Source organism: Saccostrea echinata, unplaced genomic scaffold (genome assembly GCF_033153115.1).
Source record: "Saccostrea echinata isolate AGI-Se365-2 ecotype Australia unplaced genomic scaffold, CSIRO_AGI_Sech_v1 ptg000054l, whole genome shotgun sequence".
NCBI lineage: Eukaryota > Metazoa > Mollusca > Bivalvia > Ostreida > Ostreidae > Saccostrea > Saccostrea echinata.
Window position 1 is genome coordinate 52,764,737 of NW_026889803.1, and position 72,089 is coordinate 52,836,825.

The 72,089-nt window shown below is 33.2% G+C and overlaps 1 protein-coding gene and 1 pseudogene across 1 annotated transcript; both read left to right on the forward strand.

The window, feature by feature from the left end:
* The first annotated feature begins 24,491 nt into the window (after positions 1-24,491).
* Positions 24,492-35,430, forward strand: LOC133205010 (uncharacterized; annotated as a pseudogene).
* A 10,345-nt stretch (positions 35,431-45,775) lies between these two features.
* Positions 45,776-56,868, forward strand: LOC133205011 (uncharacterized). Its single transcript, XM_061340752.1, has 4 exons — positions 45,776-46,277; positions 47,173-47,252; positions 54,243-54,387; positions 56,735-56,868. Exons 1-4 carry the CDS (start codon positions 45,776-45,778, stop codon positions 56,866-56,868), a joined length of 861 nt encoding a protein of 286 aa, XP_061196736.1.
* Positions 56,869-72,089: the final 15,221 nt, after the last annotated feature.

Here is a 72,089-nt window from a genome sequence, read left to right on the forward strand (position 1 = left end):
ACGACTATTATTCAATCGAACTTAATTGTGAAATATCTCGTACCAGCTAGAGTAAATTTGTTGAAATTGAATACATCTGTTTAAGAGATTCTTGGGTACCCAAAGATCGGACATACAAGTATTTTTTTCATACGTACTATCAGCGTCCAGTGCTTTCAAGGGTTCAATAATTATTGTACATTGGTCCTACAACATTTCGTTTTGGAGTCTCCAAGTGAGGAGCTATATCTAGGTTGCAGCTTAAAATCCCAATGCGGGACACTGAGACCAGTTCTTCGAATGAGATCATAAAAACTTAGGTCCAGTGTCCCAGTAGATACTGGCACGAAAAAGATACCCCACTGCTCAATGGCATAAAGTGCCGCATACAAGTCTAAATATGGAGCCCTTCACCAGACAAATGTTTAAATAAATGTTGATGTCCCAATAATTATCAAAGGAATTCAAATCAGAGAAACAACCAATCTTCATGGGCCTTATTAAAGGCAAATACACGGACGTCTCGGGAAGCTTGTATCATAATTTCAAATCTTTTAGGAACAAGAGGCCCAAGGGCCACATCGCTCACCTGAGCACTGTGGCTAGGAAAAAAGGAAAAATCAGTTTAGTATTGAAAAGCTTAAATGCATAAGTGGTCCCAACTTACCCCTTAAAAGGGAGGGGGGTCATGATTTGAACAAACTTGAATCTACACTATCTGAGGATGCTTCCACATAAATATGACAAACCGTGGCTTTGCTGTTCTTGAGATTTTTAAAGATTTTTCCTATGTATTCCTATGTAAAACTTTGATCGTCCATTGTGGCCCCACCCTACCCCCGGGGGTCATATTTTGAACAAACTTGAATCTACACCACCTGAGGATGCTTCCACATAAATATGACCAATCATAGCTTTGCTGTTCTTGAGAAGAAGATTTTTGAAGATTTTCCCTATATATTCCTATGTAAGACTTTGATCGTCCAATGTGGCCCCACCCTATCCCCGGGGGTCATGATTTGAACAAATTTGAATCTACACTACCTGACAATAATTTCACATGAGTTTCATCTTTCCTGGCCCACTGGTTCTTGAGAAGAAGATTTTTCAATAATGCCATTAATTTTTTGCTATTTCGTAATTATCTCCCCTTGGAGGAGGGCGTGGCCCTGCATTTGAACAAACTTGAAACCCCTTTACCCAAGGATACGTTATGCCAAGTTTGATTGAAATTGGCCCAGTAGTTCTGGAGAAGAAGATGAAAATGTGAAAAATTTACGACAACAACGACGCCGAATATAGGAAATAAAATTAAGTACTTTTGAGTTTGTATTATTTTCTTCCTAACTTACAATATTATTACAAAATACTAGGTTGGACGCAAGTAACCTAAACATTTCACTTGTATTTGAAAATTCTATCGAGCGTCGAATGAATTTTACCCGTTAAAAAATGTACAACCAAAAAAAAACCTTCCTATGCAGTTTTCTTTGGGAATCAATTGGCTTAATTAGATAATCAACTCCGACATGTTTTGACAAAAATCACGCAATGAGAAGCCATACATTGCAAACTTGTGACCTATTGGTCAGTGCATGTGAAGATTACGCATGGCAATTAGTGTCTGGAAAAGGAAATATATTTTATGAACGATTTGACAGGTTAAGATTAAAATTAATTTTGTTCTAATTCCAAATTAAATACAAACACAAACCCGTTATTTATTTATTTATTTATTTATTTATTTATTTATTTATTTTTTGTTATTTTATACCGTCAGCAATATTAGATAGATTGTTTTAAAAACGTGTTGTTTAGGAAGATTAATCTTATGCATTTGTTTTATTTCATCTAATAAACTGAATTTACCCATGATACGAATTACTGGTACATGCATGTAAGTACGCGTAAATGCGGTTTTACTTGTTTATGTGAAAGAGCGCCCAAAATAAATACACTTCAAACTCTGGAATTTCCCTATTTTACTGTTTAAATCATATAGGTCTGCTCAGCTGACGAGTTTTTTTAATAACGGTAATAAATTATATTCAAGGGTTTGTTCCCGTTTTGCACACATTTGAATTTCAGGTATTGAAAAAATGTGTGCAAAACGGGAATTTGTCCAGGTAAGATAATTACTTAATTGATATAGTATATATCACGTTGTGAATTTGGAGAAAAAAAATCTATTGCAAGTATACGAAGAAAATTGATAGCAATCGTTACGGTTGGTGACATTGCAATTAAACAGGTAGATACTAAGGTACTAATTAAGACACTAACGGGTAAAAATATTTTCACCTAATATGTTTTCATTGAGTGTTTTCATAAGAAGTAAATTGCTGGAGGATATCATGTTCTCCCTGATCACATCGATAGCGCGTAGAAACATGAACACACGCTTTTGCGTACAAAGCAAACGTGTAAATCAAAGATGGGAAAAATCGATGAAATAAAAACATTTTTCTATTAACTGAAATTATTGTCTTTAGACAGATAAATAATAAATGAATATCCGCCTGAGAACATGAGAAAATTATACCCAAATACAATGTAATGAAAGATTTTGGGTTTAATCCGAGTACACAAAAGCAATGTTGTGTACATGTACATGCAGAATACTGCTTTTTTTTTTTATCCTTCGTCCATGTGTTTCTCCATAACGGAAAAAAATTATCAGTAAATTATATTATACCGAACGAGGTTGAAAATGCCGAATTTTTTTCTTAAAATTAACAGCAATTAACAGATTTTTCTCATATCACTGTAAAAAATGCCCTAAAAACTAAAACCGTCTGGTTTGACTTTGTCAACGCGTTTTAGTTCGGGTTCGAGATTTTTATTAAATGTCTGGGGTATTTCGCTTCACTCGGCACACCTCGACCGATTCGTACCTCTAGCCTGGTTCCGGCCTACCCATACTGTGCGTAGCATTATGGGTAGGCCGGAACCAGGCTATTCGTACCTCATCTAACGTTTGATGAAGGTGACGGAATCAGCCGAGGTTTGCCGAATGTATTTCGCTTATTCTGCAAGTCTTTATAATGAAAAAAACACTGGCAGATTTAGAGGAGGTTCAGGGGGCCTGCCCAATTTTGTATCCAAAATATACACAAGATTTAATAAATCAATTTTTTATGTGGCTTTGGGCCCGTACCCCGTCCCAAAACTGGTCGGGCCCACTTTTCAAGATTCCTGGATCCTCCACTGAAAGAGAATGTGTTGTTCTCTTGGATGTCGATATCTGAATTATATTTTAATTAAACATCCTGTCTAATATATCATGGGCGCCCATAGGACGATTATTTGTTTTATAGAAATAAAGTGGTTCTTGCAGATGTAAAAAAAAAAAAAAAAAAAAAAAAAAAAAAAAAAAAAAAAACACCTTATAAACGGCTAAATAATTATTCAATTCATCTAGAACAAATTTTACTTTAGTTCTTTGCTTACATAATCTAACTTTTATAAATTAACACGAAAGTCGTGCGATCGTATACAAATACTCAGAAGCAATCTCTCATATTTAATGAACGTATAGGTGAATAAATTTCTTCTCATCACTATATGTATACCCCCATCCCCGAAATAAATAGAATGTTTTCCTTCGCAGTCTGTTGGTTTTACCAGGTACATGTAAGTACAAGTGAGGATGGAGCTTTACAGAAGCAGATGATGAATTCCGAGAGAAAGGCACTGCCTATTTTATATACATTCCTAGGGACCTGGTTTTCTGAACCGATGTTACTGTTATTCAAAGACCTAGCTAGAAATCCCCCCCCCTCTCTCTCTCTCTCTTTGAAATGCAGGCCCGTCGATCGTAAAAAAAAATTGACAGAATAATTTCAATTTTTAATAAGTATTTCAACTCCCAAGCCAAAGGCCCAAGTAAGCTTTTCTGTTCATAATTCTTCATCTTTGTTTGCTTTCTTGGTGTATATAAGCGTTATCGTCGTTGTCGTTCTAAAGCTACTTGTAAATTTTTCTCATTTTTATCTTATCAAGAACCACTGGGCCATAACTACGAAAATTAACACAGAATATTTTTGGTAAAGTTTTGTTCAAATGAAGGGTCACATCCTCTTTTAAAGGATACATTTAGTAAAAATTAGATGGGGTCCAGGCGCGGATCAAGGAATTTTTTTCCATGGGGAGGGGGGGGATCCAAATAAAAAAAATATTTCAACCCAGAAATTTCTTGACGAGCAAAAAAAAAAAACTCTGACGTGAAACGTGAAAAACCTATTTCGTGTATGTGTTTGGGGGGAGGGGGGGGGGTGTTGTCTTTTAAAGCTTCATACCAAAGACTTTTCATACCATTTTAACACAGATCCGCGTTTTCGAGGAAGGGTCCGCGTTTTCTAGGGGGGGGGGGTTTCCAAGGTCACTTTCACTTGGTTTAGTATATACATTTAACTGCCACCCAACCCCCTCTAGATCCGCGCATGGGGTCATTTGAAAATAGTATTCTCAAGAACCTCTGGACTAGAATGAGAAAATTTCCAACATAGCATACATTCATTTTTTTTTTTCAAATCTTGATTCCAGGGAGAAGGTTTGGGCCGGAAAGAGTGTTCATAATTTAACATAGGAATTTATATATCCCCCCAAACGAAGTGTGTGGGTTTGGGGTGATGGTGTTTTGAGTCTTTTGGAATCACACTGTCCGTCTGCCTAGCTGTCCGTCTGTACGTGATAGATTGCCCAGGATATAACTTTGTTATGAAGAAACTGGAAGGTCATACTTGGTACAAAGATTACTAATGATCGGAGGGTGTTTCATGATTTTGATCCAACATCATTCCGGCAAGTTCAAGGTCACTGGAAAAAATAGCAAAGTTTTCTCCGACCCATTCATTTGTAACAGAGAGTCACTGGAAGCTCATACTTAATACAGGAATTGCTTATGACAAAAGGATTTGCCACGACCTTCATCCAAGGTCATTCCTGTAAGTTCAAGGTCACTGACAGAAAAGTGTAAGATTACTGTATGTGCTATAATTTTTTAAGCTCATACTTGGAACAGATTGCTTATGATCCACCGGTATGAGATAACAGTACTAGACTGGCAGAAGAAGTGGCAAAATTCATGCCTGGATTATAAATTTATAAGGGGTGGGAGGAAAAAAGGAAACTTTTTCTCAGATTGCTTGAGATGGGTTTGTCCTGACCTGAACAAAGGTTTTTCCGGCAAGTTCAAGATCACTGGCAGATAAATATTAATTTTTTTTTCATGCTATAACTTTGTAATATAAAATCACTGGAAGCTTTTACTTGATACAGAGATTGCTTATGATCCAAGGATGTGTTTTGACCTTGATCCAAGGTCTTTCTGGCAAGTTCAAGGTCACTGACAGAAAAGTGCAATATTCTTTTTCAGGTATATCTTTGTCATTGAGTATCAACGGAAGCTCATAATTTGTTCAAAGGTTGTTTTTGACCTTAACATAGGTCATTTAGGCAAGTTCAAGGTCACTGATATAATAAGTGTAAAATTCAAAAAGGTCCAGTCGCCCACGTGCCGCAGTGGTAAGAGAGATTGCTCTAGAGTCGTGGATTAAGGAGTTGATCCTTACGTCGCAGGTTCGAATTCCACTGTGGGATGCAGAGACCGTATAAACTGAGGTTCCATCTGGCAGTAGTTGCTGACACGAAAAAGATCCCTCACTGTTCAATGGCCATGAGTGCCGAGTATAGGTCAGAATTTGCAGATCTCCATCGGCAAATGGTGGCGTCTCCATATGATTGAAAAATTCTCGAGAGGGACGTTAAACAACATACAAACAAACAAACAAAAAGGTCTATTATAATTATTTTGTAATAGAAAAAATTGCATGCATTTGCATTTCACTGAAAAGATGATAAATATATCATCCAGAGTGTGTAATTGCCTTGACTTAAATTCGAGGTCACTTAGAATATGACGTTTTGGATGAATAGTCTGAGAGAATATGACAGTTAACTTTTTTATGTCGGTGACATACAGATGGTGTTTTTGCTCTTAACCAGCTGCAGAATGTGTCATGGCTTGACGCAAGGTTATTTGGACAAGTTCAAGTGCACTGACAGGGGAATTTTACATTCCTTTACTGTCTTATTACTGTTGAAACATTGCAAGTTGATGCCCCATACAGGATTGTTGATAACCTTAAAATGTTGCAGTCGCCCGCGTGGCGCAATGGTTAGAGAGTCTGCTCTAGAGTCGCGGAGTAAGGAGTTGATCCTTATGTCGCGGGTTCGAATCCCACTGTGGGACGTAGAACCGGTCCTTCGGATGGGACCGTATAAACCGAGGCCCCGTGTCGCAGTAGGTGCTGGCACGAAAAAGATCCCTCACTGCTCAATAGCCGTAAGTGCCGAATATAGGACAAAATTTGCAGCTCTCCACCGGCAAGTGGTGGTGTCTCCATATGAGTGAAAAATTCTCGAGAGGGACGTTAAACAACATACAAACAAACAAACAAATAAAATATTGCATGACCTTGACTCAAGGTCGCTATGTCCTCTCCGGAGCTCTGACGGAAGACCTATTCGTTGCATTGCAACGAGCTCGGCTCTAGTTGATTTATCTTTCCATTTCTATATTTTTTTCTCAATGGATAATGGACAAGTGTAATAATTGTACATAGAACTCATCTGGTATCTGTATTGCAAAACTTTAATGGCAGTGCACTATAAAACTATTTTTAAAATAAACAAATATATTTAACTATTTTATTAACTATTTTCTTCATTTATACCATTTGGCTTTATTATCCTTATACAACATTTTAATACTCCTTTTCATATAGCAAGCATGTACATTTAGATGTATATTAAGAATTTACGATACATTTTATACTGACTTTGTCTTTTCTAAATCACAATTCTTTTTTATTAATTTATTTTTCATGGAACGTTTTTATCTATGTGATCAAATACGAATATTCTTAATTAATGATAATATTTATTATATACAATTAGTGGCTTTCCTAAAATCCTTTATTTACAGAAAATGTTTAATTTGAATTTCAAATGAAAAAAGTGTACCCTATCTACTACAAAAATTATTGTTATAGGTATACAAACAAAACAATGCAATTTTAGGGAGATGGAAAGGTGTGAATAACACCCCCCAGGTGTTGTATACAGGTATATCTGGGACGTACCTCTATAGGTCTCTGTGTATATACACAATAAACATGGGTCTGTCATAGGTGTCAGGTAAATTAACAAAGTTATTGATAAAATAAATAAAACCAAAGTAAAACTTATTTTTAATTTGTAAAACAAAACAATATAATATTAAAATAAAAATGAAATACTGTACTTATACGTTTAATGAATATTTTCAAACAAATAAAAGTCAAGTTAACTCATATGGAATTCACCTAAATAGACATTAGATAATTATACAGTAGGTAGCGTCCGTATAACACTAAAATATGTAAAATATACGTTCCGGAATTTTCACCTCCAATTATTATTTACGTTACGGGTGACGTCACTGGTAAGAAGTCTGACGTCTGCAAGACAGTGTCTGGAGTTAGGCTAGGATAACGGTGAGGAATATATAACATCAACAGTTATTTAATTACTTTATATTTCAGACTGTGTTGCATGTAAACTAACGGGTGTGTTTCTTTTATTTTAGTGTATAACATAAAGCAGGGATTTATCAGCCTTTTTTTGGGAAACGCCATTTTTGTGGAATTGGGAAAAAAATTATCGGCTATTTGATGAAATTGAGAAAAATTTAAAATGTTGCTTAAATCATGTATTCAGGTGTAATTCGATTCATTTAACATTTCAGCATAAACTCTAATTTGGGCAACCAAACAGACAATTAAATATGATCCAACTTCATCATATAAGATCAATTATGAATAATCAATAATCTGATAAAAGTAAAATTGACTTCAATGAGTATAAAGTATTTACCTAATACAACTTAGGGTAGTACATGTGTGTATGAGATTCCAATTTAGGTCATTATAGAATCTGTTTCTGGAGATTATAAACCTCCTGCAAAATACTAAGTACACATTTTCTAAAAGTCCTCTTTTAATATGTATTAAACCATTGAAAAAATATTTTTCTATCTGAAATAATCCCTACAGTCCTTACCATTCACTCGTAGATCAATTGAGTAGGTGGAAATAACAATAAATCTAAACAATTACACAATATCAACATTTTCAGAAAAACAGAGGAAATTCGGATTAAAAGTTGGCGATGTTTTTACAGTGTTTTTAAACGTGTTATGGCTGTAGCTTTGTTAAATGAGTTAAATAGATGAAAATTACAGACAATCTGATAATTTTACTCTGTGTTTTTCCAAGATGATTAAACATAAAAGCATTGCTCACCAATTGGGAAAAAATACTGCCAAATTGGGAAAATCTTAACTCATTTTCAATTGGGAATGGGGCCGAATTTCGGCCCCTGAGAAGGTACTGTTAAATCCCTGTAAAGTAAACTTAGTTTACCAAATAAGTAAGAAAATATTGACGCAGTCAACTGTCTTGCTCAGCACCCCAGCCTAGGTGTGAATCAACATTGGCACAAAACTATATCAAAATTCAGGTGAGGTTTAAAACATACTGTTATAAAAAATATTTATTGTAATTTTTTTTAGCCTACCAATAAGATATATGCAAATAAAATCCTTGATGGAAAAAGTTCCACCCACCCAATCTATTTCTTTACAAAACATGTGGAGGAAATATAAATTATCTCTTAGGGCAATGAGTGTGTAACACTTATTTTTCAGATATGTCTCTTTCATACAGTCCTTTTGAATATAAATAATGTATTTTGAGATTGTGATTTATTTATGTGATTATAATTAAATGTACACTCCAGGATGGTGGCTGAAGCTCTGACATCTCCTATGTAAACACCTAAATGCCAAGTCTGGACGTCAAAAACAGATTCTGAAAGTTTAACCAGCATTATGGTAATACTCTTTAAAAAGAAATAAGATTTTCTGATCCCATTGCTTTTAGACTTGCAATTACATATATATCATGTAATGATGTGCATTACATTTCAATCACAAGAGGAGAAAATGTTAAATGTTATCAGTAAAATAAGTAATTTTTCATCTTGTTTGTTTTGCTTTGCAATATAGTCTGAAATGCAATTTTTTTTAAAACATATATTTTCTTTTTTACCTCAAGGACAAAAAGTATACACTTCGAGCAGACACAAAAACAAATAGGTCCATGCCAAGCTATGAAAGATTTATGCTGATGGTAAGTTCTATTATTATGTAGAATTTAATTGTCAGACATATGGTAATTATGTCTAAAATTTTACTGTTGTATTTATATCGGTGATAAGCAATATTTTGCACCTAAGCTGACTTACATGTAATCACAAAAAAAATGTTTTAACTAATCAGGTAACCCGAGTCAGTCATGACCTATTGATATCTGCTTTTAGCTCACCTAAGCTGAAAGTTCAAGTGAGCTTTTCTGATCACATTTTGTCTGTAGTCTGTCTGTCCATCTGTCTAGCTGTCCGTCTGTCTGTAAACTTTTCACATTTTCGACTTCTTCTCCCGAACCACTGGCCCTATTTCAACCAAACTTGCCAGAAACCATCCTTGGGTAAAGGGGATTCAAGTTTGTTCAAATAAAGGTCCACACCCTCATTAAAGGGAAGATGATTAAGAAATAGTGAAAATTTAGTGGGATGTTTTAAAAATCTTCTTCTCAAGAACCACTGGGCCTAAAAAGTTGAAACTTATAGGAAACCTTGTATGTCAAAGTGTAAATTCAAATTTGTTTAAATCATGAGCCCCGGGGGTAGGTTGGGGCTACAATGGGGGATCAATTTTTTACATAGGAATATATAAGAAAAAATCTTTAAAAATCTTCTCAAGAACAGCAAAGCCTTGTTTAGTCATATTGATAAGGAAGCATCAGCAGGTTGTGTAGATTCAAGTTTGTTGAAATCATGATCCCCTGGGGATAGGGTTGGACCATAATGGGGGATCAAAGTTTTACATAAGAATATAAAGGAAAAAATCTTCTTCTCAAGAACAGAAAAGCCATGATTACTCATGTTTATATGAAAGCATAATCAGGTAGTCTAGATTCAATTTTGTTCAAATCATGAATGCTGGGGGTAGGGAGGGGCCACAATTGGGGATCAAGTTTTTACAAAGGATTATGTAGGGAAAAATCTTTAAAAAATTTCTGCTCAAGAACAACAAAACCATATATTATATTGATATGGAAGCATCCTCATGTAGTTTTAAATTCAAGCCCTCCCCCCCCCCCCCCAAGAAAAAACAGTTTTCAATACTGAACTGATTTGTGCCTTTTTCCTAACCAATGTAATCAGGTGAGTGATTTGGCCCGTGGGCCTCTTGTTGTCCATTGTCGTTTACTGTGCATTGTTTGGTAACATTTGAACATTTTCAGTTTCTCTAAAACTGCTGAGCTAATTTTGACCAATTTTCGCATAAATTAATAAAGCATCTGTGGGTGAATGGAAACAAAAATAGTGAATTTTATAGTCCCTGCTCCCCCTGGGGTCTAAGGGATGGAGCTAAAACCATCAAAATTATTGCAATTTCTTTAAACCTGGACATCAAGCAAACTGTTAGCATGTCAGATTGTAATGAGCATTGAGTCTTCTACTAAAATTATGAAATTCAAAACCCCAGGGTAATTTGAGTGATTCAGATGTTAGGGCAGGTCATTGATCATATAGTGTTATTATGTATCGATTCATTGAAAATCTGTATAAATGTTCAATGTATGGTCCTTATACATTTATCATATGAGCAGTTCATTTAACAAACGCGTTAAACGCATGTTTCTCAAAACATGCGTTACACACTCGTTGCACACATACGTTATTCATACGTGAACCACATGAATAGCATACATGTGCAACGTGTGTGTAACGTGTGGTAGTCAATACGTATGTTTAACGTACGTGTCACGCATGATATTCATACGTGTGAAAACGTACGTTTAACGTACATCGTGCTTTTTTCATGTGATACGTACGTTAAGTCACATACGTATCACATACGTTTAACATACGTGATACGTACGTGGCACATTTTGCTGTGTAGGTGTAATCTATGACAAAGTTAAAAGTTACTTAAATTCTGTAAACTGCAGAGGTTCACATGATACTACGAAGAGAAAGGATGTCCTTAACTATTTAAGAAATTCTAAATCATCTAACTATTATTTACGAGACACCCACTGTACAGAATCAGAGGAATATTCAGTTTATGCCCAAAAGGGTAATGACATACCCATCTGCTCTGTAAAATCTGATGCAAGAGGGGCTTTAACTCTTTTATATAACACTAATGAAAAAAAAATTCTAAAGTTTATATTTGTAATGAAGGACATTTCCTTATAACAAATATAATGGCGGAAAACAAGTACTCAATCACTTTTGTTAATTCATATGGTCACAATATAGATAATCCTAAATTTTATTTAGAAATAAGTGATATTTAATAATGGATGGCTTCTTTAATGATACTGATAACTGGCTTTATAATAACGTGTGGAGATTGGAATGTAGTATGAGATTACTAGTTCGATTTACAAGTATGTTAGAGTAAACAGTCCCAAGAATAAACTCGAAGTTAAAAAACTAAAATCAAAATTAAGGTTGGTGGTTAACGATGGTGGTCAGAGAGGTTACATCAGCGATAGTAACTCTGTCCCTCAAACGATATCAAGCAAAATGTCTAATTATCGCCTAGTAGTAGTAGTACTGCTTTGGTATCCTTACCCGGTCCAGCACACTTCTGGAACACAAGAAGAAAATAGAAATTTATTCCTCTAAAACAAATGAGAAAGATTTTCATGCATTTTCTTGAAACGGTTACCCTTCGGATATTTATTTATTGAACCGTTTCAGCATTTTAACATATTACTTTTAATCATGGCTACATATTTATATATCAGATATAAGTCTTGAACAATTTTTTAAAAGGTAAAAATCAATTTTTATTATGGTGCTTTAGTCATTTTTTCTAGTGTATAATTAAAATCACTATCAATGAATCTAAACTCGGAAAGGGATTCTGATGTTTTTAATAATTCCTTACCGAGAAACAAAGAATTTGTGACAAATGTAAAAAAAAAAAAAAAAAAAAAAAAAAAAAAAAGAACAAGATATGTTTGTGAAACACAGATGCCCCCATATGGTAGCTCAAGGCGAAGGTGAAAGTTTCTCAAATGCAAGTAAAACTCCAAGGTTAAGGTCAAGAGATAAAAAATGTTTTACCTAAAGGAGGGTCTTGTCTTAAGAATATACCTTTGAAATATGAGAGCTATGGCACTATGAAATGTTATGGCGAAGCTTAAAATGTCAAATGTCTAGGTAAAGGTCAAATAGTAAAGATTAATGGTTTCCCAGAGAAGGTCTTGTCACAAGAAATACACATGTGAAATATGAAAGCCCTTGTACTAACCACTCAAAGGTTATGACCAAGGTTAATGTTTTTCAAAAGTTGGTCAGACTCCAAGGTCAAGGATAAAAGGTCAAAACTGTCGGTACAAAAGGGAAGGGATTATCACAAGAAATAAATCTGTGAAATATGAAAGCCCTAGCACCAACTTTTCAAAATAGCCAAGGTTAAAGTTTTTTGAAAAGAAGATCAAACTCCAAGGTCAAGGATCAAATTGTTGATACCCAAGGGAAGGTCTTGTCACAAGAAGAATGCCTGTGAAATGTGAAAGCCCTTGCACTGTTCAAAAGGTATGGCCAAGGTTTACGTTTTTTAAAAGTGGATCAAACTCCAAGATCATGGTCATTAAGGTCAAAAATATTTATACCCAAGGAAAGGTCTTCTCATAAGGAATACATATGTGATGTATGATAGTCCAAGCACCAATTGTTCAAAAATTATGGCCAAGGTTAATGTTTTGCGGATAAACAGACAGACAGACGACCGGACAGGGCAACAACTATATGCCCCCTAATCTTCGCTTACGGAGGTATAAAAAATAATAAGGGAATAGATTATGAAATATCGTATTGAATCAACGTTAGGAATACCAGATAATCCTTTTCTTGAGGTCCTTTTAATGAAAATAAGGGACATTGCAATATAATTGTCTGCAAAGAGGGAATGTACGGTTTTGGCTTTATTGTGCCCTAAAAATTTTCAAAGTATTGAAATTGGCATAAATATGGGTTGAGTATATGAGTGTGATAATTCATGAAAGAATATGGCATGAAGGAGGACCATTCTGGAAATATGACATCATTAATTTCATATTTTTCTAAGTTTTAAGCAGAAGAAGCCTCAAACGCAGCTCTGTTAAGGCTGCATAAAGAGGGCGGGGCCTAATTTATACGGGAAAAGTTTACTGTGACATCACACAAATATAGCAATTCCTCACAATAACAGAAAATGAAATAATTTGCGAATCTAAACTGCATAAGAGTAATGAACTACATCAAAACTTACCACTGCATTCATTTTTGTCGCTAGTTAAATCCCACACAGCAAGATATGAACAAGTCACTGATCGCAATGCACTTGCCGACATGACGTCATCATGGTAAAGTTTGACGCATTTTTTGTGCAGTGAGAGGCGGATCAAGTAATTTTTTCACAGTGAAAAATGCATTTTATTATTAAACAGAATATTATTTGCAAATCTTAAGTAGACCATTAATACAAATCTGAAACGTTTGTTTAGTGCCATTATTTATAAAATATCCAGAGAATGTATTGAATTAATTCTACCGTGTTTTTGTCTACAGGGTGTGCATGTTCACGCCGAGGTGCCTCATTAAATCGCCTTTTCGCAAGGGCATACACTTGATAGATCTTGACCATTTTTTGAATACACATAACGGACTTATTCCTTAACTTGAAAAGTGCTGCTGCTTTCCTGAAATAGATAGCATAATTTAATAAATACATAAAATACTTGGTAAAGGTCACACATATTTCGACATTAGTCAGATAACTTGAAATTTAAACTAATAAAATGCGAATTCTATTTAAAGCAGCAGCACTTTCCATAAACTACATGTTATGTAGAAACAATCTATTACTTTAATTTTTAATTTTAACTAGGGTATGCCCTTGCGATATTGAAATTTGTTTGTGACCTACATACGGTACACATTACATGCATTTATCACGTGACTATCAAATAACGTGACCAAACCAAATTCAGTACAGAGCGGGGTATACAATGTTATTTCAAAGAATGTTAAAGTCATAAGATAATATAGTACCTTTACAAAAATAAATTCAGTTTAAAAAGGTATGTATTTATGCACGTTTATATACTGTTGATTTCTTTGAAGTACGCCTTAACAGTGCTGCGAAATGACTCATTTCAAGTGGTATTTTCCTTGAGGTGGCAGAGGATAGGTTTTTTTGGCAATCAAAACGTTTGACTGTCGATTTCCTTAATATTGAGCTCCTTTTTAAAATATGCATTGGAAATTTTAAAATTCTCTCTACATGTAATAATAGTATGGTCTAGTCCTTTGAGGAATTTGAAGCTTTTAGGAATAAAACATGTACAACTTACACAATGAGCTCTAATGATGGCACAGGGACAATCTCAACATTTTATGTAAATTAAGCCTATTTTCACTATTTCGCCAGATCCGCAACTGCTTCCAGGCCCGTGCTAATGCCCTAAGCTACCACACAAATTGCAGACCAACACTTGTACATGCCATTGAACAGCAAGAGATAATGGCTCAACCACCTCGTTTTCAAGCTACAATTCATCCTATGAACCCACCCCGCTTTTCTGATGAAATACCGGAAGATTGATTTTTGATCTTAGTTTCATATTTCTAGTCCATATCCCGTTAACAGTAATAGTGACACTAAAGTGTCATATATCAATAAAATATACAAGGCCACCAATTCCCTCCAAATGCACACATAAAATATTCTAGCAATAAAATTACCTATAATATACATTCAAAACTTAGGTTCCACTATTTTTTCTAATTTTTGACCGGTACTTAATACAAAACTATCCTCTGCCACCTTTAACTTTCAAAGTTTGTTTTGCAAGTAATAAAACTTGCTCAATCCAAAACGAACTTTTAATTCTCTGAGTAAAAAAAAAACCAAATTTGTCTAGATTCATTGAAAAAAAAAAAAAAAAAATAGGGCCAAATTAGAAACCCCACCATTTATCGGTCAACCACCTTAAACTCATATTGTTTGTGACACACAAAAAAGAAGCAATTTTTACAATTCAAAAGGATCAATTTACTATTAAAAAAGTGTTAAATGGTAATTTTAATCTATTTCAAATACAATTATATGCAAAAAGTCAAATAAAAAGTGCACATCTTGATGAAATGTACTCACATGTATCACATACTCCCCTTTTTTTCATGTTCTATGAAATTCCATTTTATCTCCCTTATCCTTGGTTTTACATATCTCTAGCTTCTTTGCAAAGTTAAAACCCCATTCAACTTTCAGGATATTTATTATGAAATGCAAAAACCCCTCTTGCATTACATGCTGAAGAGGAAGTGTCCTGGAAATGGCAGTTATACACCCTATCCCTCCAGCCATTACTTCAGTATATTGAAAATACACTTAAAAAATCTGATTTTCCTAGCTTCTTTGCAAAGTTAAAACCCCATTCAACTTTCAGGATATTTATTATGAAATGCAAAAATCTCTCTTGCATTACATGCTGAAGAAGAAGTGTCCTGCAAATGGCAGTTATACACCCTATCCCTCCAGCCATTACTTCAGTATATTGAAAATGCACTTAAAAAATCTGATTTTCCTAACTGCACTCTTTCTAAGTGTTTAATGTTCACTTTCAACAACTTAATCCGAAACTATCCTCTGCCACCAAAGGCAATCGATGATGCGTTACGCAGTCGTAATACTACGCAGGTGAGTAGTTTGTTTTCTAGTGTGATTTACAATGAATTTTTTCACGTTTGAAGTTTTCAAAATGCTTCATTAATTTGAGTAAGAAAAACTTCATATCACTCTCCTCAGTTTTATCCAGAGTGTTTGTATTTTGATCAAATAATTTCTGCACTCTTTCATATAGCGTAAATTTTATTCATGTGTTCTACGCACGGCTTCCGTTTTGAGGCCTCAACTGACATAAACTAATAGACCGGGTCAAGTGACCCCGTCTAAGAATGAGAATTACATGGATTCGCAGGTTGTTTGATAGTTCCTATTCATCAGCCCGGAAAGAATTGTTAAAAGATTTAATTCCTTAGATTTAATATTTACATGTAGTTACACTGTATCTATGGCAGGGAATTTAAAAAAAAAACAACAACTTAAATATGATATCCAAAATATGTTTTGTAATGATGTTTTAAAGCATTGTGAGGTTTGGGGTTACATATTGATGATCAAACATCTGTTTTAAGTCCCATATGATATAATCAATTTATATTTATAAACAAGAAAAGTGTTTGTTGTAAGTCATGGCTGAGAAAAGGTAAACAATTTGTTATATATTTTTTATGATACAAATGGGACCTTGCAAATGGGACCTTGTTAATATATCAAGAATTTTGTAAACAATAACATTTCTATTTAATATAAAAATGACATTTTGTTAAAAAAAAATTACCTTGTTTTAGGCATTACAAATTGTATCAGAAAGTTACTGTTGAATCATGATCGTAAGATAGTTCAAAAAAATAAACATTCTTACAACGATGTTGCTTATGTTAATTTTGTTTCATTGACTCATGCCACTTTTATTTGATAATGTGTGAAATGGTATGACTTTACATGCAAAACTAGTGTAAAATCTATTCCCCTATTTCAGTCAGACATGATTGAATTGCTATACATTTTTTACAAAAAAAATTTACCCAAAAATGCAAGTCATATAGCCTCTATTATCTATAAAAACTTTCACATCTTATTTCATATCCAATATTCCTTAATATCTGCATTGTTTTTGCAGTACTTGGTCAGGGTATCCAAAAAACCATCACTGGCTGCATAAGTGACAACGTTACTTTGGTCTTTGATCTCCCTGTAAATAAGTCTCTTACAGTGGATAGTTATATTTGGTATAAACAGATTTTACCAAGGAATCCAAGCTTCTCTATTGATTATATAGGTAAAATGCATAAATTCTTTCAAGATCTTCTTCTCTGCTCCTGGATATTTTTTTTCAAACAAAGAAAGTGCATGGTTATGATAAGGAAATACGCCTCTTCCAAAATTGTGAAGTTCACACCACCTGGGTCATGGGTTCTGGGGGGGGGGGGGAGGCCTCTATAGATTATTTAGTGAAAATGCATAATTTTTTTTCAAAATATTTTCATGGCCCGCCATGTCCGTCTTCCGTCCTTCCGTCTGTCCTTCTGTCGCGCTTTGCATTAAGCTCAGTTCAAAGCTCAGTTTCAAAGAAACTATTCAAGATGTTTTCATCAAACTTCATATGCTGATAGATATTGATGAGAGCTATGCAACTGCAACAACATTTTTTGACCTTAACCTTTCCTTTGACCTTGACTTCACGTTTCCTAAATTAGTGTTTACCTCCGTTTTTAAGATACCATTTAAGATAATGTAATCAAACTTCACGTTCTGATACATATTGACGAGAGCTATTCAACTGCATCAACATTTTTTGACCTTGACCTTTCCTTTGACTTTGACCTTATTTTTCTTAATTTATTGTTTAGCTCAGTTTTAAAGAAACCATTCAAGATAATTTTTTATCAAGCTTCATGTGCTGATACACACTGATCAACATTTTTGAAATTGTCCTTTCATTTGACCTTGACCTCACTTTTATCAATTTGTGTTTAACTCAGTTTTACAGAAACCATTCATAATATTTTGTCAAACTTCATATGCTAATACACACTGATGTAAGCTTTACAACTGCATCAACATTTTTTGACCTTGACCTTTCTTTTTACCTTAACTTCTTTTATTTTAAATTATTTTTTAGCTCAGTTTTAAATAAACCATTCAAATTTTTTTTATCAAACTTAATATGTTGATACACATTTGTAAGAACTATTCAACTTCATCAAAAATGTTTGACCTTGAACTTTTATGTCACCTTGACCTCACTTTTGTTAAATTTGCATTTTGCTTAGTTTTAAAGAAAACATTTAAGATATATTTATGTAAGCTTATGCACTTATACATAATTTGATGAGAATTTGTCATCTATATCCAATTTTTTAGATTTCAATTTTAAAGAAACTATGCAAGATATTCTCATCAAAGTTCATACACTAACACAGATTTTCATGTTGCATTATTAATATACCCTCGGCGGGGCTTTCATGTCCTATGGACATATTTCTAGTTTTCTACTACTGGTTATAAAGCAAAGAAACAAGTGTATAGTTATGATGAGCAAGGGTATTTCTTCCAGAACTGTGATACAAAAAAGTCAAACGAACATTTTGCAATTCGGAAGTCAAAAAACCTTTCCAAATCAGCTAATTCGAAACCTCTCATTCGTTCACACTTTATATTCCAAACAAGTCGCCCACGTGGCGCAGTGGTCGAGCATCTGCTCTAGAGTCGCGAAGTAAGGAGTTAATCCTTACGTCGCGGGTTCGAATACAACTGTGGGACGTGGACACCGTTCTTTCGGATGAGACCATATAAACCGAGGTCCCGTGTCGCAGTAGATGCTGGCACGAAAAAGATCCCTCACTGCTCAATGGCCCCAAGTGTCGAGCATAGGTCAAAAATTTGCAGCTCTCCATCGGCATGTGGTGGCTTTTCCGTATTAGTCAAAAATTCTTGAGAGGGACGTTAAACAGCAAACAAACAAACAAAATATTCCCAACAACCAAAATGAATTTGCATTACCATATCTATCGTGGATTCCGAAACTTTATAAAAGTCCTTACAAACACTTAGCGGGATCCAGTAAATGTTCTACCAAGCCTCTTTCTTTGCTTCTAACTAAAATATCAACAGCAGTGAAGGAGAAACTTCAGGAGAACTGTGCAACGATATATTCGAGAAGTGTGTAAACCAGATGTGGATTTTTAAAAATTCTAGGGAACTTTTGGAAAGTTTGAAATCACAAAATTTTACAAAAATCGATAACATCAAAATTTACGACTTTTCAACTCTATATACAACCATTCCCCACCACAAATTAAAGTCCATGCTTCTTTAAATCATTGACAGCTGACTTTTTCAATAAAAATGGAACTCGTAAATTGACTTACTTTGTCATTGGTCATTTGCAAAATTATTTTGTTAAAAACAATCTGATTGTACACACAGGTACTCTGAAGTTGATGTTAAAAAGATGCTTAAGTTTCCGATTGACAATATATATGTGGTTTTTAGAGACAAGGTCTTCCAACAATCTGTTGAAAATCCCATGGTTACCATTTGCGTCCCGTTATTAGCAGACCTATTTTTGTATTCATATGAAGCAGAATTTATTCAAAATCTTATACTTGACAATAAGAAAAAACACTTGCTGTGGCCTTCAACTCGACATTTAGATATATCGATGAGGTATTGTCAATTAACAATAGTAATTTCAATTCATATGTCGACATGATATATCCCAATGAACTGAAATTAAAGAAACAACAAAGTCTTACACTTCTGTTTCATATTTGGGTATTTTACAAGAAAAAGACGTAAATGGCAATCTAACAACAACGTTTTGTGACAAACGTAATGACCTTAACTTTTCAGTCGTCAATTTCCCTTACTTATGCAGCAATATACCCTTATCACCTGCATATGGGGTGTATATCTCTCAGTTGATTCGATACGCAAGAGCATACTCTACGTATGAACAATTTGTAAACCGAGTTAAGTTATTGACAAACAAGCTGAGGAAACAAGAATATCAACAGTCTCATTTAAAGTAATCATTTCGTAAGTTTTATGGTCGATACAATGACCTTGTCAGCGAATACAATCTATCATTAAGTCAAATGTAGACTGATGTTTCTCGCACTTATTCTTATGTCTATGGTGACATATTTCTGCCCCCTACATGCAAGATAAATTATGTTAACATGTGAGAAAAGTATGTGAATATGCAAGATAATTATGCCTACATGCATAATAATTATGTTGACGTGCAAGTTACCAATCTTTTTAGAGAATCTAATTTTAATATTGGTAAACATACTGTATGCAACATCATACAAGAAAGATGCAACAGAATTATGTGACATGCGATTTTTTTATGTTAATATGCAAGAAAATTATGTTAACATGCAAGATATTTATGTCAATATTCGACTGATTTATGTCAACATGCGACTTGTTTATGTCAACATGCGAGTTCTATTGTAAGATGCAAGGTATTTATATCAACAGGCAAGATAACAAGTTGCATGTCAACATACATATCTCGCATGTTGACATAATTATAACTTGCATGTTAGCATAATTATGTCGCATGTTGACATAAATAAGTTACATATGTCTACATTATTATCTTGCATGTTGACTAAATAAGTCGCATGTCTACGTAATTATGTCGCATGTTAACATAATTTATCTTGCATGTAGGGGGCCGAAATATGCCACCATATACGTCATTGTTTACACTCTAACTTGTCTACGGATTTTCCCTTATTTGCGGTCATGACAAAGAGCACACGGCGAGTGTGGCCGGTTGGGAGGGGATGCTTTCTTCTCCATAGCTCCTGAACCCACCTCTGATGTTTTAGAGGTCCGTGTTTGCTCTGCTCCTATTTTGTACCGTTTGATACTTTTGATTTTCAAACTTCTAATATAATTTTGTCCCCGGTCTACCAAAATATCAAAAATATTTTTATTTCGAAGTATATATAACATCAGAATTTAGGTGTTCACAGTTTGGAAATACATGTACATGCACTTCAGATCTGCACAACACGTCAATTTTCAAACGAAATAAAGAGCAACATACGTATAAAGAGGCTATTCAACGTTTTATGGTTGATGATGGAATTATTACACGAGTGGGACAGGATTTTTTGATATTTTCACGAATGCGAAGCAGGAGTTAAAATGTTTGTTTGTTTGTTTTTTTTTTTAAAAAAATCCTGTCTCACGAGTGAAAAAAAATCCATCATCCAACTATACTTTTTTGAATTTTCTATTTATCACATTTTCTTTGAAATATATATGTATATATATATATATATATTTTTTTTTTTTTTGCTCTTGTCTTTTCCTAACACAGTGTCATAAACTGTCACGTCGTAGTTTGACGAGTGAGTCATGATAGCTTAATATTATCAGATTGAAAACAGCAAGGGAAACTGATACTTTACTCAAAAACCTAACCCTCGTCTTCCTTCCTTTTTATAATATGTTTTGCTGTAATTTCCTGATACATGATTTGTATTTATGTTCAGCTTAACTATAATTTTGATGTAGTGGCTTTGATGTTCTTCGTTATTATGAATCCTCTACACAGTATACTAGGCCTTCTTGTATCTGTGTTTGCTTATCAAGGTTTGTACGCTTGAATCTATTTTCTGTAATTCTGCGTTGATATATAGTGGCCTACTTTAGCACTGTGTTCAGTATATCTCTGCTGAACTTGACCCAAGTGAAGATATGCATATTTTTTTATGTTGATGAAGGCTATACATGTAATATATCAATAATTTTGTTTTGTTTAGTATTATCTTAAAAAATTATATAACCACAGGAACGATGTATGTATTTACAATAAAGTTAATTGTGACTGTTTGTACATTTCTTTGTGCTCAAGGAATTTTAAGAAAATCTATGCAATTAACAATGAGTTGAAAAATATAAGGGCCCTGAAGCAAGATAGAATCCTTAAAATTTTATAGCTTGAATAAAAGTGTCCTTTCTGAAAGACGGACAAGTATATGTAAATAAGGTAATCAGATTTTAAGAAATGTTAGTACATAAATGACCATGCAAAGAATTTTAGTGTACAAGAATATGACACAACTCAGTCTTGCACACTATATGAAAGGACAGGTACTGAATATTTCGCACATACTTTTAATGCTTTTAAACTTTTGATACTTTTCATATCAGAGAAAACGTTTGTTTATTGCTATTCTCTGTATCTTAAGAAATAGAATAAAAATACATCTGCAATCTATTTAAAATTAGAATCCACTCTGCGCGAATCTAGTAAGATCCAATTTTAATTAGAATGAATGCATTTGAAACTAATAGGGAAAATTGAAATCCGCACTGTACTTCAACAATTCTATACGATTGATTGATTTTATGTTGTTTTACGTCCCATTCGAGAATTTTTCAGTTACCGGTGAAGAGCTTCAAATTTTGACCTTTACTCGGCACTCAGGGCCATTGAGCAGTGAGGGATCTTTATCGTGCCAACGCCTGCCATGACAAGGGTCCTCGGTTTTTAGGGTCTCATCCGAAGGACCCACAACTTTCACTTCATAGTGCCGAGCGCATGGCGAAGGAACAGTTGCTACTCATTTTTTTTTATCGACTTAGGTCAGTGGCGGCCGAGATTCGAACTCACGACCTCCCGATCACTGAGCGATCACTCTATCCACTGAGCTACCATGAGCGGTTAATTCTATACGAATGTATTATTTACGAGGACATATTTAATACAATGCTATAGTAATTTTGAAAAATTGGACTCACAAAATTCAAAACTTGGTCTTCGGCATGGAAACGTAACGAAAGTTTGTATACTTAAAGTCATTGATTTGACACATACATTATTTGTGAAATATGGAGATTTGGCCATTGCAAACATTATTCGTTAACAATGCCACTTACCTTCAATATTCAAATTAATATGTCTGCTAAGGAAATGCCATTAATAGTTTTGATTAATAATAAGTATGTTAATTTCTATCAATATGCCTATACATGTGAATGCCATTTTTATTTCTTCTCAAATGCTCAAAATAAAGCTCATAATTATCAATTTTAGCAAATTTAAACATGTTTAAACTCAATTTTCATAATATATTTAACAAATGTTCACTAAAACTTTAATTCTCATTTTAAAATCTTGGTTAATTGTCAAGATTTTTTTTTTACATAATGCCGCTTTTCATTAATTTTTTTTTTTTAAAGATTCTTGACAATTTTTCTGAGCAGAATCTTTGCATATTTATCGAGATTAAATTTGGAAGAAGATGATGACGATTAAAATTTTCATAAGCTTTATCAGTTTTTTCATTTACTATTCTCAGCATCCCATATATATTTTCCTTTACAAATTCAAGTTTTTTAAATATGATAATTTGTATTAAAAAAAATCAAACAAACAGAAAACTCGCATTTTAAGTATAGATCGAGGTCGCAGAATTTACATACGAGTTTAGACCTTTCGAGTAACTCTCCGAAATTCAAACCGAGATATCATCTCGGGCATTTCGCTGTCAGAGGTCAGAAATGGCTAATCGGCTAAGTTCGTAGGTAGCGCTTTGACGAAACATCCGGTTGCGTAAGACTTTTGGTTACATGACATAAAGCGTTTAGTGTATACGCTAACCGCAAGAAAGTGGGGGGGGGGGGACAAGCCCAAAAGTCATATGAATTAAGGAAATCAGGAATGAAGGCTAAAAATGAAACGAAAAATGATGTGATTCTGGAATATCGACAAAAGTATTGAAAAGAATGGTCCACTTTCGGTGATTCCCATTAGTTGATTTAGAACAAGATTATTTAATATATTGCAGGAGGTGATAATTTGTAGAAGTGTGACATCGTTACGATTTTGGTTGATATCTGTAAAGTGCTGAGTTATTCTTTTGTTGTTTACTTGTTGTTTACAGGTAAAATAAGTCTCTTTTGGATGTTATTAGAAAGCTCAAAGATATATTAAGTACGCCTCAAATGTTACATGTTTTCAGCTTTGAATGACATCTGTAAAATTCAGAGTAATGTCTCAGCTTATATTGAGAATGCTTTGCAATTGTTATCTGTAAAATACTGAATTATATCACAGTTGTTTACTTGTAATATCTAGTGTGCCTAAGATTTGTTTGTTTGGCAGTTCATGGCCTGTTGTATAAATTACATGGGAACAATATATCAGAATGTTAGCTTATATTCCATTATTATCATTTTTTCTTTCCCTCTAATTTATTTAGAGGGAAAATTGGTATAATTGGTTCAGAACCTTATTTAGATGACTACGTTAGATTAAAGAGACCCAGTGCCCTGTTCTAAATATTTTTCCTTGACTTGCTTTGTTACCATACAGGAAGTATTTTCTAAATTTTTGATAGTGTGAAATAATGGAGAGTGTTCAACAATCACGTGTTTTTACGTAATCTATGACCAAGTTAAAAAGTTACTTCTGTAAGCTGCAGAGGTTCACATGATTCTATGAAGAGAAAGGATGTCCTTAACTATTAATAAGGAAATTTAAATCATCTATCTATTGTTTACAAGACACCCACTGTACAGAATCAGAGAAAAATTCAGTTTATACCCAAAAGGGTAATTAAGTATTCATCAGCTCAGGAAAATCTGATGCAAGAGTGGCTTTAACTCTTTATATATAACACAAATGAAAAAAAATTCTAAAGTTTATATTGGTAATGAGGGACATTTCATTATAACAAATATAATGGCGGAAAACAAATACTCAATCACCTTTGTTAATTTATATGATCACAACATTGATAATCCTAAATTTTATTCAGAAATAAGTGATGTAATGGATAACTTCTTTGATACTGAGTACTGGCTTTATAACGATGTGTGGAGACTGGAATGTAGTATGAGATTACTTGTTAGATTTACAAGTATGTTAGAGAAAACAATCCAAAAAATAAACTCGAAATTGAAAAACTAAAATCAAAATTAAGGTTGGTGGTTAACGATGGTGGTCAGAGAGGTTAATTCAGCGATAGTAACTCTGTCTCTCAAACGATATCAAGCAAAATGTCTAACTATCACCTAGTAGTCACTTTGTGCTTTGGTATCCGTACCCGGTCCAGCATACTTCCGGAACACAATTTCAAAGAAGAAAATAGAAATTTATTCCTCTAAAACGAATGAGCACGATTTTCATGCATTTCTATGAAATGCTTACCCTTCGGTTCTTTATTAATTTGACCGTTTCAGCATTTAAACATCTTACTTTTAATCATGATTACATATTTATGTATCAGATAAGTCTTGAACAATTTTTGAAAAGGTAAAAATTAATTATCTATTATGGTGCTTTAGCCATTTTGTCTAGTGTATAATTAAATATCACTATTAATGAATCTAAACGCGGAAAAGGATTCTGATGTTTTAATTATTCCTTATGGAGAAGCAAAGAATGTGCGACAAATGTAAAAAGAAAACAAGATATATTTGTGAAACACTTTTGCCCCCGTATGGTAGCTCAAGGCGAAGGTGAAAGTTTCTCAAATGCAAGTAAAACTCCAAGGTTAAGGTCAAGAGATAAAAGTGTTGATACCCAAAGAAGGGTGTTGTCTCGAGGAATATGCCTGTGAAATATGAAAGGTCTAGCACCAACCGTTGAAAAGTTAGGGCGAGGGATAAAATGTCAAATGAAGGTCATGTGTCTCGGTCAAAGTCAAATAGTAAAGATTAATGGTGTTTAAGGGAAGGTCTTGTTACAAGAAAAATACATGTGAAATATGAAAGCCCTAGCACCAAACATACAAAAGTTATGACCAAGGTTAATGTTTTTTCTGAAGTTGTTCAGACTCCATGGTCAAGGATAAGAGGTCAAAACTGTTGGTACAAAAAGGATGCTATTGTCACAAGAATAAATCTGTGAAATATGAAAGCCCTAGTACCAACTGTTCAAAATAAATAGCCAAGGTTAAAGTTTTTTGAAAAGTATCAAACTCCAAGGCCAAGGTCAAATTGTTGGTATCCAAGGGAAGGTTCTGCTACAAGAAGAACACCTCTGAAATATGAAAGCCCTAGAATTTACTGTTCAAAAATTATGGCCAAGGTTTACGTTTTTAAGAGTGGATCAAACTCAAGGATCATGGTCAAAAAGGTCAAAAATATTTATACCCAAGGAAAGGTCTTTTCATAAGGAATACAAATGTGAAGTATGATAGTCCTAGCACCAATCGTTCAAAAATTATGACCAATGTTAATGTTTTTGCGGACAAACAGACCGACAGACAGACAAACGGGCGTACAGGGCAAAAACTATATGCCCCCGAATCTTCGCTTACGGATTTATAAAAATAATAAGGGAAATGGATATTGAATATCGTATTGAATCAACGGTAGGAATACCAGATAATCTTCTTTTTAAAAGAAAATAAAGGACATTGCAATACAATTGTCTGTAAATTTGACCGACCAAGAAAGGAGGGGTTACAAAGCAAAGATTGTAAACTAACTAAAAAAAGTTACGATATGTATACATGTACTAATATTCATTTGACAATTTAGCCGTCACGGTAGCTCAGTCGGTAGAGCGCTCGCTCAGTGAACTAAAGGTCGTGTGTTCGAATCACGGCCGCGACTGACCTAAGTCGATAGAAAATAGCTAGCAACTGTTCCTTCGCCAGGCGCTCGGCACTGTGAAGTGAAAGTTGCGGGTCTTTCGGATGAGCCTTAAAAACTGAGGCCCCGTGTCACGGTAGGCGTTGGCACGATAATGACTCTCACTGCTCAATGGCCCTGAGTGCCGAATTGAAGCCCTTCATCGGTATATGGTGAAGTCTCTATATGAGTGAAAAATTCTCTAACTGGACGTAAAACAATATACAAAAAAATACCATAGTAAACTATAGTTAACTATAGTATACTATTGTTAACTATAGTAAATCAAAGTTCCAATGTTTTTACTATAGTAAATCAAAGTTCCAAAGTTTTCACTGTAGTAAATCAAAGTTCCAAAGTTTTTACTATAGTAAATCAAAGTTCCAAAGTTTTTACTATAATTAATTAAAGTTTCAAAGTTTTCCCTATCTTTAATCAAAGTTTCAAAGTTTTTTCATTAGTTTAACAAGTAATGTATTTTTAATAATTTTTTTTATTATTTAGCCGTTTTAGGGGAGGGGGTGGATATGGGGTTGGTTGGGGCTGGTTTTTGTTGTACATCTTTATTTAAATGTACAAAGTAATTAATTCAAATGCAATATTTACATTTATAAATTAAAAAAAAATACATGTTGACTGAAGTTGATGTAGCAGATATTTTGATTCTAAATGACACATTTTTTTTTTTTATAATATATTATTTTTTCTCCATAAATAAGACTTACGTTACATATGCATAACATTAAAATTAAATGCATTGAAATAAATACTGCTTATTTATCGGCGCAAGCGACAACCTTTACATTAAAATTCATATCTTGTACATTATTATTTTTTTTGGGGGGGGGGGGGGGGGGAGTCGGGTTTTTAAAATGTTCTCTAAAGCTTTTATGAATCTTAAACTTGAAATATCATAAAATGTAAAGAATGGGAATCAAAAACATAATTCCACGGGATTTATCGTACTTAATCAAAGTTTTTACTATGGTAAATCAAAGTTCCAAAGTTTCCACTATAGTAAATCAAAGTTCCAAAGTTTTCACTATAATAAATCAAAGTTCCAAAGTTTTCACTATAGTAAATCAAAGTTCCAAAGTTTTCACTGTAGTAAATCAAAGTTTTAAAGCTTTTACTTTTGTACTATAGTAACTATAGTAAACTATAGTTAACTATAGTTTACTATAGCATTTTGTTTATTAGGGTTAACCCTCGTACAATCAATCATTTGACAAATTAGCTATAAATGATATCGAGGCAGACTTAGAGGAAATTGGAAAATAAAGAGGCTTTTGTTAAGAAGCCATTGTAAGTGGATAGAAGATGGGGGAAACCTACTATATATATATAAATATATGTGCCCTAGAAAAACAAAATTAAAATATTAACAACTTAATCTATAGTGATTGTAAATATGAAAACAGACAATAAGATATCTTAGAAGAAGTAAGAAAATTTTACAAAAATTTAATAAAAACAAATATCAGGAATATTGAAGACTTACTCAAAAGTTTGAAGTTCCCAAAAATAATGATATGCAAAGTATTTAAGATGCTGAAATTACGAAACAGGAAGTACTTTAAGCTCTTAAAAATTTAAGAATGACAAAATTCCTGGAACTAACAATTTTACAGTTGAATTTGCCAAGTTTGTTTTTAGACAGATATTAATTAATATATTCTCAAATCCTTTAAGGACAGGTATGAAGTAGATCAGTTATCTTGTACTCAGATGCTTTAAATTATTACTATTCTCCCAAGGGCATTAAGTCAAGGGAACACTTTAAAAATTGGTACAATTCAATAACATTATTGAACATCACATAAACTTATATCTAGTATCTTAGCAAATTGAATGAGTCACTTCTGTCAAAGTAATACATAAAAATCAAAGATGGTTTTTTCGCTTGTAGATATATTGGTGAAAACTCATAATATGACATTATACACTATAGTAAAGAAAATGATCATTAACGTCTTTTTTGTTGTTTACTTTCATAAAGCATTTGATAATTTTGATTATATTTCTTGGAGATTCATTTTCAAAGTACTCATTTTTTTTTTAATTTTGGTGATATTTTTTTTTAATGATTAAAGATTTTGTTTAAAGCACTCAAATCATGTGATATTCAAAATGGTGTTTTTCTAATTTCTTTTCCAAATGGGACAAGGTTGTATGCAAGGTGACCCAATATCACTTTACTAGTTCCTACTATGTGCAGAAATAAAGGGGAATTATGATTTCAAGTAATAAATAAATAAAGGATATTGTTACTGAAGATAAAGAATATAAACAAATACAATATGCTGATGATGATGATACAGTTTTGTGAATGGATGGTTCAGAGTACTCCATTAGATCAGCTTTGTCTTCAGTCAATTCCAAATTCTCTAAATTGAAAACAAATTATGATGAAATTCAACGTATTAAGATTGGATCTACTGCTCGTTCTTATGTGAACCTACAGTTCGTACGTATGTGATAAATAACAAAAATTGATGTGGTCACAGTAACCATTTACAGTGCTGGGTGTAACATACTGTGTAGATCTAGATACGAACATCACGTTTAATTTTTACCAAAGACTGACTGTTTAAAACGCTTTTACCATAATGGTCTAGAAGATGTTTATCAACAGCAGGTTGTATAACAGTAGTAAAAACTTAAAAGATTTAGTCATTTATTTCAGTTTACCAAGCCCTTCTAAAGAAAAAAAGAAATTCAAACTATATTTTTTCATTATATCTGGAACACCAAAAAGGCTAAGTGGTTAAGAATATTACATGCAACAGTTATGAAAACAGTGGTATGAGATTGACTGCATTGATTCCTTTTGTAAAAATGAGAATTACATGGATTCGCAGGTTGTTTGATAGTTCCTGTTCATCAGCCCGGAAAGAATTGTTAAAAGATTTAATTCCTGAGATTTAATATATAATTACACTGTGTCTATAGTAGGGATTTAAAAAAAATAAAAATGATATCCAAAATATTTGTAATGATGTTTTTCAGCGTTGCAAGGTTTGAGGTTTTTGAGTCCCATATGGTATAATCAATTTTTATGTATAAACAACAAAGGTGTTTCTTGTAAGTCATGGCTGAGAAAAGGTAAACAATTTGTTTTATATTTCTTATGATACAAATGGGACGTTGTTAGGATACCAAATATTGTGTAATCAGTATAATTTAACTAAAAAAACACTATTTACCTTGTTTTAGGCATATGATGATGGTAAGATAGTTCAAAGAAATAAACATTCTTACAACGATGTTGCTTATGTTAATTTTGTTTCATTGACTTATGCCACTTTTTATTTGATAATGTGTGAAATGGTATGACTTTACATTCAAAACTAGTGTAAGATCTATTCCCCATTTCAGTCAGACATGATTGAATTGCTATACATTGTTTACAAAAAAATTTACCCAAAAATGCAAGTCATATAGCCCCTACTATCTATTAAAACTTTCACATCTTATTTTATATCCAATATTCCTTAATGTCTGCATTGTTTTTGCAGTAGTTGGTCAGGGTATCGAAAAAACCATCACTGGCTGCATAAGTGACAACGTTACTTTGATCTTTGATCTCCCTGTAAATAAGTCTCTTACTGTGGATAGTTATATTTGGTATAAACAGATTTTAAACCCAAAGGATCCAAGCTTCGCCAAATACAAAGTAGCTGATAAAAACTTCCAAATCTTCGTAGATAATGTCAAAGGTCGACTACTCTACAACCATGATGATTCATCACAGCTGAAAAATTTAGTTTTACTGAATGTGCAGAAAAGTGACATTTCTAATTATGTTCTTGTGATTAATTATGTCAATGTCCCACAATAGTCGCCGGAATATGTCCTGCAATTGTCAGTAAGAGGTATGTCAAGAGAAAATACTGTAATATTGGTTTATGTGTCAATTATATTTTCTATTCAGAAAGATGTAGAAAAAAAAAGGGATTTTTGTTTATTATATTAACTAAGGTACATACTCTTTAAATCGTTTAAGCTATTAACTGGACAGTCTTCAACATTCAACATTCCTTGGTCTTTGTGTAATGACATACATTTGTAATGCAAAATTCTTATTGAAGCCTCAACTAAGTTTTGCTATTGATATATATTATAATATCTAAAATTTTATCTTAGATCTTTGCTTTGAAAAACCCGAGCAAGTTGAGGGATGTGCAGTCTCAACATGTTTCACAGGAGAGAATGGGAAGCTAACAATGGTATCACATTTTTACATCGAATATTGAGGAAGGGGGAAAATTATTCCAGGATCAACTGATGTCTGTGTAACGATTATAACTAAAATGGTCCTTTTTCTTATTAGTAATGAAAAAATAAAATGTATAAGGGTGGGTAAACACTAATTGAGATAAGATTTAATTATTAATCCAATGACATTGAAATCAAAAATACCTGCCAGACCTCATTTACATGCAGTTTTAGCCTTCGTCATCAAGAATTTGAAATTCTTTAAATCATGAGAAGTATTTAGGTTCACCAGCATACTCATGTAATGCATGTCATATTCTTATATGGTGAATTAATGAGGATTCTTCAGAAAGTTATATTTTGATATAATTATTAATAAGTTATATTACTTAGTAAGACAAAAACATATTAAAAAGGGAATATTTCAATTTGATGAAATATTTTATTTCATTCATTACCGTAGATCTGAAAATTTTTACTATCGATTTTTTTAGCAATTATGAGCATGCACTACATTCGCGAAAATATTGAGCGTAAAAATATAGCAAGAAATAGAAATCAATCAAATCTAAATGGATTTTTATTTAAGCTTGAATAAAAAACTTTCATAATGTTTTAATTAATCATTTTAAAAAAAGAATTTTTGATCTTAGATTTGTTAAAGTAAAATAAACCGGAATATTTTATTCTTAGTCAAAAATTAATTGAAGGTTTGTTTACATGATTTACTTACTAGAATATTTATGTAAAGTTCCATTTGTTCTACTCTATTAAATTATCTATAAATTCAAAACATGAGATATTTATTTCTTGAATAATTTCTTTGACTTAGAACAGTATGACGACTGAAATAGTGAACGGCTCGTCGGTAGTAAAAAATTGTATGACAGGCATTACCACGAATTACTCATGCTGCAATGCTGCTGGTCAATGCAAGGAACACTTTTTCCTGCCGATTTCAGGTTTGTTTATTTCTCTTTCATTTGACTTTGTAATCAATTTTAAAATATGTACAATCTTTAAAAATCTTCTTCTTTGCTCCTGGAAATCATGCAGTCAAATTGTTGGCATGATTGTAATCAGCATTGAGCCCTCTACCAGAATTGTGAAATTCATGGCCCCAGGGTCAGGGGTTCTGGTGTACGGGCAGAGCTCTAATGATTATATAGTGAAAATGCATGAATTGTTTGAAAATCTTCTCCTCTGCTCCTGGGTATTAAACCAATGACCTATGTACATAGTTATAATGAGGAAGGATGCCTCTTCCAAACTTGTGAATTTCATGGCCCCTGGGTCAGGGGTTCTGGTGTAAGGGCGGGGTTCTAATGATTATATAGTGAAAATGCATGAATTATTTGAAGATCTTCTCCTCTGCTCCTAGGTATTAAACCAATAAACTATGTACATAATTATGATGAGGAAGAAGGGGACCTCTTCCAAAATTGTGAATTTCATGGCCCCTGGGTCAGGGGTTCTGGTGTTAGGGCGGGGCTCTAATGATTATATAGTGAAAATGCAAAAATTGTTTGAAAATCTTCTCCTCAGCTCCTGGCTATTAAACAATTGAACTAGGTACATAGATATGATGAGGAAGGATCTTTATTCCAGAATTGTGAAATTCAAGGCCCCTGGGTCAGGGGTTCTGGTATTAGGGCGGGGCTCTAATGATTTTATATATATATATATATATATATATATATATATATATATATATATATATATATATATATATATATATATATATATATATATATATATATATATATATATATATATATCCAAAATTGAAATAAAGTCTCAGTAATCGGATTACAATATTAAACAAATATAAAAAGAAAACACAAGAATCCTCCGTAAAGCTTTAGCGCTTTCATTAAAAATCTTCAGAAAAAAATTGTTTGAAAAATGATTAATCATTGTTACTATGTTACCGTTGTATACATTTTTGTAATGTAAAGCTTCTGAAGATTTTTAATGAAAGCGCTAAAGCTTTACGGAGGATTCTTGTGTTTTCTTTTTATATTTGTTTAATATATATATATATATATATATATATATATATATATATATATATATATATATATATATATATATATATATATATATATATATATATATATATATACATATGACTGCCGTCATGAGAAAAGGGCCCTTAAGGTCAAAATTTCACAAAATGACTTTTTGGTAAATTTTGATAGCCGGACTCTTTCTGAATGCAAAAATACATTACCTTTAAAAATATCTTATTTTTTCACTATTTTATGATCATTTTAGTAAGGCGCATCAAAACAACGTTGACGTTATTCCATGAAGACGTAATGACGTCGCGAGCTTAAAATTCGGTTTTAAATTATTCAAATAAACTTAATAATACGTAAAACTATAGCCGATATTTGATTTTTTCTTCCAAGTTACTAGTTTGTCAATATAAACCCTGGAGTTGCCTTTGTTCTAACATGTTTACAATTCTAGAGGCAGATCCAGTTACATGGATTTGAAAAAAGGAGGGGGAGGGGGGGCAAGACATGCTCTAGAAACAGATTATCTTCATTCGAAAATAAAATGCATGTACTGTACAATTCCATACTAGGCATTCTGTTCTAGCTCAATTAAAGAATATATAAAGCACTTGTACATTAAAATATAAAAAAATCTACACTGTTCTGGAGTAAGGGCAGATCCAACCCAAACAAAACCTCGCGTATTCTCTGTATCAGAGATGAATTCTAGTGGACAAAATATCACGTCATGGTATGTAAAATTGTTTCCAAAAAGGTTTTTCCGTAGTACATGAAAATCATATATTAAAATATTTGTTTTCTATTTAAAATTCCAAGCGCATTTTCTTTTGTATACGCTGAAAAAAAAATTAAATTTTCATTGTTCATACAATTTTGTTTCTGCGCCTGCCTTACTGATGGAGTAGAAACAGAAAATTGAGGCACAAAATCCGGTCTTAGGATTATCTCATAAAAGTTTAGCCCGTATATGAAAATTGATACGTTTGTCAACTTATTTCTCTTTACAAGTAAATCATATGTTATCAAAAGCTGTTATAAATGCCTCTGTTCTTATTTTCTTCTTTTTCTTTCTTTCTTTTTTTTTTTTACCTATGCTATCTTTAATCATTACTGTGAAATTTCAAATATTTTCCTCTTCTAGACGTTACTAACATTTGTACACAACAAATCAAACATTTGTAAAAGGGCCGCTACTGTAATCTCAAAATGAAGTTTCTGTAATAAATGTTTCTAAATGCGATCATATATTAATTCTTACCTGCCGAACATAGAAAAATAGTCGGCAATCACCTGTAATGTTTTAGCTAATAAACGCTGAAAGGTGTGCGCGTGTGCGTGCGTATTTTTAATCCATTTCTTAATTTCATTTATTCACAAAAATTAAATTCTTCCTTACATATTTCACAGGCATCAAAGTTTAAAAAAAAAAAAGAAGCAACAGAATTTATTAAACCTCATTATAATTGTTCTATATAAGCGTTATTGGTTTCAGACAGCCAAGTGACAAGGCCATAAATTTTTATATATCCCTGTCGTCGTCATGCTTTTTGTCAACGAATTCGACTCGGGAAATATGATTTTTCTTGACTGAATAAATCCTCATATTTCTCAGACAATCGTGAAATAAAAGTAGAATGCATGCTAGGAATTCATCGTTTGCAATATTTTGAGCTGGCAAATGAAATATAGTAGTACACAGGAAGAAACAAATATAAAGCTATATTTTCAATAGTTCGTCTTGTAACTCTCCGGTTGTCTATTCTAATTTCTTCGTGCAGGTCAACGACCGAGCTACAGACCAGCAGCTACAAATTTGTATGTGAAAACCCGTCTCCTTTTTCGCTCAAATCATTACCGGTTCTCTTATCTTTTTTTATTGCAGCCCGGAGGACCGGGCTGCTCTATACATATAAGTTTAAGTGTTGGTATATGGGGATTGAGGTGGGAGAAGTTATTCAGAATTAAAGGTTTTCTAAACATTAAAAAGATTGTTAATCAGAATGTTCTTTCCCTTTATAAATTACGAGATACACAATATATTTACTTCTATAAAGTGAATCTGTAAAAATATATATGTTTTTCATATTTAATATATAAAGTTGCTTATCATTTACTATCGAAAAAACGACAGGTCCTTTTTTTTTGAACATCGAATTTTACTTATCGCATAAAAACGTAAAAACGTACTTTACACAGTTCGTGTTTTATATTCTTAAGGTGAAAGACATTTTTGAAAATAGGTGATGCATGTGTCTGGTTTCAAATTATATTTTATGCAGCCAACATTTACTTGAGGAATTGATCAAGTTTAAAAGGGTATCGTTTTTGTTCGATTTTCATCCGACTATAAGTTTTCAAAATATTCTCGACTATCGTCTCCATCAGTTAGACGCAGGCCTTTTTCACACATATCGAAGTGGTTTGATGATCAAGACTCATTTCCATTGTTTACTTTATTTATTTCCCGGGCGACAATTGATGGTTACATCAATGTTTTCTTGTTTTTCCAATGATGTAGATTTCTTGATCAAAGTCGGATCCAGCGCCGGGCGTGCCCCCCCCCCCCCTTCCGTTTGAATTTTTTAAAAATTTGTTTGTATTATCCTAAAATCAAGGGAAAAAACACCTCTTATTTGTTAGAATTCGTCAGTTTCCAAGGGATTCGCCCCCGGACCCCAGCAGGGCCTTGCTCTGCACCCGCTGGAGGCTTCAATGCAGCCCCCAGAGCCCCTGCCTTCTACTGCGCCCTCTGTTATGAAATTTCTGGATCCGCGACTGTTGATTGTCTTTGTTGACTAATTGTTATCATAGAATAATACTTTTTTCGATATTTATGATAACAATGTACTTCAACTTTTGTTAAAGCAAATACTTCGTATTATGAAATTCATCAGCAATTCTGTGCATGCTTTATTGTTTTCCTGGTTCGTGTAATTTCACCGTTTATTAGTTCTCGATTTGAGCTTTCTTACATGTACAAGTAAACAATGGATACGAAAATACTGTGGATAAGACACAAAAAACTTTGAAAACATTCGATAGTGCAAGTTTTTATGCTATGTAAACATGTTTATTATGCCCGATTTCAAAACTTACATATTTACCAGAGACATACGCACATCACTTTTCTTTCATCCTTAGACAGTATAATCAAAGGGGAGAGGGACCCCCCCCCCCCTAATTTTTCCCGGAGAATATTCTCATACCGTTAATTATTTATGAAAAGGCCTTTTGCCACATACACACCCCTTCCATTGTTGTGATAGGAACATCAAATTTCCCATATTACAGTATCTATACCTTTGGAGACTTTTTTGGCTTGTTAATTATAGCCCCCCAACCCCCACCCCATCCCCACTTGGATAACGACGCCACACACTTGAACTGGTATAACTGCGCTTATTGATATGATAAGCAATGGAATAAAAATAAAATATGTCATAACATTATTACAATATATTTTTCCAAATGAAAGAAGCATTTTTACTTTTTAACAACGCGTACATGTACATGTATATGTGCATTGAGTGCCCCCTCTCTCTCTCCCTCTGAAAAAATATAAATGTATGTACTAACTACCTATCAGTACTAAGATTAATTTATACATCAATGTATAAGTCGAATATAAGCATTTTCAAATAGCTTAGTCAAAAAAAAGGAAAAAAATATATACTAGTATATATCTGTAGCCTTGCATCATATATAGACGTCGCTTTTAATCGCTCTATCTGATAATGCGTTCAACATAACGTGTTTGGATTATGTTATACAGAATATTCACACAGAAACCTGAATAAATACATGAACTAAATGGTAAATATGTTATTTATTAAAATTTTCCGTTTCGAAATTCGTATGATTTTATTTTTTTCACACCAGGAAATCCAGTTTTATTTCATTCTATCTACACGTGTATTTCTACAAAAACGCAGTCAACAAAATTTACTTCCGTGTTTACAATACCGCGATTTTGACGTCGTTTTCTGAGCATTGTGACGTCAAAAGATAAGGGCCTTTTTCTCATGACGGCAGTCATATATATATATATATATATATATATATATATATATATATATATATATATATATATATATATATATATATATATATATATATATATATATATATATATGTATATATATATGTTATGCTGATGATAATTATATAGTTATGATGAACAAGGATCCTTATTCCAGTATTGTGAATTTCAAGGCTCCTGGGTCAGGGGTAGCGGGGGGTGGGTCTAATGATTATATACTGAAAATGAATTAATGCTTTGAAATTTGCTCCTTGGTATTAATCAAACATTTATGATGAGCAAAGGTTCCTTTTCCAAAATTGTAAAATATCAGTGTGGCCCCAGGCTAAGGGGTTCCCGGTGGGAGGGACACTATTGATTATTGCTGATTATTACTGATTATTGGAAATGCATTTTTTCTTTGTTCCCCTTCTCTGCCTCTGTGTATTAAGTAATCAAACTTAAAGCATGCTACGTGTATAGTTATGTTGAGCAATAGTGCCTCTTTCAAAATTGTGAATTTCATGGCCTCTGGTTTAAAACACGAACCAAATTCAATTGTTGGAAAGTTGTTACATGATACTCAGGTGACCTATAAGGCCCGTGGGCCTCTTGTTTATAAAGCGTAATCTGCCCCTTCCCATGTTATACAGTATAACTTGGGTAGCTAATAAATTCATTCCTTAAATGTCTAGTTCATCGTCTGGCATATTTCTCGACGGAATCCATAATAGAAATGAAGTTCTGTTGCCATTTAAAAGATCGGGGATCGGGGCTCCAAAAATTTAGGACCTTTTAAAATGATTTTCTTTAGGTCGTCATTTTCAGCTAGATTTACATCACCAGTCAGGATGTGTCCAGCAGGACAATAGATGAAAGAAGAGGAAGATCAAGAATACTTGGGATGCTTTTTATTCTATGTGTTCAATGTTTAGGCATTGTAGAGTTTGTTATTGAAAAACTTGGATGCAACAGTTACAGGATATCTTTTGGAAATGCAATATTAAGTCTTTAACTTAAGATATGGAGGAATACAAGACTGAACTTTTCATAATTAAGAATGTTACGAATGATTACAGCATCTATACTTTTGTTAGCAAGTTTAAGTTTAAGGAACCGGCCGGCTAATTCGGAATTATTATTTTCCGTGACACATGGCTGTATAAAGAGCCTGTGTTGGGCAACATCAATAATCACTTACACTATCCTGTATTCTGCAGTGAAGATTCCAAGTATGGTCTTGCTCTAGCTTCTTCCAAAAGTCAATGTAAATGTTTCGAGGAGTGTAGAGCTAGACGTTTATTGAAAAAAGGTATTACCGAATCAAACGAGGCATATATATTTTGGTCAATTGTGCCATCAATGTCTATGACTACGCTTACGTGTATCGTTAAAATGTCTCATCACATTTACATTTGCACACTGTGGGCTTGACAGATTCCCAACATGATTGATATATTATTGATATATTTGGGGCCTGATTAACCATAAATGTTCGTATAAAAGAATTTAAATGTTTTGATGTAGTTCCTCCATCACCATGGTCTATCATACAGTCAACGAGTTTTCTTATTGTACGTTTGCTTGCTCATCAAGGCCTGTACGATTGAATTTCTAATCTATGTCCATTAATTGTGTCATCTTTTTACAACTTGCTTAATTATAGAAAGAAATTTAAGTCGTTGATTTTATGTACATAGATCCTAGTATTTAAAAACTTCAAAATTGTAAAACTTGTCGAATTTGAGGTTTATATTTTCAGTTAGTTGTTTGCCTATCTGTTTGGGCTCTATATTGGAATCATTACGCAATTTTACGCTATGGCCGTGGAAAGGATATATTGTATACATGTAAGTGTAATGGTGGAAGATTTATTTTTGCTTATTTATTATATTATACTTGTATATAATTATTACTATAGTAAACTGCATTGCGTTACATATAGTATTCAGTCGGGAACGTTGCTGGCGCAGCGCGCGAGTCAGGCCGTTCTTAGCGACATCTGCGACCGGCCTGACCACCGTGATACGCCTGTCACAGTCCCAGCTAGGCACAAGAAGTCGTTGGACGTGAATCAAATCTATCGTTATTGATATAGGTAATAATCTTCCACCAACCCCTAAATTTCACTTGTTATTTATATATTTGTTATCTGATTGTTGACTTATTAAACCTGTAAAACGTTATTATTGTTTTTGTCACTGTAAATCGCAGAACTCGGGGATAATATGGAAACACACCAAGTTTCCCGTTACATTTTGGGGGCTCGTCCGGCGATTTACAGTTGATCAAAATTGAGAAATCATTTAAAACAACCGTCAATTAAAAAAAAAATGGCTTCAGCAACAAAACTTTTTAGTGACATGTCCAATAGATTTAAGCGTTGGTTAAGACCTAGCTTTGTTGATTCTCGCCAAGACTGCGAATCTGAACAAGTCGGCGGATCTAACAGAAACGGAGAAGTTTCAATTGAAACTCGGAATGAGTTCTGTAGGAGAGAAGGTGTGGACGATGTAGGGTCAATTATCAATTACATTAACAATGATGGAAATGACATACCTGTTAGGCCTAAATGTACGTTTTTCATGGAAAATGATAGTCCTAGTCATAGTCCCAGGTCGCGTAGGCGAGAAAATTGCATTCCAAGTTACAAGTATCAATATGATCGTGGGCTGACACATGAACAAAATGTTCATCATTTCTCACAAAATGTTCCCAATCATAGTTTTTCTGATCAAAATGCGACATGTTCGCAACCAAGTCTGTCGTCTCCGTGTGAAAATCAAACGCTGAAAACAAAATACAAAAGTCACGTGACCCCTGATAGGGATTTAGCAAAGGGAGACAACTACGATTTACATTTTCCTGGATGTGTTAGAACAAACCGGTATGGTTTTTCACAAAGTACTCCACTGACAAACTATGGAGACACTACGAATGAAAATGCAAATGAAAATTCACAAACTGGTCGACACAAAATGAAATATTTTGAGCCCGACCAGACAAAACTAAATACAGACGAAAATCATTTTTCGCAAAAATACGCAGATACCTCTCAAAACTGTGCACACACCTCAGTGCATCAAAATATAGCTTCACTTTATCCACAGTGGGCAGAAGAAGAACACCCAAAAATTAATTTTTCTTGTGCAAACAGCACACATGAACCCTTCCCTAAAAATCCAGATCATTATTTGGCACAGAAAAATCCCTGTGGAAGACCAGCACACTCAGAAAATGGGTATCATTTGCGCACAGATGTGTTAGACCGAAATGGTCAACTACCCTCATCGCAGTTTGTCCGTGAAAACTCTGAACAAACTCCGTGTTTGTCAAAGTCAAAAATTTTTGAAAATGAAGAACAAGAAATAAATTTATTAAATGGTAAGCAAAGAATACAAGCATCCAATGTAGCGACAGTTGCCCGAAATTCGGTTGGTCCTTCACCTTTGAATGATTACTTATTAGACTCGCGCGAAAACAAAAAGAACCCGATCTTTTTACAGGAGAGAAAGTAGATTGGGCAGACTACATTTGCCACTTTGAGCAAGTTTCCATTTGGAATAAATGGTCGCAGACCGAGAAGGCAGCTCAACTCGCAATGAGTTTACGCGGTTCAGCGCAAAGAATTCTTGGTGACCTGACACAAGCACAATTAACCGATTACGAGTTATTAAAATCTGTGTTAACTCAGAGGTTCAATCCTGCTGAACGCGAAACGGCATACCGGTGCGAGTTCCGTAATCGCAGACGGCTACCCGGAGAATCTGCTGCTGAGTACGGTTATACTTTAAAGAGACTTGCGAGTCGCGCATTTCCAGAAATACCTATGTCGTTAAGAGAGAGTATTATTGTCGAACAATATGTAAATGGTCTAAGCAGTCAGGAATTAAGACGACATGTGCAGTTTGCACACCCAATTACATTAGATAGGGCAATCTCATTGGCCCTTGAATTTGAGGCATTTGAAGGAATACAACATATTCCTCGAAAACCGAGAGATACCGAAACTCAACCTGTAAGAGCTTTAAAATCAAATAACGATGTGAGAAAATCTGAAAGTCGAATCTCCGAAATAGAAAAATCGCTAGACATTTTGCAAAAATCGGTTCAAACTTTGGCCGAAAAAGACAATTCTAATACCAAACGCTCTAATCAAAGCAATCAAAATGACGCGCGCAAGAAAATGAAGTGTTACAATTGCAATCAAACAGGACACATTTCTAAATTTTGTCCTCGGAAATCTGAGACGCCTAATATGGCATCAAAACAGGCAAACGTTCACTCCGAGTCGAAGTCAAGATCCAGTGATTTAAACTAAGCGGGGCTGAGCTCGGGGCCAAAAGCCCAGCCCAAATAAATACAACTGATAATAAATTAACAAGGCCATCTTTTATTAGGTTGTCAACTATTTCAAACAGCTGTTGGTTTGCTAAAGTTAGGATTAGTGATGTGAGCGTCAATATGCTCATAGACACGGGCTCATCTGTTTCTCTGCTATCGATGGAGGTATATGAGAAAATGAGCCCTAGTCTAATTCTAACCGAGGTAGCAGAGACGTTAACAACAGCAGACGGCGAACCCCTACGTGTTTATGGGAAATGTAATTTTCCTATTTGGATAAATGGATCCAAATTTGATCACCCGATTGTAATTGCGGAATTGGGGGGTCTTTCTGGTATACTGGGGTTGGATTTCCTGTCTGACAACAAAGTCGTGTTGGATACTTGTAGAGGAATATTGATGTCCTCTGAATTTAATATCCAGTTGTATAAGGAAAATAGTTTAGATCACACTTGTGCAAGAGTAATACTTAGCGAAAAAGCACAGATACCCCCTGAATCTGAGATGTTGCTGTCTTGCAGTATTGAGGGTAATATAACAGATAATACAACTTGCATTATTGAGCAAATAAAAACTTACGACGAGGATGAAAAGAGAGAACTTGATGTTCTCATACCCAAATCATTAGTAAAAACTTCCGAATCTTCTGTGGTATTTTCTGTTATAAATCCAACTGACAAGATTGTACATATATCGAAAAATAAACAGTTAGCAACTTTAGAACCAGTCGAATCTGTCATAGACGACAAGGAGTGTGAGAATTCCGAAATAACGGATTTTGAGAATTCTCAAATGACAAACTCTGATATTCCCGATTATTTGAACATAATGTTCAATAGTGTATCAAGCAAGCTTTCAACTGACGAGAAAAATGAATTAAGACAATTTATCATGCAATATTCTGACATATTTGTCGGACCCGATGGTGACTTAGGTCGAACTGACCTTACCGAACATAAAATTGATACAGGTGACGCAAAACCTATTAAGTTACCTCCAAGACGATTACCGTTATCTCAGCGAGATATTGCCGAACGCGAGATAAATAACATGTTACAAAAAGGTGTGATCGAACCGAGTAGCTCACCTTGGGCCTCGCCTATCGTTCTCGTGAAAAAGAAAGACGGATCCACACGTTTTTGTGTCGATTATCGACGTTTAAATTCCGTTACCGTCAAAGATGCTTATCCGTTACCGAGGGTGGACGAATCTTTTGATTCATTAGCAGGTGCAAAATACTTTTGCACTCTAGATTTAGCTAGTGGTTACTGGCAGGTGGTAATGCGACCAGAGGATAAACGAAAAACAGCTTTCGCTACTCACAAAGGGCTTTTTGAATTTTCAGTCATGCCTTTTGGACTTTCTAATAGTCCCGCAACATTCGAACGTTTAAAGGAAGCCGTGTTGTGCGGACTTCAATGGGAAAAATGTCTCGTCTATTTAGACGATGTAATTGTATTTGGAAAAACTTTCCAGGAAACTCTAAACAATTTAGGTTCCGTCTTTGATCGGTTCAGAAAGGCTAAACTGAAATTAAAACCAAAGAAATGCGTTTTATTTAAAGAAGAAGTTTCATTTCTTGGCCATGTTGTTTCGGCCGATGGCATAAAATGCGATCCAGACAAAATTGCTGCGATCCAGAACTGGCCAATACCTGAAAATATTTCAGAAGTTCGAAGCTTCTTAGGACTTGCGTCCTACTACCGGAAATTCATAAATAACTTTTCCTCGATCGCGTATCCCTTAACAAGGCTTACTCAAAAGAATAGATCATTTCAATGGACAAAGGAAAGTGAAAATGCTTTCCAAACGCTTAAATCTCTTTTAACGGAAGCTCCGATATTAACCTATCCGGACCCGGAAAAACAATTCATTTTAGATACCGATGCCAGTGCATTTGGTATTGGCGCGGTACTGTCACAAGTACAAAACGGAGAAGAGAAAGTAATAGCTTATGGAAGCAAAACCCTTTCGAAAACTCAAATCAAATATTGTACAACATATCGCGAGTTGCTTGCAGTTGTAATATTCGTCAAACAATTTAAGCACTATTTGTTTGGAAGACATTTTATTCTTCGTACCGATCATTCGGCCTTACAGTGGTTAAAGAATTTCAAAGAGCCCGAAGGAATGTTAGCTCGATGGATATCATTTCTTGATACATATGACTTTGAGATAAAACACAGAAAAGGCTCAATGCATGGAAATGCAGATGGACTCTCGAGATGTCCAAAGCGCAAATGCAAAAGACTTGAATGCGTCCAATGTAATGATAAAATTCATGAAAGATCGAATGAAAACTTGTCCGAATTAAATAGGCAAAATGTTGCCTCTGTCATATCTGAACGTATTGCAAGCGTTGAAATCGAATCAGATAATGAACAAATTTCAAATCCAATACCCATTGAATCGAATTGGTTAATATATGACATTGAACGCATGCAAAGTGAGGATAGTACCATTAAAACCGTTCGCGACCTTTTAATAAAACATAACGAAAAACCAAATTTTGTTAACACAACAGACAAAGACCTTGATGTGTTACTAAAACAATGGCCATTACTTCAGGTTGAAAATAACCTGCTTTATCGAAAATGGGAAAATGAGGATCGCTCTACCACTATGCAATTAGTGGCCCCAAAATCATTAAGGGAAGTATTAATGATACAGCTTCATAATAATAAAACTGCTGGTCATCTTGGCCGCGAGAAAACTTTAAATAAAATTCGTTCTCGTTTTTACTGGCCTGGTATGTCCAGTGATGTTGCCCGATGGTGCCAAAGCTGTGAGCTTTGTCAAAAACGTAAACCAGGTCCAGGGTTAGGGAAATCTCCAATGAGACACGTAAATGTGTCAGCTCCTTTAGAAGCCATCGCAATTGATATTATGGGCCCTCTTCCAATAACCGACAATGGTAACCAATACATCATGGTCGTGGGTGACTATTTCAGCAAATGGACCGAGGCATATGCATTGCCTGTACATACAGCTCAATCTGTAGCTGACAAATTAGTAACTGAGTTCATTTGCCGATTTGGTACACCTCTGCGTATCCATACAGATCAGGGACGCGAATTCGAATCCAACTTATTTTCAAAATTATGTCAGCTTTTAGAAATTGATAAGTCCCGTACTACACCGTACAGACCCCAATCTGACGGTATGATAGAAAGATTTAATAGAACTTTATATACAAATGTTACCTATTATTATACCTTAGGAATAATGTATGTTTCGCATACATTATGTCTTAAGAGGGGAGGAGTGTAATGGTGGAAGATTTATTTTTGCTTATTTATTATATTATACTTGTATATAATTATTACTATAGTAAACTGCATTGCGTTACATATAGTATTCAGTCGGGAACGTTGCTGGCGCAGCGCGCGAGTCAGGCCGTTCTTAGCGACATCTGCGACCGGCCTGACCACCGTGATACGCCTGTCACAGTCCCAGCTAGGCACAAGAAGTCGTTGGACGCGAATCAAATCTATCGTTATTGATATAGGTAATAATCTTCCACCAACCCCTAAATTTCACTTGTTATTTATATATTTGTTATCTGATTGTTGACTTATTAAACCTGTAAAACGTTATTATTGTTTTTGTCACTGTAAATCGCAGAACTCAGGGATAATATGGAAACACACCAAGTTTCCCGTTACATAAGACTAAAATGCAGCATCTCAGATTCTTATGATTTTATAAATCAAGTGCTTAAAGTACTAATATGAAATATTGAGATAATGAACAGTATTCAAGCTCTAAGTTCATTAAAACAATACAAATCGGGATCAGAGCAAACACGGACCTTCAAGGGTCGGATCAGGTGCCATGGAGAGTGAGCATTCCCGTGCCGACTGGTCCCACCCGCCGTGTGCTTCTTGTCATGATCGGTAAATAACGGGAAAAAATCCGTCGACAATTCAGTGTGTAAATAATGGCCTAACGATTAGTATGAAAAGGTGAGTCAACATATGACTTAATGATAGATTGTATTTGCTGACAAGGTCATTGTATCGACCATAGAACTTACGAAATGATAACTTTAAACGAGACTGTTGATATTCTTGTTTCATCAACTTGTTTGTCAATAACTTACCTCGTTTTAGAAATTGTTAATACATGGAGCATGCTCTCGCGTATCAAATCAACTGAGAGATATACACCCCATGTGTAGGTGATAAGGGTACAGTGCAGGCAACTTATTTTGTTACAGTATCGATGTTTATTTGAATGCTTCCTTTGCTTTCTGATTTAATGCTAGTTATCCTTATAAAAAGCAGTTGTATATTAAATGCAAGAGGAAATGTGTGACAGTTAAAAAATCGGGTTAGGGACGCATATGCTCAGGGTCTGCATTTCTTTAAATGAAACGGGATTAAATTATTAAAAAAGTTTCTTTGTTTTTATATACATGTATTTCTAGTCAAAACCAGGGTGTTCAAACCGTCATTAGTTTAATACATAGGCAAATCAACCAATAAAATATGTTTAAGCTCAACCAAGTGAAGAACCTAAGTTATTCGTGTCATTGCTTAATCATAAAATAGGGTTTTTTCCCGTTGTTTTTATTTGTTGTTTATATCATTATTTTTTACATTTCAAAAAATAAAATTTTACTTTCTAATGTCAAACGTTTTAAAAGGGATCAATTGCTAAGATCTTATTCGATATTGTAGCAATTCAATCTCTTGATCTTCAGAATATAAGGCAAAGCGTCTATCCATTGAGTAACCATAGCAGTCCAATTACTAAGGAAAATACTCAAAAATAAACAAGATGTGTATAGAATTAATTGTGCATGATTTCTTAGATTGTTATTGGGTAAGATCCACAGTAAAACTCTGTAAACTTATAGCCTCCGGTTATAACTTTCATACCTCATTTTACATATATCTAATATTCCATAATGTCTGCATTGTCTTTGCAGTACTTGGTCAGGAACTTAAAAAAACTATCAACGCCTGTATTAGTGACAATGTTACTTTGTTCTTTGATCTCCCTCAAAGAAAGGATCTTACAGTGGGAAGTTATCTTGTGTATAAATATGATGTAAAGGGAGATCCAACCTTTGCCAAAGTAGCTGAGAAAAAATTGGAAACTTTGATGGATGTTGTGGAAGGACGGCTATTAATTGACTTTTATGATGATTCGTCACAGCTGAAAAATGTAGTGTTACTGAATGTGCAGAAAAATGATGTTTCTAATTATATTCTTGTGATTAATTACACCAATGCTGCAAAACAGTCGCCAGAATATGTCCTGGAATTGCCAGTAAAAGGTATGCAGTTAGTTTACAAAGATAAAGCTTGAGGCTCACGAAGTGTCTCTGAATTTGAGCTCATCTGGGACAAAGGTTCGGCGAGCCTATGCTATGAGTATATAATGATACCTTTTTTGGAAAATAAACCACATCTCAAGGATCTGTTAACCGACATGTATATTCAATACTTGGACACAGATCTAAAGAATCTTTTTGCTTAAAGTTCTCTTTTAAATAAAAGGTTATTCATAGTTGACAAAATATAACACCTTCATTAAACCATAATATGTGCATATTTTGAGGATTTGTGTCCTCAAACCTCCTCTATGCAAATTGGGTCTCAGGATGTAACAAACCAAATGAACCTCACAGGACCTACTTTTTGAATCGTACACCAATTTTCAATTCGTCTCAGATGCATGTCTAAGACACTAAAATTTCGATTATATTCATATTTGTAAGTTTGCGAATCTTTGTTTTTTGAAACATATTGAGTCTTCGAGGCAACAACTATCAATCTTTGTCATTTAATGTAGCTTTCGGCCTGGAAAATGCTAACAGAAAAGTAAGTTATGGTAATCAGCTTTCGTTAAAACTAATAAAGATTTTTTTTAACTATCGTCTTGAACACCATGAGTGTATTGTCAAAAACCTTAGAAATGATATATTTGTGGTCACTGGGATAAAAAAAAAAAATATAGACTACTATAATTGTATCGAGTATTTTTATCTGGGGAAGTTTGAGTCCTATAGGGACATTAAATCATGAAAGTTAATGCAATTTGAGGATTTTGGATGCGTCAACCTTAACACAGCCTACAGTTTACTACACTGTGCTTTCGCCATCTTTTGGCTATTCTTATCATGTAATACATTTAAGCCTAACACTTGATAGTATATCTATCCATTTCAGATATTTGCTTTGAGAATCCCAAGGAAAAGGATGGATGTGTTTTTTCAACTTGTTTCACAGGAGAAGATGGGACTCTAATGGTATAACATTTTTTTTTTAAATATTCACTTATGCACGGGAAAATAAAGTCATTTAAAAAAAATCATTTATTCAAGCTATGAACCATGTCCAGAACAGATGTAGTGAAATTTCGAAGGTATGTATGTCTCATTGATGATTCCTCAGATGTTTTCCTGGACGCAAGGAAATTTAGGTTGGTATATGATTTTTAAAGCAGGATTTGCATCATATATTGAAGTGAATAATAAAAATTGAGTGTCCATTCAGGGAATCTGGCCACAGTTGCATTGATTTTGTTAATAATTTTAAAGAAGAAGGGCGTACTTGGCGTGCGATCTGCAGGAATCATGTGACTGTACGAAACATTTATGGTTTAAATGTCCACGATTTGGTCGACTGACCAATTGGATAGACATTACAAAGTTACGTACATAGGAAAATGATTTACATTAAAATAGCTTGCAAATTTGAAATATTTCAGTCCACTTATCTTAATAATTACGATAACACAGTAACACTTCACATAAATAATAAACACCTAACAAGAATATGAAATTAAGTTTCAGTCCCGTAGGTTTGAAAAATTGTTTTTCATTCCCCGTGCATCTGAACCAGAATTTATCTCTTTTAAAACTTTTATAAATCAGTAAATAAAATCCAACTAAAAATGACTTTATTGTTTGTATAAAAGAGAAAAAAAAAAATAAAATGTTCCATGCGAGGATCGAACAAAAACCTCTCCTAAGTGTGCTGGACTGGTAACGTATACTCTTTAAAGCTATCATCGCTACACAAACACTATGAAATTTAAAATGACAAGGAAGCAACGCATTTACACATTGGTATTTGTTTGGAAAAAGTTCATTTTTTATAGACTCTGGGTCTTCTCTCCATTTTTTACAAATGTCTGTTCGTTTCTTTGAATACAAATGCACACAAATGTCTTTTTTAAAAACGTAGAGAGATGACCATAGATAGCAAATTTTTAGAAAAACGTGTTTAAAAATTTAAAATTTTTGTACCAAATGACTCATCTAGCCATGTTTCAAATTTTTTTAACAAAATCAAAACACATTATAGGGAAAAATATTTTCCTTTCCTATTTCATAGGAACATATTACACCAAAAGAATGTTAAAATTTAATTTAACAGTTCAATAATGTTTTCACTTTTCAAGTGCGCCCCGATTCCTGCCAAATGTCAATCAAAAGAGCCCTCGTACTTTCTATATTTATCTTCTTTTTTTTTTTTTTTTAAAAAAAATACCGTCAGTTAGATATGAAATTTCTTAGAATTCAGTAATTATAATATCACCGTCAAACATCTCCGTTTCTAAACATGAGCACGAGCTCTGTTATTATGTCACCCCGGACGACATATTGCTATTGTTCGACCAATAACGCGCTCCGCACAATTTCTCGAAGATGGATCTGTCAATCTTGATGAAATTCAACTGTCATAATGATCACTAGCTAAAGATGTGTAATCTTTCTTCAAAATTTTCAAAATGGCAACTGTTCCCATGGAAACTGATAAAAAGTGGGGTTTTTTTTAAATTTCATCTTTTTCGGCTGCTTTTGATCAAATCTTTTTGAAACTTTAAAGAAGTGTACCTTTCCTCCTGTCAAAAAATTTAGGCAAAAAAAAATTTGAAAAGGCTCGACGGAAAATACAAGTAATTGAAGAAAAGTTGATGTCACGTGACTATTTTTGTGATAAATTACTAGTGAGTCCGTCCTGCAAGTTTTTTTTTAAAATGATCCATACAAACTTACTGAAACTTTATAGAAATGGTAATCACCAACTGTAGTTGTGCTAAAACCCTTCAAAATTTTCAGATTTGTCACTGTTGCCATGGCAACAGACAAAGAGTCATATTTTTTTTAATTTCCTTTTTTTTCATTTTTTTTTTTTTTTTTTTTTTTTTTTTTTTTTTTTTTGGTGTAAAATCTGTTTTGAAACTTTAATGGGTTGTTTGTCGCATCCTATCAAAGTGAATCCTGCAAAATAATGGAACAGAATGGACAAAAAGTACGATTAATATAGAAAAAAAAAGCTGCAGTCGAGTCATCTATATTTCGTGATGTTTCCACACTTGCTTTTGTCCTTGAATGTTCTTGTAAAAGGCTTTGACAATCCTATTGAACCCTTTCACAGAAATAATAATCACTTTTCGTAGTTGTGCAAATTTCATTTAAAGTTTTCACCAACGTTGCCATTAGAAAAGAAAAAATAATTTAAGAAATGTTGCTGTCACGTTGCCATTGTATGCTCTCAGAAGTTTCATTTTAAAAATTACTTTTCCACTCTTACCACAGCATACTTTTGTTATTTAATAATTTTGGATGATTGTATGTAGCAATGCCTATTTACAAATTGAAAAATTTGTATTTGCAGTTTCTTGAAATCACTGGCCAAAAAACGTTGTGTAAACGTTTGATGATTCATTTTTTAAAGTTGTGTACCGGTATTATTTAATGTCTTTATCTTCCTAATTTTTTTTTTCAGAATAATCCTAGGGTACGTAAATGAAAGTCTATGAAGCTTTTTTTATATTACCAGTTTCTTGATATGATTAGGAGGAAATTAGATATCTTAGCATTTCCAAGAAAACGTAGGACCAACGTTTCTTAAACACAAAAAACTATTCATTTTATTTTCATTTATAAAAATTACGGGGACGCTACTTCGGTAATACGTAGTGTAGAAGTAAAACTTTTCTGGTGATGGAGAAGAGACGGAAAACCTTCCTATTTCCTTAGCAATGAATTTTTCGTAAATAAAAAGGATTAACAAGTCTCTTCTCAAGATCACCCCCCCTTTCCCACGAAACGGCGAGAAAGATATGCAAGATATAAAATTTACAAATGATAGTGAGATCTTATGAGTTTCGTTAATAAAATTCAGTTCCGCTGATTGCCAGCATTCATTCCTCATCTGTTTTGTCTTTAGAAATTATAATTATTTTATTTAAAATAAATTTATCTTTAAAATTTAGCGATTGTCAGCTGTATTCAATAGCATTTCGCGTTTTCTGGTGAATGTATTACTTGCATATGAATAATTTCATTCAATGATATTGAGAATTATTTAAATTTAATTTCCATCGTTTTTATTCATTGAAAATCCTGGGATTCGCTCCCGCTTTTCCGCGAAAACCTCATCATTACTGTACCTAAAAGATCAGCAGGCCGGAAGTGTTCATGATTCTCCTACACTAAGAAGATTTTCACATACTTTATAATCTCATAAAAAATATCTGCCCCCGTTCAATGCAGAAATGCCCGGTTTGAAGAGGAAAATTCAGGAATTATTTTGCTTCAGCCATGTTTTGACGTGAACCTTACTCTACTTTCGCTTCCCGTAACTTTGGTTTGACCAAAGCTAGCAAGCGTAAAGAAAGGTGGTGGTGGTGGGGGGGGGGGTCTACGAATACTCGATCACTTCTTTAAGATTTGAAGAATCTTATAGCTTATGGTTCAGTTCGGGGTGACATACGCTATTGCTTGTAATAGCAGATTTTCTAGTTGTTAATTGTTATTATCGATCGTATTCAATTTTTTTACTCTGACACATCATTGAACACGGATTGACAATACTAGTGAGTTATTTTTACCTTCTCACATTTCTACTCTGAATTTTCTGGATTATAGTTTTAATATTTTTCATTGATACACAACAAATTTACAACTTTTCTTAAATTTTAAGGGTAAAGTATACTTCGAGAAAGTGCAAAGAAGTGTGTCAATCCATTGCAAACAGGTCCTGCAATTCGTAGTTTTAATAATTTTTAGATAAATGGAGTTTTTAAACACACTCTTATAATACACACGTACTTTAGTATGAAATGTTCTAGCAACTTGTAAGTCATAATATTATACTAAAAATTCGGGAAAATATTAACCTCAAGTCTGTGTCTAAACCCCTTTAAATGTACTGAAAAAGACTTTTTTTCTTGATGTACAATTCATAAATCAATCATTGATGGATCTGCAAATAACCTACGCGCCTAGTGATCCAGGACAAATCTAAGTGGGAGTGGGGGGGGGGGGGGGTTAAGCTGATTGAAAGCTAAATATTTGACAAAAAATCATCATTTATCGAATTTTCGAAATGCCAAAGTAATACTAGTTTTGACCTTGGCCACGAATGCCATTAACTCATTTTGTCCTTATTATTATCAATATCTACTTCAGTGCATTTCTATAAATTTACAGTAAAACTAACGATCCTAATCTTATCGGGCCCATATTAGAAGGAAGCTATGTTCTTTAGTAAGCTGAAGCTTCTTTCTGATTAAGATATTAGAATAAGTTAGGAAAGCCATGAAGATTTTCTAAATGGAATTTAACTCACGAATGTTACTAAGTCAAACACACTTTGTCAGATTTGTTCGGCAACATAATAATGCATGATTAAATCGTCCAATGAAATAAAAAATATATTTGTAAATAATCTAAAGCAATCGAATCTCTGAAGCATTTCATTATAGGAAATGTTTAGTCAATCCTTATGATAAGAAAGTTTAAGATGTGAATCTGATCTGAAGTTCATTTACAAGTTGTGGTCAATAAGAGAAATATATGAATTTTTTTTGTAATTGTTTCAGATAAAACTTACAGACCTTGTTCATGACGTTGAATCTATTAAAAATATTTATGACATACTTGTGATAGTAAAATGACCGTAGTCTTTTTCGAAATTATAAAAAAAGTTTTAGTAATGATTGTTTGTTTATTTGTTTATGTCTTTCGAGAATTTTTCACTCATATTGAGACAGCACCACTTCCTGTAGGGTTGCAAATTTAGACCTGTACTCCGCACTTACGGCCTTTGAGCAGTGAGGGATCTTTTTAGTGCCTGCACCTATACTGCGACACAGTACATCGGTTTATATATGGTCTCATCCGAAAGACCGGTTTCTGTGTCACACAGTGAATTTTAACACGTCTTATAAGAATCAACTCCTTATTCCTCTCTCTAGAGCAAACGCTCTAACCACGGCGACTTTAGAATTGAATGACTTGAGCAAATTAATACTTAATTAAATCACTTGAATCAACTGAAGATTTAACTCAGTACTGAGAAGAAAAATTAAACACAAAATGTAGTATGAATTATAGTTATTTTGATAAATTAGTGGAATGATTAAAAAGTTCCATATATATGGAGAGGAAAAACTTCTTTTCTCATACCTTTTTTCTCTTAAACTTATGTTGTTGTGATTCTGATAATAATGGAGTGTAAACTAGGGCCTGGTCAAAGCTGTGGTGAAATCAAAAATCTCAGAACTCATGGTGAAAACAAAATGAGGTTTGTTTATTTGTTTGTGTTTTTAATTTTAAGAACCAAGATATTATATGCACAGGTGCTGAACACCCAATACAGAAATATAATTACATATCAACAGAATTCAAAACAGGTACACACTAGCAAATCACTATTATTTCCAGTGAAAATGTCTATTCCGACACCCATGCAATCCATTTCACTGTTAATTCCCACCCTTATTCAAATTCCTATTTTTGTCCGTTTCTGCGTCATTTTACAGAGGATATGATAACATATATCATTTACTAGTGTATAGATTGTAAATTACTGAATGTCCTGCTCTGCGATCCGATTTTCGCAATTATTAAATCTGGACAAGTTTGAAATAAATCACGATATTTCAATTAAAAATTTTTATACACGTCATTCGAATTTATTGTTGAAACATTTCTGCCAAATTTGGATATATTATGACGATAAGCAAAAACATTATGACGCGGGTAGTCCGCGAACTTTTCGAACAACCCTCGTATGTTTATTACACTGTGTAATCTGACATCCTCTCTATTCCGACACAAAATTTTGTCTCCCAGTGCATATGTTGGATCAGACAGGTCCTACTGTATAAACGATACACGGAAACAAAATTACATATCAAAAGAACTTACATTGTACAGGTTTCAGAGGCAAAAAAAGCATAGTTATTAATCAAGTTTATCCATTCGTCCTAAAGGACTTGAAGGTTCTTAAAGTTATATAATGAGTCAAAATCATGTGTTTCTTTTAAGATATATGAATCATAAAGCGAAAGATTTATGAAAATTATGAGTAAAGCAAAGATATGACAAATAAAATGTACTTCAAAGCAAGAAGAGACTGCACAATATAAGTGCCGGAAAAACCTAATACTTTCAGAAATTGAACAAAAGAACAAGGTACCCGTTCATTTTCAATACAAATCTGGCCCCGTATTTGTTTAATATGATAATATGAAAGAAATTAAAATTCATGCTTTCTAATTGTTGAAACTCCATGCACTAAGATGATACAAATCATTTTTCTCAAATTGTCTTCCTAATTATAAATGCTAATTGTGACGTCATAAGCTTATGCATTTTCCCGTATTTTCTTAAAAAGTTGCAGAAGACATCAATTTTCAGATAAGGTAGACCACATGCACCGCCCACAAAGATTGTGAGAAGTGTGATTTTTCAAAGAATTTTTACACAACATTTTCGAATATTGAAGTGGGTGACGGCTGAGGACACTATTTTTCAAGGAAAATACCCCCAGGAATGAGTCATTTTGTGGCTTTTGTTGCTTAAAACTTGCAAAAATATGAAATTAATGATGTCTTATTTACAGAATAGCCCTCCATCATGCCATATTCTTTCATAATCACATTTATATACTCAACTCATATTTATGCCAATTTCAACACTTTTTGAAAACATTAAATTTTTATAGGGCACAATAAAGCCAAAACCGTACCTTCCTCTTTGCACGGGCCATGCAAAAATTCTTAATGTTTGTCAATTTACCGTTTGTGCGTCACGGTGTCGCTTTAAATTTTGAGAAGTGTTTGTTTACCAGTATACTCACGTGATGCAGGTCATCTTGATGTATGTTGAGTAATTAATAAGAAGTCTTCACAAAGTCATGCTATTTTCAAACTAAGTAGACAAAACTTTTTTTTTCTTAAAGTAGTATTTCAGTTTTAAATGTTTTCTTTCATTCAGAATAATGAGACGGGCATGACAGAGACAGTGAATGGCTACAAAGTGATATCAAACTGTACAAGTGGTGTAACTGTCAGCTATAAATGCTGTAATGCAGCTGGGGAATGTGAGCAGCAAATGCTCAAAGTACCAGAACCTGTCGAAGGTATATATTCACTGTAACATTTTGTTTGAAACATACCTTTGGAAATTTAGTCGTAAATGATTAAAGATGCAGGATATGTAACACTGATTAATGTTATTTTTGTATGTTATCTTATTCAGAAGAGGTCCAATAGTCAACCGAGTGTAATATATGCCTGGGTTTTTTTCTGGGCGAGGTGTTTGTTTGTTTGGGTTTGTTTTTTCTTGCCACATTACATTTTCTTCCTTTTATCTATTCCCTTGTAAAACTTTCGGGGTACTGATGCATCTAGTTCTGCTTCAAAAGGGCATTGATTTAGATAAATTTTATTGTTCACTTCTCGTGAGATTTTTTGTCCAGTACTTGTCTGAACTTTCATATAGAGATGATACACTGTAAACGGGATCATAACTCCCCAGAATGACAATTTCTGTTCAAGCAGAATTCTTGGATTGTCATTCTTCTTAGATGAACCTGAAGTACCTCAGACAAAATTTCGCTGAAAATTTGTGACCACGTACATAAACTAATCCCACACGATAGAAAAGTACGTCTACAGTGCCCTAGCTTATGACACAATGAACGGTCAGACAATTGTGCATCAGAATAAATCAATGTTATGGACAGGTGATACAAATAAACTTTTATCAAAAATCTTGAAAATAACAACTAAGGTCATGTTTATATGAGTAAAATGAATAAGTTCAACTGCATAGATTTTTATTTTCCATTTAAAGTTTCACAATTCATGTAATGGGATTTAAAGTGACAAAAAGTTATATAGACTAATAAGGATGGTTGCAGAAAGGTAGAATTTTGAACATCATAGAAAGTTTCCAATCTCTTAATACTTTAGAAATTTATTATTTGCATAATTGAAAAGCAAAGTAGGTCCAAAAATATATACTAATCCAGGCATCCATTTTTTTTGTCATAGAAAAAGTTTTCAATAATTGCATTCTTGGTAGTATGACAAAAATTATCAAATAGGAATCACATGTTTCCGAATATGAATAACAAATTATCGAATAGGAATCACATGTTTTCGCTTAAGAATAACAACTTGTCGAATAGGAATTACGTTTGATCGAATAGGAATGATATGTTTTTGAATAAAAATAAGAAAATTTGTGAATAGGAATAACAAAAGAGTATAATAATCCAATGTATCACAGGCCATATAGGAACTAAGTAACATGATATTGACGACGCATTTTTTTTTTCTTATTCTCAGAATGTTAATTAACATTTCCTTTACTTTTCATTGCATTGATTTCTAGTCTTAAATTCCGAACGGATGTGATTTTTTAACAACACATTTCATTGAAAATAACAAACACGTGTCATTCCTTCCTTCCATGGCCTTGTATTGCTTTATCATGAATGCCTCTGACACTGACATTTCTTGGCACCGTTATAATTTTGTTTAAAATTCCTGGGCCGTAAACTGAACTATCTTGAATATCTCCATGTGTTCTTTCTGCTTAAAAAAAATTATTTGTTCTATATATTTTGATGTAAAATTTGCGACTTCTTCATAGACTCATAGCAAGGCACCCTAAACAGAAGTGACTGTATGCTACATGAGAATACCTGCATAAAAATCTAAAAATTTGTAGCTTTGTATCCCTTTTGTGTCACCATTGCTGCCCTTTCGGACCATGGTAAGCACGCCTGTCCTGCCCGTCCCTAGCATGTGAACAAATTTGAATCTATATGACGATATCTGGATCCAATTTTACAATTTGTAGCTTTGCATCTCTTGAAAGATGATTCTGTAACAAAAAAAAATTCCGTAGTACAATTACTATCTAAAAAACATCAAGATACATATATACATGTACAACGTACATATAATTCTGTAAATGTAAATTTAAGGAAAAAAACGAAATGTAAACTTAAGGTCAAAGTCTAATTTTTCAATTACTTAAAACCAGTAGAGCTACAGTCTCATCAGAAAATTCTAGTTTTTCTAACAATTTCAAGTATTGCTAAATCATTCAAATTCTGTTATATGCAGTATATTTTTGCTAGGATACGTCACTTATAAAGATATGTATGTTACTATGGTGAAATTTATAAGGATCAAAAGATTTCCATCTATGAAACTTTACTTACTAGACTCAGATTTTAGCATTATGCACTGTCTCAGCGTAAGTAAATTTCTAATTTATGCAGTTAACATTTTTTCTTTGACAGTATTTTTTTTTTTTTTTTTTTTTTTTTTTTTTTTTTTTGTATAAATGAGCTACTGTTATATGTTACCAATTTAAATATTTGATAGAAATTTATGAATATGGATGTATCATTTTCTATGTATTGATTTCTTTGACATTCATTTTTTAAAGTTTCCTTATTTATTAAATAGATTTTGATAATTCTGATTCTGATGAAAATGGCGGACCTTCATATTTGACAATAGTTGGTATATTTGGAGTTTTGATAGGCCTTGCTCTCATCATTGGCATTGTAGTGTTCCTAATGAAACGCAGAAATAAATGAAGGTAAGCCTAACTTTTAGTACTTTACAATGTTTGGATTATGATTTAAAAATTTAAAAAAATTACCACTTTTGTTTGTTTTCTAAGGTGACCATTATTCCATTTTTTTTAGTCTTTGTCAGTTGTGTGACATTTTTACGCTTTGGACATTTTGACAGAACATGCGATCAAGAATCCTTGAAATTCACTGACTAAACCCCTTTCAAAGTGGAGAAATAGATAAATTAGGGTGGGGTCATTCCAAAATCTTTTCAAGAAGGGATGGATCAAAATTATTCAAAACAGGGAGAGGGGCATTTCAATGAACAAAGAAAGCATAATAAATCATATATTTCATGTCCCATGGGGCAGATTACAGGATGTCGAGGTATTTATATATTGAAAATGCATGATACCGTTGCACATCGTCTTTATTCTAGTGGCAATACATTTATTAAGCAAACTATATAGATGATTGACAAAAAGCTAAGAGACTTTTTCATATGTGAAATTTATTTCCCCCGAGTTAAAACCCCGTCATAGAGCTAAGCTGAAGACATATCTAAAATGAATTCAAATTTAAATATCTCGCATTTTCAATAAATAATCAATAGAGCCCCCCCTCCTGCAGAACCCCTCACCCTGGGGCCATAAATTTCATAATTTTGGAAGACTCTTGATCATCATAACCGTGCATTTTGTTTATCTGCTACATACCAAAGAGCAGAGAAGAAGATTTTCAAAGAAATACAGCATTTCACTATATAATCAATAGAGCCCCGCCTTTACACCAAAACCCCTGACCCAGAGGCCATAATATTCTAAATTTTGGAATAGGCACCCTTGCTCATCATTACTATGCACTTATTTTATCTGTAAAATACCCAGGGGCAGAGAAGATTTTAAAAAAAATAATGCTTTATCACTAAATTTTCAATAGACACCCCCCCCCAAATCTGAACCCTGACCCTGGGACCACAAATTCCATAATCTTGGAAGATACACTCTTGATCATTAGAACCTCTGACCTTGGGGCATTGAATTACACAATTTTGGTAGAGGGTTCAATGCTTATTACAATCATGTCAGCAGTTTGATTGCTTGATGTCCAGGAGTAAAGAAAATGATTTTTAAAGATAGCACTAATTTTGATGGCTTTAGCCCCACCTCTAAGGCTTCAGGAGAGCAGGAACTATGAACTTCAAATTTTTTATTCCCCTTCACTCATAGATGTTCTATGCCAAAATTGGTTGAAATTGGTTCAGCGGTACCAGAGAAGAAGCTGAAAATGTTCAAAAGTTAACGCACAACGTACGACGACGGACGAAAACAGATAGCAATATGTCACCTGAGTGACTCAGGTGAACTTATCAGGGAGAAAAAATGAAAGGAAAAAATAATTAAAGCTGTAAAATCCTAAACAAAATCGTTTATGCCTGACATCCGTCAAATAGTGGAAGGTAGTTAACAGAAAAATGAAAACTCACTGAAGAAAAGAATATTCAAAATAATTTAAGATGAAAAAAGTTGTCTAAACCAAAGACAAAAAAATACAAGAATAGTAAAATACGTAAAATGATGATCAGTATCTGACATCAATGGATCGTTGAAGAAAACCAGAATCCTATATTCAAACTTTTGATGATACATATGAGGAACCACAAATTTATTCCTACATATCTTTCAGGTATAACCATGCTATTAAATTCATTTTCAGTATAAGAGACATCGGGATTTACAGAATATGCAAATATACCGGTATGTTTCTAACCTTCTTTTGTATGTGCAAAAAGTAAACCATCATTAAGTGTTAATTTTGTTTGTTGATTTAAAAACATACTCTTCACGAACAAGATAACTCGAATGTATCTTGATTTTTTTCAGGTGAAAAGAAAAACATGATTCAGTGCTTAGTAATATTTTTTTTTATTGAAATGAGTTACGGTAACCGAAGGAAAGTGAAATTTCATTGCTAAAAACAACTAATGAAAATTATATTTTTATGTATTTTAAAACTTATTTTCCTATATGGAAAAAGTGTTTTGTCACAGAATCTGGTTTTATTCTCACTTCTCACGATATAGAAAACAATTTGACGATTTTTGTTCCCTGTAGATTGATTTCTTTTTCGTGGGGAGAAAGATATATTATTCCTCTATTTTACAATGTTTTCAATTACTGATTAGAAATGAAGAAGAAATAATGTGTCAATATTAATCAATTCTTGCACATGATGTAAGGTATAATGTTTTTATTATTTATTTACTTGATCTTTGATGTTTGTGTGAGATAGGGCTGCAATTATGAAATGGAGATTGATATTTTTTACGCATGAGAAGTGAAACGATGTTGGAAAACATTAGTTTTGATAATGGTTTCCAGCAGCTTAATGTTTGTATGGATAAAATTGTATTATCCTCTGAACAGAGTTCACATTTTATTTATATATATTCTGATTATATACATGTAGGGAAACACAGTTGATGATAAACTACTCAGTAACGTTGATTTTGTAAGAGTTAATATTGTATATATGTGCTTGGGTGGCGTGCTTGTAGTTACATATACTTTAATGTAGCATGTACTCGGAAACAATATATGTCATTGACAAATCATAATAATACAATGTAGATTTATTGCTCACAATACTAAGGAGCTAGTGTAAATGTTTAAGAATGTCAAAGCACAGTTCTCCTTTTTACCTGTTGTATACATTGTTTTATTATTTTGGATATAATTTTATTTTTGTGTGCATGTTAAGAATTTGCAGTAATACGTGTATATTTCCAAGTACGCAATGGTTCCGTTGTACATTTATAGTATTTATGTCTGTATGTGAAAAACAACTATAATAATGACCCGAAGAAATTTTATATCAAGGTGCCTGAAACTGTTCACGAAAATGTTACAGTAATATTTATTAACATTTTAGGGCTCGTATTCATTAAATCATCAAGAAACAAAGATAGGGCTTTTATGTGCCATTTATGTAAACATTACATTAGTGAAGGTTGCACATAACGCCCATTTCTTTGTTACAAAATGCCATTTGTATTTTCAAAGTCATGGAAAGTACAATATAAGAACATCTAGAATGAACTTAATTGATATTTTTTGAGTTTTTGCGATTTCTCTTCCAATATGAAGACTCTAACTTAATTTTTTTTTTTTTTGGATCTTTCAATTAAAATTTCCCTTTTCTCGCATAAGTTTCTCAAAACCCAGGTCCGTAGAGCGCGGGGGAAGGGGGGTCTGAGGATGTTTTTTTGCTGCAGTTTTAATTTGTAACTTCTCATTTATATTCTGGTTGCCCCCCCCCACCCCCCCCCCCTTCCACTTTTTGTTGCTGTAATGTCAAGCACTTTCAAATTCCAGCATTTGAAAAAAAATGTACCTAAAAAAAAATAGAGGGAGATCCAACCAACCAACCAACCAACTCCCACCCCCATCCCCCGAACTAGGATTTTCTAGTTTTGACAGTTTACTTTTTTTTAAGTACCATGGAACTAAAATATTTTTGGTGAACACAGTAGTTAGGTATCCATAGGAATCAATGGGGAGATATAAATTGAGAAAAAACAAATGTGTTCTTTCTTTTAAACATGCCCTTGAAAAGAGGGACTGATTTTGTTGATATCACGGTATTTCAAAATGAATAGCAGACTGTTAAACATCCATCATTCCTCCTCACAACCTCAGGAGTCCACTCGTTACCGTTGGACATCTGACAAACCTAATATGATTTTTACAGGCTTCTTCTTTCATTGAGGGTCGCCCGCTTGGCGCAGTGGTTAGAGCGCTCAAGAGTCGCGGAGTAAGGAGTTGATCCTTATGTCGCGGGTTCGAATCCCACTGTGGGACTTGGAGACTGATCTTTCGGATGAGACCGTATAAACTGAGATCCCTGTTGCAGTAGGTGCTGGCACGAAAAAGATCCCTCACTGCTCAATGGTCGTAAGTGCCGAGTATAGGTCAGAATTTGTAGCCCTCCACCAACAAGTGGTGGCGCCTCCATATGAGTGAAAAATTCTCGAGAGGGACGTTAAACAACAAACAATCAATCAATCTTTCATTAAGAAGCGCCAATCAGATCAGGACTTTCATAAGATGACAAAAAAAAAGTAAACGGAAAGTAAGCAGTTGACGCCTCAGTGCGGTGTAACAGGTTGTTTGTCACCGAAAGGTTAAATGTGATCGGAGGAGAGATAAGAAAAAACAATCAAGATTTGTAATTTCCCCGAAAGATGTCGCTGCAGTCAACCCGTAAAATATCAAATGAAGTTTGTCAGGGGCCACGAGTGGACTCAGAACCCCTGACGTGGAGGATGTCAATCCTTCGACATTCAAATGAAGTGTGTTGTCTCTGTTTTGTTCTGCATCCTAAAACACACATCACAGTCTAAAAAGTAAAGACGACCGGAATGATTTATTAGCGCATAACCCTTTTGACTTAACTTCAGAAGGTAATATCCTCCGATCACCTCCAATGAACTTCCTAAATGTCTTTCATTTATCTATTTATTTTGCAATTGCATATTACAAATAGTCTGAGAGTAACGGTACCACGGAACACATGCAGGACATTTTTGGATTTGATGTGCTTGTAAACAATGGCATTGTACATGTTGAAAATTGATTACTGGAGTTCATTATTAGATAGGAATTTACATGTGAAGCAATGCAAACCATTTGGAAAGTCGTTTTAAAAACAAAAACAGAGCATTGATATTAATCTAAAGCTTTTAAAATATTTAATTGGACAATTTACGAAACTTGTGGGTCTTAATGCCTTTGATTTTATTTTTTTCTTCTTCAGCCAATGTTTTAGTTAAGAGCAACCCAGAAGTTTTAGACTATCAAAGCTGACATGCTATGTATTAGCCGAAAATGATATAAAATTTATTTATAATATCGTGGACAAAACAATTATTGGGGGGGGGGGGGGGGCTTCACTGCATATATCACTGCTTGTTCGATATAATTGTATATTGATAGTTGAAGTTGTATCATTAGTGGTATAATTTTTTATCAATATTTTTCATATTTTACTTCTACGATTTGAAAGGACAAGTGCACTTAAGCAATGCTAAATGGGTCCTTTTCAGTGCCATATTACTTTAGAATATATTACCAAATTGTTCTCTTTTGGTAATAGTTAAACACAAGTAGATATTTCTAATTAAAATCACGTTAAAACATCACCTAAATCAGCACGGATTTGAAACAAATGAAGATTTTTAAATGCCTATAGACAAAACAATTATTGGGGGGGGGGGGGGGGCATTCACTGCACATATCATTGATTGTTCGATGTAATTGTATATTGATAGTTGAAGTTGTATCATTAGTGGTATAATTTTTTATCAATATTTTTCATATTTTCCTTCTACGATTTGAAATTTGAAATATATTGGCTAAGATTATATTTGATCAACAAAGATGCAATTTTCTATACATACCGTCAGTTTGTGACATGATTTTTTTCTGAGAGTTTCTTGATACTTTTATGTTTCAAAATAGCATACAATAAGTTTCATAATGAATTTATTTTGCAGATTAAGATATTCTTTGAAATAAAACACTCCTTTCGTAATCAAGCGCTTAAAAAACATTGGATTTGTTTTGTTTTGATTGGTTGGTTGTTTTGTTTTGTTTGATTGTTTGTGACAAGAAAATTTATGATTGGTACAACTTAACTGAATTTGGACGATGAAACTATTAAAGAGGAAAGTAAATTTTTATATTCACTGGTAGAATTTTGCACCATGGAGTTTAAAGCAGATAAAATGAATTTGGAGGATTTGAAAGAGGTGGGACTTTTTTTTAAAGAGTTCATCTTCTAGGAACTGACTCCAAAAAATTGATCATATAAAACCTATGATTATCGTAGTATTCAAAATCCAAATTTTCCTTTGCAAAAATATGTTAAAATATTCACATCTGCAAATGCAAAGATTTTAAACATCTAACGGGAAATAGACCAGGTTGGTACGTGTTTTAATACCAGAATGTAAAGCTTTTTGTTTCTTTACAGCAAATTTGTCTCATTTGACAAACTGTAGCTATAACAGAGATACGCATTGCTCAAATAGTGATATATGAGGGGAAAGTTTCCAAATGTAAACTTTTAGTTCAAGCTTTGATCACATAACCAACCTGTACATATACATGTATATTTTAGCCTTATAAATGTTTAAAAATGATATCTTCTTCCTTAATTTATTTACATGTTGTGCTTGAAATTCAAAAATTGCTTCATGATTCTTTCAAATGATTACTGCACAAGGTAAAAAAGATAAAAAGGAAATAAAATACAGTAATTGTTTTGTTTCTGTCTTTCAAGAATAATCAAATGCACAGTCGTATTATGTATGCTATCATGCATTGAGAATAAGTAGGAAATGAAGTTTTACTTAATGGATGAAGTGATAGTGTGATGAAATGACAGTGCTATAACACAATGACGATGATGCAACAATGTGATGAAGATGGTAAGATATTTAGCATTGCTTAACTTCATCTTACCATCACCATCGCACCACCGTGTTACTGCTATCATATCATCTCGTCATCATGCTATCGATCCATCCTGCCATCGCAACGTCGTCTTTTCATTTTATGGCCATTGCATCATCATCATCGCATCATTACTTCATCGTCATTGCACCTTCGTTTCATTGTCATCGCATTATTGCGTCAAAGGGCCATTGACTCAAAACTTGATGTTGTGATAGTGAACTACATAGCCCTATCAAATTACTTAGAAGTTACAAGTACATACATGTTGAACACCAATGTACCTCAGCTTTCTGTCACAAAAAGTAATGAAACTTGCAAACTATTTTTCAACAACAAAAAGTATGTGAATGAGTTTGCATCAATATTGTTACAAATGTAAACTTTGCAACAAATGAGTCCTAAGCAATTTTTCCTCAAAATTTTAAGTAATAGTCAAAGTCCTGCTTACAGTGTGTATCAACAGAAATCTGTTTATGTAGTCTTCTCTAAACAAATTCCAGACTCTTCTTTGATTCATTTTTTTCATTTGAATTCAGATCAATATTTCTCAAAATATATAACTTCTTTAGAATAATATTCATCCGACAAGAATGAAAAAAGATCAACTGTATATCACAAGACATTAACATTAGCAATCATTCATTCTCAGGTGATCACAAACAATGAGAATGTTTTTTCACCGATTGTCTTCCCCATTAGTAAAGTCCTTGCCTTCCCCATTAATGTCTTTAGAGCCTGAGAGCTGTTTATCTGATTCTTTACTTCCTCCATCTTCTTCCTCCTTCTTTCCATCTTCTTCCTCCTTCTTTCCATCTTCTTCTTGATCACTTTCCTCCTCTTCCTCCTCACTCTTGTTTTCCTCTGTAAGTGAAATCAAACTACCTTTCCATGACATGTGCCATGTATTTTTCAATATTTTTGGATTGATGAAATGATTTATTATTTGATGATTCTTGTGATATTTAAAACTATAAAATATATATTATTTTAAAACTACAAAATATATTAAAACTACAAAATATATACTATTATAAAACTACAAAATATATACTATTATAAAACTACAAAATATATTAAAACTACAAAATATATACTATTATAAAATTACATAATATTTACTATTATAAAGCTACAAAATATATACTACATACGAGGATTGTACCAGAAATACGCAACATGTTCAATATCCTTTGTTTCACTAATACTATAAAGTTAAATATATGCATTACATATAATGGTATTGTAATGCATTACTATTTCAAACACAGAGTAATGCTGGCATTACACAGCATTACAAAGCATTATTTTGTATATACATGTACCTATTTTAAAATGGACATGCCCATTGATAATTATTGTTTAGATTAAATAACTTTTTAAATGATATAAATAAAAAAAGTTAACCTCTTTAAGGTAGTCTGATCCTCAGATTCTGAAATTCAGCTTTCAAGTAATTGAGAATACTCACTAAAATGTCTCTGATTTCACAGAATAACGTGAATTTACCTATGGTATTTCTTCAAAAGTTCATCATTTTAATTAATCATATTATATAGGGAAAATTATCAAATCTCAAATATGTTTTCAGGAAATGTGAATAAAAACACCAGTTATGCAATTTCTTATTGAAAATTGATCAACAAATATATTTTAGAATTAAAAATGTAGGTATCCAAGCATTTGGAGAAAATTGAATATTTTTATGCATATAAATTCATTTTAAGTCTTCTATTTATTTCAATTGTTAATTAATACATAGTTCTAAGTGCTTGTGCTATCATTGCTAGACATCACAGATCACGTCTAATTTCATATCATGCTAATAAGCATTGATATCTAATGCGAGTTTAAAGGAAATTCGATTTCTCTAAAATGAATTAATTTTTTTTCTTTTATGTGGTACAAATGTCAACTTTTTACAAGACTGTTTCTAAGACTTCGAAGAACCTTGCTTCGTATTGAGATGCATAAAATCGAAATTGTTGCACGAAAGATCTCAATTTTAAGCTTCATTTTGATAATTTTTAAATAAAATAATAAATTTAAGTTATCCTTCTTAGCTGAGGATCGGATAGCGTTAAATAAAATCTCTGTATGTATTTGCACTATCTACTACTACACTTTATATTCTGTTGAAAGTACAATTACCACACATATTAATTTTTCAAACTTAATTTAGACAATATTTAATATCATATATATTTAAAAGGGTTTTTAAGAATTTACTTTTAAAAATACTTCCAGTATGAGGTACACCAATTAGTGTACTCTGTAAACTGATAAAAGAGTGTCATTAAGACACGCACTGCCCTGGGGTTTAACGATTTAAATACCAGGTAATGTATTGTTTTGAGAAAGGCTCAAAACCAGTCCCTTTCTCCTGATTGTGTTTATAAAACATTAAAAGAGCTGGTCTAGTTTGAGCTGACCATGACAAATACACAAGGAATTAAAGACAGGCTTTCTGCTTTTTAGCAGAGAAAAATGTACATACTGTCAAACCTTTTTTTTTTTCAAGTTTGTCAGTGCATTTATTTTTTTTTCAATAAGGTACTAGACTAAACAATCGATGTTTTATTGATTTAGATAGTTTTGGGGAGGAGTGAAAGTGCCCCAAAAGTTAAATTGCTTTGTGAAGTCAATAATCACACAAAAAGTGCATATTGTACATGTTTTTATCTTAGAGGCAATTGAAAAGATTGAACTTCTTATGAATAATAAAAAGATATGTAAGTTATTTACAGTGTAATAAATACAAGTAATTGAAATCCGTGTTTTAAACATCATATCTTTTAATTAAGAATGTTAAATTTGAATCAAAATTCATCAAGTTTAGTTTAAAAGGGGTGTGCATGTTTATGAAAAGGACAAGTTTTGTACTAGTATTTCTATTTTTGAAAACAATCAAAAGTAATGGTAATGCATTACTTTTCTAAAGTAATGGTAATGTAATGCATTACTTTAAGAAATTAGAGTAATGGTAATGGTGATTTAATGTTCAAATTCTTGAAGTAATGGTAACATAATGTATTACTTTACAATGTAAATCTCCCAAAGCCTAGTTGATATTAAAAAGATGCTTGAGTTTCTGATTGACAATATTTTTGTGGTTTTTGGAGACCAGGTATTCCAACGATCACAGACGCCTGAAGTGTGGATCGATAGCCCCTCCCCCTTTTTTTTAATACAAAATGTAAGAGCTTATAATTTCTCAATAATATAAAATTTCTCCATCACTCACATCCATATGTCGTTCTATGTAAGCAGATTGTACCTTTTCTTACGTTTAGAGAATGGCCTTGTACGGTATAATAAAAATACACAAGGTAAGAAACAAAATTTGTAAACAAACGGGGGGTTCCCTGCTTGAGACATATTTCCAGGGTAATAACAGTGTTACCTATCATAATTTTGCAACCACTCTGTCAGGGAGATGTTCTTCTACTAATCTCTTTAACTTAAACCCCATCATTAGTGTTTAATATGTCGTAATCGGACGATTTATTAATCGGACACATAACATTTTCTCCATTGACAGCTTTGAAGGAGGTTTTGGAGTTCGCACATCCGTCTCGCTTTATTTGGTTAACATTGATACAGTTTACATCTTTGATAAATCGACGACGTATTGTCAATTAACAATGGTTATTTCCATTCTTATGTCGATACGATATATCCCGGTGAACTTGAGATAAAAGATACCACAGAGTCTGACACATCTGTTTCATATTTGGACATTTTACTTGAAAAAGACGTTAATGGTAATCTAACAACCAAGCTATAAGATAAACGTGATGACTTTAACTTTTCAATCGTCAACTTCCCTTACTTATGCAGCAATATACCTTTATCGTCTGCATATGGGGTTTATATCTCTCAGTTGATTCGATACGCAAGAGCATGCTCTACGTATGTACAATTTCTAAAACGAGGTAAATTATTGACAAACAAGTTGATAAAACAAGAATATCAGCAGTTTCGTTTAAAGCCATCATTTCGTAAGTTCTACGATCGATACAATGACCTTGTCAGCAAATACAATTTATCATTGAGTCAAATGCTGACTGACGTTTTTCATACTAATTGTTAGGTCATTATTTACACAGTCACTGATTTGTCGACAGAATTTCTGTTATTTCCCGATCTTGACAAGGAACATACGGCGGGTGTGACCGGTCGGCAGGGGATGCTCACTCCTCCATGGCACCTGATCCCACCTCTGATGTCTTGGGGGTCCGTGTTTGCTCTGCTCCTATTTTGTAATGTTTAATGGACTTTTGAGCTTGAATACTGTTCGTTATCTCCATATATTTCATTCTATGGTCGATACAATGACCTTGTCAGCAAATACAATCTATCATTAAGTCAAATGTTGACTGACGTACGTTCCTGGCACTAATTGTTATGTCATTATTTACACACTATGGATTTTCCTAATTCCCGATCATGACAAGGAGCACACGGCGAGTGTGACCGGTCGGCAGGGGATGCTTACTTCTCCATGGCTCCTGAACCCACTTTTGATGTTATAGAGTCCGTGTTTGCTCTGCCCCTGATTTGTATTGTTTGATATTTTTGATTTCCAAACTTCTTATATAATTTTGACCCCTGTCAACCAAAATATCGAAAATATTTTTATTTCGAAGTATCAGTATACATGTATATATAACATCAAAATTTAGGTGTTGACAGTTTGGAAATACATGTACATGCCCTTTAACTCTGCACAACACGCCAATTTTCAAACGAAATAAAGAACATATTCTCACTAGTGGCTATTAATTCTTTATCATGTAGATAGAGAATATCATTTATTGTCGTTGGATGATTAAATAACTCCGCGAGTGGGCAGGATTTTTTTTTAATTTTCACGAGTGCGAAGCACGCGTTAAAATATAAAAAAAAAAATCCTGCTTAACGAGTGAAAAAATTCCATTATCCAACTACAATCTATAATTTTCTGTTAATCACATTTTCTTTGTTTCCCCCCCCCCTCACTCTCATCTTCCTTCCTTTTTATAGTATGTGTTTTGCTGTAATTTCCTGATACATGACTGTATTCATGTTGAGCACAACCATAATTGGTTTGATTTTCTTCGTTATTATGAATCCACTTCACAGTAAACCAGGTTTTCTACTTGTATGTGTGTTTGCTTATCAAGGTTTGTACACTATTTTCTGTAAGTCTGCGTCGATATAAAGTGGCCTTTTTAGCACTGTGTTCAGTATATCTCTACTGAAATTGACCCAAATAAAAATATGAATATTTTTATGTTTATAAAGGCTATACATGTTAATATTTATAATTTTGTTTTGTTTAGTAGTATCTTCAAAAAAATTATATAACCACAGGAACGATGTATGTATTTACAACTTAGTTGTAAACTGTTTGTACTTTTCTTTGTGCTCAAGAAATTTTAAGAAATTGCATGAAATTTACAATGAGTTTAAAGGTAAAAGGGCCCTGGAGCAACATGGAATCGTTAAAATTTTATAGCTTGAATAAAAGTGTAATATGCAGAAACGATGCCGGGTTGGGTATGAATGAGCTCTTTGATTTTACGTTACTCAATGAAACAAGATCAAATATTTATTCAGTACAACTGTTTCTTTACTTGCATTTCTTTATAATCCAAGCTTTGATGTTCCACTACAATCAAACCGTTACCTTTTAGAACATATAGAGCCTATCATAAAAACGACAAATTTTCAGCTAAACCTATAAGTTTTTCTTATCGTGCAATCACTAAAAATTTAACCGATGCCTTTTAATTTTTAATAGTATATTAACTTCTGCTAAATTATGTGAAAAGCTTTGCAAACCTCAACGAACAATAATATTGCTAAAAGTGGACTTTCAGTGCGGCTGTGCGCATGGCGTGAAGCGGGAAGTAGAGCAGAAAGTCGTTTGCTTTCATTTGACAGCAATATTTTATACAAGGTATTGCGATAATTTTCTCAACTGAATTTAAACACTCATGTTTGAGCTGAATTCCAGATCATTTGTTTTTCTTTAAATGCATCAGACGTTAAGTCATTATATTCGGGATGCGTGTGCAAGATTCCACGGGGGAAGATAAGGAGAAAGAAAATACATGAAATAATGAGGTGTCAAATAAAGAGTTGAATGAACTTTTCTCTAATCTTATAGACAAGTTTGAGAGTTCAATACACGGCGATAGGCTTACTGCACTCGACAAACAAGTTGAGGAAACGCTAACCGTTATTAAGGAGATAGCCAAAATGAAAACAGCGCCAAAGATGGCCTTTGAACTGACTTAGAAAAGCTAAACACGGAGATTATACAATCCCGTATTGAAAAAAGTAAGCCTTTTAGGCTTCTTTGAAAGAATTACAAGATCATATTACCTACCAAGAGTCAAGCTCTCAGAAAAAGCTTTTATTTAATGGCATTCGTAAAGCAGAGAACGAAGTTTAAAAGAAGGTCATTGTGAATTTTTTCATTGAAAAATCGGACATCATCAGCAGAATCCATCAAGATTAAAAACTATCATAGGGTTAAAAAAAACAATAGCAACTACAAAACTGTAGCACAATATATATATATATATATATATATATATATATATATATATATATATATATATATATATATATATATATATATATATATATATATATATATATATATATATATATATATATATAGACAAAATTGCTAACGCACCACCTAAATAAATTAATATTTTTCTCTTTAAAATTTGTTTATTATGTTTGTTATATATAATTATGTTACTTTAATGAAAAATGAGGAATTTAAATGTCTTAACTGATAAATAACAACAATATATTCACTGAAGTGTAACCATTTCATAGAAAAAATAAAATCGTGTCCATATTTTTTGGGTGGAATAAATTTCTATTTTTTTCTTCATGGTAGTGTTCTTTATGTTTGTACTAATTAAAAACTCAGAAAAAAGTTACACAGTATGGGGCGTTTGACCCTAGAAGAGCGTGCTAAGGCAGTCAGTATGGTGTCTGCAGGGGGCTCCTTTGGAGAAATTTGTGAAAAATTAAAATAATTAAGAGATTATTCATTCCTCTAATGAAAAATTGTTGCAAATGAATCAACAATCATAAAAATATTAACTTTAGATAACGACGGCATTAAATAAGCACCACACAATAATTTCAAGATTGATCCACAAAATTGGGGCAACCGGAAATTGGGTGGATTTTGAAGGAACACCAAGGCACTGAATGATTAATAAAGATATGGTAGTTAATGAGGGTACATTATTTGATTTTTAAGTGGGAAAGTGTTTCTCGTCGCAACCTCAAGGACCACGGTCGGTAATCACCAACTACATATCTTAGCAAAAACGGTGCGCAGTGCACGTCGGGAACTTGGTTTTCGGGCAAAAAGGTCCTTTAAGGGTCTTTTCATGACACGAAGACATTTCTCAATCCAACTGTTTTGGAAAAGATGGCATATGTCATATACTAGTATCGATCAGGCAAATGATCAATTCACAAGTAAGAATGACATGTTGTGGGTTAGCAATTTTGTCTAGTATATATATATATATATATATATATATATATATATATATATATATATATATATATATATATATATATATATATATATATAAGCACTAAAAATGACCAACGACACGAACAATAATAATTGTCAAATTTTAGGGACGACCTGTCCCTTCCTCAGGACAAAGAAAAAAGTTAAGAAGTTATAAAAACAAAGGAAATAGAGAAACAAAAACAACTAGCACTACTACTAAACTACCAAACACTAAATATTTACAGTATTACATGTTTAATTTGAAGTTTATAAACAGTTGTGAACAAAGAAATCTGGAGCGCTATGAATTGCGTCGCTAATTAATTACGACCAAGCAGTAAATCGTACATTGTCTTATTCTCTCAAAATAGCGAAACTTTACATGATAAAAAGAAATTAAAGATAATATGGAAGGGCAATTTTAAAATATGAATTTGGATATATTATAAATTTGGAAATCTGATAAAAGAAATAAACAAAAATGTAAGCTGTAAATATTTGGGTAGGTTGTTCCAGAATTGCTAATGCGAATTAACGGTGAAGTTTACACTATATAGAGAGAATGAACTTGATTTTACAATCCGGAATTGGGTCTAGTTCATGTTCATCATGTTCATGTTCATTAATTCGTTCAATTATGTAAATCGCACTTCACCAGAGTACACCCGATAGACCGGACGCAATTCATAGCGCTCCAGATTTCTTTGTTCACAACTGTTTATAAACTTCAAATTAAACATGTAATACTGTAAATATTTAGTGTTTGGTAGTTTAGTAGTAGTGCTAGTTGTTTTTGTTTCTCTATTTCCTTTGTTTTTATAACTTCTTAACTTTTTTCTTTGTCCTGAGGAAGGGACAGGTCGTCCCTAAAATTTGACAATTATTATTGTTCGTGTCGTTGGTCATTTTTAGTGCTTTATATAAATTTCCATCCATGACCTTGTATCTACTTAGTAGAACCGACACTTAGGATATACAGTGTTGTCGGTTTGGTTTTTAGTGCTTTTTTCAGTTAAATGCTAACAACTGAACTATATATATATATATATATATATATATATATATATATATATATATATATATATATATATATATATATATATATATATATATATATATATATATATATATATATATATATATATATATATATATATATATATAGTTCAGTTGTTAGCATTTAA

Bases quoted from the DNA above. Each gene is read 5' to 3' on its own strand.
- LOC133205011 (XM_061340752.1), top strand. From the start codon at position 45,776: ATGTGTATAGAATTAATTGTGCATGATTTCTTAGATTGTTATTGGGTA. The intron at 47,253-54,242 runs GTATAACATTTT...TCTTTCATTCAG, and splicing joins GAGAAGATGGGACTCTAATG to AATAATGAGACGGGCATGAC. The intron at 54,388-56,734 runs GTATATATTCAC...TTTATTAAATAG, and splicing joins AGTACCAGAACCTGTCGAAG to ATTTTGATAATTCTGATTCT.